The following is a 63503-nucleotide window of genomic DNA, read 5'->3' as shown; positions in this document are numbered from 1 at the left end:
TTTATTAATTCGCCGAATACAACTTGAATCATTTAATTAAAATCTTTAAAATGTAAAACTTTTTCTAAGGTATCCCGCCGCCTCTCTCTAAGGAAAAAAAAAAAAATCTAAAACCCTTCTTTTCTTTTTTCATGGGTGGCCATCGGTAAAATATAGCCGGTGGTTACTCCTTGTCTTTCTTTTTTTTTTTTCTTTTTTCGAATAATCTTTAGATTTGTGTCTTGTGATACAGATCTGAATTATTGTTTCCTATATTTTGAGATTATTGTTACTCATATTTTTTAGGATTTTGTTCTTAGATCTAGTCGTTTGGGAGTTTCTGAGTTTTTTTATCACCATTATGGTGATTTTGTTTAGGTATTTTATTATTTGGACAGTTATGTAGAAAAAAGTATAGATCTCCTTTTTGATGGAAGGAAGAATTTTGAAGATAATCATATCAGACTTGTAGAAAAACCATGAAGTCGAACAATGGTCATGAATCGCCACCAAGTGGAGCGATCGCCTACAACACATGTATTATGCTCTATCAACTTGATTAGATACTTCAAATCAAGATTGTCTTTTTTTAATTTTTTATATGAGTAGTTTATTATTAGACTTAAATTACAAAAATATAGAAATATATTGATATGTATTCTATATATGTTTACAGATTCCTCTTAATAAAATTTTTAGTTTGATTTCCTCTCAAAAAAACTTCTTCCGAGGTAGGAGATCCATAAACCGCTTATATAAACTATAATTAAGTGGTTAAAAGTAAAATCAATCATATGGTACATGTAAATAAATAATTAATTTATTGAAAGATAAATAATTAATCCTCTCTCTAAGCAAAAAAAAAAAAAAAAAAAAAAAATCTAAAACCCTTCTTTTCTTTTTTCATGGGCGGCCATCGGTGGTTACTCCTTGTCTTTCTTTTTTTTTTTTTTTTTTTTGAATAATCCTCAGATTTGTGTCTTATGATACAGATATGAGTTATTGTTCCCCATATTTTGAGATTATTGTTACCCATATTTTAGAATTTTGTTCTTAGATTTAGTTGTTTGAGAGTTTCTGAGTTTTGTTGTCACCATTATAGCGATTTTATTTATGGTATTTTATTATTTGGATAGTTATCGCGTAAAAATAATAAATAGTGATAGTGATCAATGATCCATGATGTGACCAATGTTGGCCGTTATAAATAATTAAATATATAAATAATTAATATATAATTAAAATATATAATTAAAATAATTATAATAAAATAATAGAGAATAAATAGAATTATTATAATAAAATAATAGAGAATAAATAGAATTATATAGAATATATAAATAGGAAATAGAATATTTATGTTAAATATGTAACGTAAATAAATAAAAAATATAGAAATAAATAAAAATTCAATTTCTTTCAATTTTAAATATTCCATTTTGATTTTGAATTTCTGTTTTTTTTTATTTTCTAATAAAATTTAAAATTAAAATTTCTAATAGAATTAATAGAATTTGAAAATAGAATTTCAAAATTCTAAACAACTAAACAAAAAATGAAAATTTTCTATTTTGAATTCCCCCTTTTGTAGAAAGAATCCGAAGTAATTACTTTTGAAAAACAACCTAGCCTTGATATTCCTTTTCATTTAAAACCTATTATTAGGTATTTACTTTTGCTACTACTAGCTTCTGGAAAATCAAAATAAATCTATTATTAGGTATTACGTGTTTTCCATAGAAATAATGTGAATGCAAGACTTAACGTTAAAGGAAGACTTCTTTTTTGTTAGAAAACTACACTTTTGTTGCAACAATAAGTCCATAAACCAAATGATACGATTGCTTGACCTAGACCACAAACAAACAAACAAATATAAAAGTTTTTGAAAATCAATACAGACTTATAGGAAGGGTTGGTGTGACACATCACACATCACATTTTGAAGTCTTTTTCTGCAAGACTTAATGTTAAAGGAAAACTTCTTTTTTGTTAGAAAAGTACACTTTGTTACAACAATAAGACCACAAACAAATTTTTCCCTTGGTCCCATTTTGTTTCCTTGTTTTCTTTTTTTAGATATTTCAAAATGTTTACAAGTTTTTTAAATTTATACATGTAAATAATTATTTTTTTCATGATAACCTTTATGATTCTTCACTAAATGAAAGATATTTATTAATATCTAAATGAGTTAAGGATTAAAAAGAAAAAAATAACTTTTGTTGACTAAATTCTTAATATACGTGTTTTGTCAAATCATGTAAATAAAATGGAACGGAGGGAGTATAATTTATGTTTGAAACGCATTAGAGTCGCCCAACAATTGACATCCAATGATGCAACGACTTGGATTACTGATCGCATTGAATGTAATATTTATAAAATTGTTTAATAAATTTATAATTTTAAAATCATCCATTTTAATTTTTGATTTATCAAAATGAAAAGTACAAATGATTTTGTTTGATTATTTTTTTAATTATATTTGATTAGATCAAATAAGCACATAATCCTAGCGCGACGCGCCGGTTAATTCTAAATGTAATTTAAAGTTGCGTCTTGATATAATAGAATTTGACATTTTATAATAAAAGTTTATGTATGATACTTCATATTTGTTGACTTCATACATAATAATTTAACTTATAAACAACATTATAAATACAAGATTGACATTAGCATATACATGTAATTATGTAATAAACCATAATATTGTATGTGTAGTTTGATAATGCTACTTCTAGTAGAGTTTTATCAAAATATTTGTTATCACACAAATACTTGAAATTCAATTCTTTTTTAGTTTTTAATTAACCAAAAGAAATGAAGTTTAATCTCTTTTATTATTTAAATCGATTTTTTTATTGGTATCTCACTTAAAAAAGAAGAGTGTTGAACCATTCATTCATACACTTATTGGTTATTATTTAAATCAACTTTATTTTTAAGTCTCCTCTACAAATAAACAATACACCATAACTTATAGTAAATGGTTGATGTGACACATTTTGGAAGAACTTTTCTGCAAACGATTATCTTTATAACGAATGTTAAATTATGTAATTTTATGGTTCTAATATAAAAGTTTTTGCAATATAAGGGTTGCCTTAGCTTGAATTTTGAGAGGAAATATTTTTTTCTAAAAAAAAAAAATCAAGAACGAGAGAATAGAATTTTGAATTGGAGGCCTCTCATTGATTTTTCAAATTTTAATTTTTTTTTTAATTTATAAAGTATCTAAAAAAATTAGAATGGTTAAATTTTAGGAGTCAAAAATATTCAAAAAAAAGAGTTTTATAGAATGGTTAGTTTAACTTTTTGTAATTTTTTTAAATAAAATATAAAAATGTAATTGGATGGATGGAGGAAACTTCGCTGAAGGATTCTCCAACATGCATTTACTTTGCAACACCTTTTTTCACGTCATGGACCATTTTGCTACTCCTCTCTCTATATATAACAAGCTAGAGCGAGTTGAAGATAAGTATTAAAAATGGATATAATTAAGAGGTATTGTTGGATATTAGTGATTTTATTCTTCTTAAAAGAGAGTTGTGATGGCTGTTTAGAGGAAGAAAGAGTTGCACTCTTGCAAATAAAGTCTTCCTTCAATTCTTCTTTTTTTGATTATTCTTGGAGGATAGATAATGTTGCCTGTTGTAATTGGGTAGGCATTGAGTGCGATGAAATTACTAGTCGAGTTACAACACTCGAACTCTTATCGAAGAGGGATCAGTTTTCACAGAATGTTTTTTACCTAAATGCCTCTTTGTTTCTTCCATTCCAACAATTGAAGTATCTTTATTTATCTGCAAATGGGATAACTGGCTGCGTTAAGAATGAAGGTCATTTTATCTCCGTATATTTATCATTAATTATGATTCAAAATAATTAAATTTATGTACATTTTTAAAATGCTCTTTCATATATGCAGGTTTTGGAAGGTTATCAATACTTTCCAATTTGGAACTTCTTGATTTGCAATATAATCGATTTAACAATAGCATCTTATCATCGCTGGTTGGTCTTTCATCTTTGAAATACTTACATCTATCTCACAATAGATTGGAAGGAATAATTAATATGCCAGGTGATAACTTCACCCTTTTTTTTTTTTTTTTTTTTTTTTTGTTTCTTCCATTTTGCCTCAAACTATTAACAAGAGGCAGCAGAATCGAAGACTTTAATTATTAATTTGAAGGACTAACTTTTTCTTTTTGTCTCAAACTATTAACAATATATATGAATGTCATTTGTAAACTGACGTGTGTTGAGATGTGCAGAATTAAGTAATTTGATAGAATTGGATATGAGCGACAATGAAATCAAAGGCTTCAATTCTTACCATGGTACAATATATTTTTGTTTTCTTATTTACTAATATCTAACAGTTTTGATCTCTTAATTAACAACTTTCTATTATTCCTCAAAAGTGTTTTGTTTTAATTAGTTTTAGTTTCTTATTACTTAAGTCTCTATATCTAAGTGAAATTTAAATTTGGTGTTTCATTTGAATCAATAGGGTCCTATAATTTCACTAATTTGGAAGAGCTGCACCTGGATTATTCTATTATTGTGGATGAAAACTTCCTTCAAAGCCTTGGAGCAATGATGCCTTCTCTTAAGCTTTTGTCTTTAAGGAGGTTGAAAGGATCCGTACCTACTGGAGGTAATTAAATTATCAAAAACATTTCAAATTATCAAAAAATTCCAATATATTTTCACACACTCCTTTTTGAATTTTTATAGGTTTACTTAATTTCAAAAATTTGGAGTATTTGGACATGAGTACTTCTACTATCAACAATAGCTTTGGTCTACAAGGCATTGGAATGATAAGGCATCTTAAAATTTTGTCATTAGCTGGTTGTGGACTGACTGGACCCATACCTACTGGTATGTTCAGCAATCTCTGGCTCTCCCTTGTACTATCTCTTTCAAATAAATTAGAATTGTAACTAACCAAAGGTTTTTTTTTTTTTTTTTCTTTTTCGTTGCGAAATTTCAAATATTCAGGTCTTTGCAAATTGAAGTTTCTGCAAGAGCTAGATATAAGTGGCAATTATCTCAATGGCAGTTTGCCATGGTGTCTAGCAAATTTGACATCCCTCAAAATATTCTCTCTCTCTAGTAATAACTTTATTGGAGACATTGCTTCATCTCCTCTTAGGAGATTAACATCCCTTGAATATCTAGATCTCTCTGATAATCTCTTCCAAATCCCAATCTCACTCTCTCTATTTTTCAACCATTCAAATCTCAATTTTTTGGATTGTCAAAATAACACCATATATGCCATAACAGAGGCTCATAATTTCACTCCAAAGTTTCAGTTAGAGACTCTCCACTTGTCTGGCCATGGATATGGTAGTGTAGAAATTCCCAATTTCCTCTATCATCAGTATAATCTACAATATGTTGATCTATCAAACAATAACATAAGAGGAGAGTTTCCATTCTGGTTATTAGGCAACAACACAAAACTAAGGGTAATTCATTTGGCCAACAATTCTCTTTTAGGGCCATTCCAGTTACCTATTCATTCTCCTCCGAATTTGTCATTCTTGGATATTTCTGAAAATAGTCTGTATGGATCCATCCCAAAAAAAATTGGGACACATTTGTCAAGATTAGAGATATTAAACCTGAAGGGAAATGGTTTGAATGGGAATATTCCCCCTTCATTTGGAAATATGAGCTTTTTGGAAAGTTTGGACTTATCTGACAATAGATTGTCAGGAAGTATACCTGAGCAATTGAACGTAGGTTGTATCTCATTATTTCAACTCAAACTTTCAAAGAACACTTTGCAAGGACAGATATTTTCCAAAAATGTTAATTTGGAATATCTTAATTGGTTACAATTAGATGGCAATCTGTTCAATGGAAATATACCAAATAGTTTGTTTAATGCAACTTCATTGAATATATTGGATGTCAGTGATAACCATCTCTCTGGAAGCATCCCTAAATGGATGGGAAATATGTCTTCTCTTGAAATTTTAGATCTTTCACTAAACAATATTTCTGGAAGCTTACCATCCAATTTTTGCCCTTCAGAAATAAAAGAAATTCACTTGTCAAAAAATAAACTGCAAGGATCTTTGAGTGATGTATTTAATGGTGACTCTTCATTAGTTATGTTAGATCTTAGCCACAATAACTTAATAGGAAAAATTCCAATGGGGATTGCCAACAATTCTAAATTGAGGTACATTCAGTTAAGTAGTAATCATTTGGAGGGTGGAATTCCAACTCAATTATGCAACTTGTATAACTTAAGCTTGATTGATCTCTCTCATAATAATCTTTCTGGTCATATTCTCCCTTGTTTGAGACTTAGTAGTGCTTGGTCTAAAGAAGATGAATTTCCAATTGAAAATAATACCTTTTCCCCCAAGGTTCGTGCTCCCCCTATGGTTCCTCCTCCTTACTCACCACAACCATTGGAGTTTACAAACAAGAATGAATCCTATTCTTATCAACCAAGCACACTCAAATACTTATCGGGGATTGATCTTTCTTGTAATAATTTTTCTGGAGAGATTCCATTTGAAATTGGAGATCTTAATACAATTCAAATGTTAAATCTATCACACAATAGTTTGACTGGATCAATTCCACAAACATTTTCAAATTTGAGGCAAATCGAGAGCTTAGATCTTTCTTACAACAATTTGGAGGGAAAAATTCCTTCTCAAATTACTCAATTATATTCTTTAGAAGTTTTCAGTGTAGCACACAATAACTTATCTGGTAAGACACCTACAAGAGTTGCACAATTTGGAACATTTGATGAAGGCAGCTATGAGGGAAATCCTTTCCTCTGTGGATTGCCACTGCCAAAAGCTTGTTATGCAACAATACCTTCATCACCAATGCCCATAAATTCAATTGATGACAATAGTGGGTTCATCGACATGGATATTTTCTATGTGAGCTTTGTGGTATCTTACATCATAGTTTTGTTGGGAATAATTGCAGTTTTATACATAAATCCATATTGGCGACAAGCCTGGTTTTACTATGTAGAGTTGATATCCACCAATTGTTATTACTTTCTTGTTGACAATATTCCATACTTATTTAAGTTTGGAGTTTCATAAGATTGTATATTATGTTTCTACATTGTCTATGGTTCATAATTCATAGTGTAACTCTTATGAATAATGAAATGTAAGGTAAATTATAAATTTTCTTCTAAACATATATTTTAAATATGACTAGTATTTAAAAATGTGTGGTGCATGTGGTTACTTCTTATTATAAGTACTCATTATTAATTTAATAAATTTTTATTATTTATCAAGAATGATCTTCATTATTATTTTAATTTTTTTCAAAAATAAATTTAATATAATAATTAATAAAATATAATAAAGTTATAAAAGTAAAGGTTAAATTACAATTCATAACAAACAACATTGATAACATATAATAATATAAATATTAAATAAAATTAGTATGAATATTTTTATCAATTTCAATATTTCTCTTCTATTTCCACTTTTATATACTCCATTTATTCTACTTTAATAGCAATATTTCATCTTTTTAAAACAATTAAGAAAATGATTAGAACGCATTGATTTTCTAAAAATACATAGTAGAATACCTAAATTGGCCTTCTTAAATTAAAAACTCTCCATCTTTTGGATACAAAGCATAGTAGAAAACTCTCCATTTAATTTTACTACAAAGTCAATGCTAATTTTATCTCGTATTAAAGGGAAAATAATAAACTTATCTTTATATTATGTCAAAATTAATTACTTTGTCCTCCTATTTTTTAAAATACACTATTTTTAAAATACACTATTTAGTGATTCCATCAATATTGTTATTTCGTGCTGTTTAATTTAAAAGAATTATCTTTTTGTCAATCGTTCATTTCTCTTCCCTTCACTTCCTGTTCATTCTCTCTCTCTCTCTGTTTACTTTTTTTTTTTTTTTTTTTTTTTTTATAATTTTCTAATTCAAATACCCTCTTAGCACTCATAATTCTCTCTACTTTTCTAAAGGTGGATTTTAATCAAACACTTGATGGGCAGAAAATTATAAAATCCAAAACATCTCTTTTAAATTTTGTGGTCTGTGTTGTTGTGATCTTCTGATTGAATTGGAAGAACCTTAGAGGAATCATATCACTTGCTATTACATTTTGTATGAATAAACGTCAATTTGATTTAAAATAGGAAAATGAGTAAACAAAGAAATAGAGTAAATGTAAAATGTTTTATTGGAAGAGTTGCAGAAAACCAAATTCTGTTTGGATTTATTTTTAAATATAGTTTTAAAACTTTTTTTTATAATCACAAAATTGTCTTTTAACCGGAGAAGATGTCTAGTTACATGTTCTTTTAGTTTATTTTTTAATTTATTTAAATTTCGTAGAAAATGCAAACTTAAAGGAAAAAGTTAAATTTTTTGATGGAAGGAAGTGTATTAAAAAATATAGGGATAAAGTAGTGTACTAAAAAAAACAGAGGGAAAAGTAATTAATTTTGACAAAATATATGGACAATATTATAATTTTCCGCATATTAAAGCACCACGATTAGGGATAACTTATCATTAAATTTAATTTTTATAGAAAAAAAGAATATACCAAACGTTTTGCATGTACTATATGAGGAATAGAACCTCCTGTATTCGTGAAGGACCAGACCCTGGGCCACCAATTTCAGTAAGGCGACTCTTTGAACACTTTTCAGACTTTATTTTAAATTCAGGAGTCTCCCAATGAGGCTTCCAGCTATTCCAAATATCATTAGGGATGTATTTAGGCTTTTTCTTTCACCATTTACCAAGCATGCCCCTATAGCGTTCTACAGCCTTCTTACTCCAGATTTTTTTTACAGATGCATCAATCTCCTCATCTCACACAAAATGTTTCTAAGGCCATAAAGCACAAAAAAACACACATAAAATGGACACATTTATCAAGCTAGTCATTAAAATTCTATAAGCCAAAGCAAAGTAAGAAAAATCAAAACACAGTCATGGGATGATATGTCTACTTAAAAAAAATTCAGATTATATACCTAGTTTATCATTGAGCTAAAGTCATATAATATGTTGATGAAAATATAGTCTAAGGGGAGGAAAAGAATATAGTACAACACCTTAAACTCTTGCTAGTATATGTCCTTCGTTTCTGTAGGCACAAACTTCCATTCATAACCCGCTGGATCCAATTTCTTTATGAAAGATTGAGTGATCATGGTGACAAAGTTATATGGCTCCAAACTGAGACAAGTAAGAAGCAATCAATAGTTTTATGTTCCTAACAAACCTTCAATTTGCATAACCAAAATAGATATATATAATAGAGTTCTTTAAAAGAATATTCTTACTTGTTCCCAACAAGTCGAAGGACTTTCGATTACCATTAGTTGTAGTGTAGGCAGTTGAGGATCTAGTACCTCCTAATGGTGTCCTTGTGGCTGGTGTAGGACCGAATGGGCCTGAGTTAGTTGCTATTGTTAACTGTGGTGGTGGGAGTTGTGGCAATTGCTGCTGCTGTGGCTGCTGCTGTGGCTATGACTGTAGCGGTTGTTATGGCTGTGGCTGTGACTGTGGCTGTTGTTGTGGCTGTGGTAACCACACTTTGAGTCTGAACAATGATGCATCACACCTTCCTCAGTTGCATGCTCAGCGTGCCATCTCATATGCTCTGCAGTGGCTTTAGATGCATACAATCATTGTAGACTATCAGTGATGGGGAACTAATACATCTGTTTGTAAGGAACAAGAGATTTCTGATTAGCAGAAGGATGTGTCGTTGGCTTATATCGTGGTTGATTACAGAACTTACAATAAGTCAACTCACTTTCTTCAACCGAATAAATCATACACCCGTTGTTACAACTATGAATCTTTTGAACAGGCATGTTTAGACCTTGAACTAGCTTCTTTGTTTGGTAGAAATTTTGTGTCATAACGTTATCCCTTGGCATCAACTCTTTCATTAATTGACACATGTCATCAAAACATCTTTCGGAGAGGTGATGTTCTGACTTTATGTGCAACATACGCGCAACAGCTGACAGCTTAGAATGACTTTCACAACCATGCCATACTGCTTCATTTGCAGAACTCAACAAACTATAAAATTGTTGGGCATTAGGTTTGGTGCTTCTTCCATATCATTGGGATTAAATGAGGGACCAGCAGCATCATGGACCATTCTATGATATTCAGTAGAAGGCTCGTCAAATGCACCAGTGTTTCCTGATGAATCATTCATAATTTGATCCCTCACCTTTGGCTGGTCCCCATTTGCCATAACTTCTGCTTCCCCATGCATGGTCCAAACATAATAGCCTGGTACGAAACTGTGTTTAAATATGTGTTTCTCAACTATAAACATGTCTTCGAAGTTCTGGTTTCGACATCTCCTCCTATTATATGGACACCTTATATTATCACCATCCCTACCTTCCACATGATTCCAAGCAAAATTAAGAAATTCTAGGATACCCATCTTAAATTCTTTATTTGGTAGACCATCTGTTAACCTTCTATACATCCATTCACGATTTGAATTCATTTTTCCTGATATTGTTATTTAAAGAAAAGATTTCAACTTGCATTAAATTAAATACAGTAACTATATTAAATTTATTTGTCCTGAAAATGAATTAGAAATTAAAACGTAAAATAGAAATGAAAATAAAATACATTAAATAGAAATGAAAACATAATTCTATACTAGGACTAAATTGGACAATATACTTACAGTGAAAACATGAAATGAGGATAACTTTTAGAAATTTTATTATAATATAATTTAAAGTAAAAGAAATACGAATGTCATTTCCTAGAGAATCTAAATCCTATATATACATGATATATTTGCTAAATTGAACTTGTTGACAATGGTATATTTTCTAAGATTACCCAAAGTATTGTCAGAACCCTTTTCTAAATGGATTGGACCCACCAAGATCCCATCTCAAATTCAATTCAAAACCTTGCAACACTAAGATTATAGTCTACAGATCTTTAATTAGACTATAATTAGCCCCCTACAAATTAAATATATGAGTGGGCCATTTCTTCTAAAATATCAGTTGGGTTAACCCTTGTCACGCAACAACAACAGCAGAAGATATCTCAAAAGGTATACAGTTAATTAATTGTTAGAAGGGTTATCTAACTGTCAAGCCAAAGCACCCATATTGGAGAACTGTGACTAGGACTCAAACCAAGCCCCTCGTACACGTGCGATACGAAGCATACAAATTCATAAAGGAAGTACAAGTTCATTTCTAAAAGAGAGAAAACTTTTATATAACAGGTAGTGACACAAAGCATACAAATTCATTTCCATTGGAACATATGTGTTCATATAGAGAATAAAGGAAGTACTAGTAGATGCATTTAGAGCTGGAAATAGAAAACTGAACAGAAGATAGAAACAGAGTCGATGGAGATGGAGGCCAACCATACAATCCAGCATCCTCAATTCCTTCGTAGAAACAAACACAGATTTAATAAACTCTTGCTAATATCATTCCATTCTCATAAACTCTTGCTAATATCATTGCATGTTTGCTAATTGCAAACAAACACAGATTTTCAAATTATGAGAAAAATGCAAAGAACATAGATTATAAACAAAATAAAAGAAAAGAGGCTCTGCATGTAAAGAGACCTCTACTAAAGAGAAAAAGGAATATTTTCAAACACAGATTATAAACAAATTCAAACACAGATTTTCAAGGCGTTTACTAAACAAAGAGGAAAAGGGGAAAAAAGGGAAAGTAAGCTTACCAGTAAAAAAATGGCGATTTGCTGCTTAAGATGGATGGAGAACTAGAGCTCTGTGATTGATAAGCAAGCGGGGTCTCTTACTTGAGGGAAGTCACATTCCTATTGCTTCTGAACAAAGATGGGAAGTCACCTGACATCAATCGATAAGAAGACCGAGGTAGAAGGAGAGAACGAGAGAGCGCTAGGGATTTGATAGATAGGGAATTGTACAAGGTAAGGGGAGGTTTAGTGCGTAGATAGGCTAAATGGACGTAGTTTTAAGTTCCTTTTTTATTTTTTTTTATTTTAATCAAAATAATTAAGGTTTTGATTACTTTTTTCCTTTATACAAATATCAACAAAAATAAAAATACGGTATTAATGCCAAACCAAGTTCAGATGAGGTTGTTGTTTATCGAAGAGCACTTTTATCAATTTACAATTATCTGTCTTAAAATACGGTATCTGAGTTGTTATTAAATTATATACTCTAATGAAAATCTAGCTTCAATTAGGTTTTTTTAATTGAATACAAATTATAGTATATATGGAAATTAAGGATTAATTACGTGATGATTTATTATGTTGGATTAAGTGCATTGGATTTGTGCCAAAGTCTTGAAAATTATGCTAAATATGGAATAATACGATGATTATGTGAAAATACGATTTTATTGAGTGATTAATTATATGAAATGAATTATTATGATATGAACCATAAAATATTTTTTATAAATATAATATGATTATATGCAATTATATGTGAAATTGAGCAATAATGACATTATGAGTATGGTTATATGATTAAAATGTGAATTATGAAAATGAGACTATGATGAAATATTTGGTATGAAAAATATGATTTTATGAATAAATGAAATTTATGAAAAAGAGTATTTTTCAAACTATAATAGAATATTCTGGTGTATTTACAAGGCCGAAAATTCTAAGTTATAAACACCAACATAGATGAATTATGAAATGAATTAAATAAATTTGATTTTTACCGGCCCTAGTTTACTTGTTCGAGTTCGTAATAGTATAGAGGTATGACATGTCATAGGAAAAACAATACTATCTATGTTATTATGTGACACGGTGTCAATTTTTCAGGAGCTAACGAACTCCCATTATTCAGGAGCTAACAAACTCCTATTATTCAGGGGCTAACGAATCCTTAGCTTATGATATGGTCATTTGATTTCGATTGACGGGTCTTATGATGTTATTATGACTTTCGAACCGTCTGTTATTATGTTTTCTCTATATGTTATTTGGCTCTTCTAGGTGAGCTAGTGGCCTGATCAAAAATGCAATTTTTACAAAATAAATTAAGAATTAATTATACTGCTCTTATGGAATGATGCTTTTATTTATTGATACATGATTTCTGAATTTGATATTATATGCTAAACTATGGATATTTTATTATGTGACTGAATTAAGCCTTATTATGTAGAATATTGTGATGTCAAGATTAAATATGTATTTATGCCATGCATGAATATTAAATTGAACACCATATACTAATTAATTAAAATAATGTTATTAAGTAATTGAATAAATAATTAATCATGTTGCTAGTTATGGAATTATCCGGTCTGTTTTGATAGTATGACTATATAAGGGATTATCCTTAGATTTAGAGACGCATAATTTAAGTGATTGAGTATTAAATACTGATGGTGAATATCATAACTGGTGATTTAATAGTGATATTAGCTATTATTTATTATTATTTTAGCTAGTAAATCATTTATGATATTAAATGATGATTGATAGGTGTTATTTTTATAATATTTTTAATATAATTTTTATTAAGATTTTTAGTATTTTTAATTACTTTAATTAGTATGTATTTAGTTTTATTTATGTTTTTGTTCAAAGCTTCCTTGAATCATATTTCATATGATATTGAGGAATTTTGTACGATTTTTATAGAAAAACCAGCCAAAATGCAGAAAAGACTGTGCCTAAGCAAAAAGGGCTAGCACGCCCAAGCCGTGCCAGAGAGCACGCTCGTGCCATAAGAGGCTGTCGATCCCTGAACGTGCTCACCCCAGCACTGCCCATGCTGCAACCACTTTGAAGACTCATACTCCAGCATGACCAGGCCATGCCCAATAGCACGCCCGTGCTGAAGACCAGATTTTGCATTGGGCTGAGAACGTTAGTTCTAGCTTGTACCGCTTGCATAGACCCGCATGAGATGCTTTTCTGACGTGCCAATCAAGTTTAAATCCTATTTAGATGCTGGGAGAGTCCTAATTGGGAAGAAATACAAAGCCTAAACAGTTTCCTATATCTAAAAGATTTCTTACTCAATAAAGATTCACTTTTCTAAACAAACATGAAGATATTCTAGAAAGTCTATATAAATAGAGAGACTAGCCATAGTCAGGAGAGAATCCATTCATTGTATATACCAACTCTGGTTCTATTATTTTCTACATAGTTTTCTCTCTCTAAGACTTCAAGTGCTCAAGATTTGTGTCAAGATTCAAGGAAGCTGTCCACGTTATTTGTTGACTAGTTTTTATCTCTAAACTCTTAATCTTGTTTTTACTTCTCATCATTCATATTGATTATAGAATTATTCTCAAGTTTATTTGAGTTTTATTTAATTACTATGTCGACCTAAATTCTCGTACTAGGGATTTGATGTAGCTTAATTTCTTTTCCCATTTATAATATTAGATTTGCTTTTCTTTGTTCAAAGTATAATTTATTATTGAACTTAATGTTTCCAGGCAGAATTTCTCTCATGGATTGATTTATTTCATTAATCACTATCGGGAGAAGGGTTTTTGATATAAAAAAGTAATAAATTATATGAGAATAATAACTTGATGCAGAAGCTATATGATTTCACTCATGGGGGTTTTCATAAGTTAACAACCTTAGGATATGAATTCATAAACAAACCATAAAACTTAATGATTTAATTCATGTTTTGATTGCGCTATTAGAAGATAGGTAATTAAAATGGGTTAAAATAGCTAACAATACATCGGGAGAGCTTGTAGTGATTTTAGGGTTGTTTCCCCTTCTTGAACAATTAAAATTGATTTTCAAACTAATAAAATAAATTGGATAAAGTGAAGTCAAAATCCCTAGTAGTTTTTGATCCTTGATTTCATTTTATCAAATTTGCCTTGCTTGATTTCTTCTTATTCTCTTTTATTTTTTTAAGTTAATTTCTTAAAATAATTCCCCTTATTGTCGTTTAAATAATAGTAGGTTAACACAATTTCGGTATTTGGTATATGGTCCTCGTGATACCGATACATTACTCATTCTTTATTACTTGTTGCGATTTCGTAAACTTACGAAAAAGCCTGTCAATGATTATGAAAGTGTGATTAAATTATGATATAAATGTTGACTATGTGTAATTAGCCTGTGATTAAATTATGGTATGAAGTGCTGAATGTTATGCCCTAGAATTTAATTATGCTATGAACATGTGAATTTATGTGTAATTTCCTATGAAATAGAGAAATTAGTATCGCTAAGTTTTATGTTTAGCATGTTGATTTTATCACATACAGGTGGTACACGGAGGTTGCAGAAGTGTAGTAAGATGGATGCTTTAAAGTAGTGGATAGATATGAAGTAGTTATAGTTATTTGATTTATCGTGGCATTAGTAGCATGTAACTAATTATTAGAGGTTATGTATTAAAATAATGATCTCGGAGTTATATACATAAGATAGTGTAGTGATGATTATAAATCTTATGTTGACCCTTGATGAGTTATTATGAGATCATTTATTAAAAATTCTTGAATGTTATATTTGAGGCGATTCATTTATGAGAAAATGTTACGGGTAATGAATTATTGATTTTGTAATTGATGTTGAGTATTATATTGGAGAAATTGATTTGGAAATTATAATTGGTTTGTGGTGGATTTATAGAAGTGTTAAAATGATTTTCCTGATATTAGAATGTTTATAATATAGAAAAAACTCTTGCAGTCCTTCCGTAGTATTTTCTCAAAAATTTTCTAAGTCATGTTTTGGAGACTCATTGATATGTGCATAATTTGTTACTTTTATTCCCAATATTTTTAGTATTTCTGAATTATTCTTAAGTTTAACTTAATTGGTTAGACAATTTTTATCAATTAGATATGATATTAGTTACTTTTGGAATAATATCATTAAATTAAGAAATTTTCAGCATTTTTATTGTCTTGACCTTTGTTCGGTTTTTCAGGAATATCTGAAGTTGTAGGCCTCCAAACTAGAATCTGTTTGATTCATTGGAAAGATGAAACAAAACTCTACAAATGTCTAAAAGGATCAAATCCAGTTCAGCCTCAATGTTGATCAAAAGTAGCTCTGAATCCAGGAGAAATGTTTAGAATGATCATGCACAACACATTTCAGTGTTTAATTCATATCTGGATTTTTACATGTCCAAATACACTTAGCCTAAGCCCATTTGAACCTTAACAACCAGATCTACAATTGTTATGAAGACCACTAAGTAAAATGACATCATTTTGAGTGTTAAAAATGACAGACAATTTGATCTTTCTGCTGTAACGTATGTTGAAGACCTATTTTGGTGTTTTTACCATATCTTGAGCTGTGAGTATCCGTTTTGGGCGAATGATAGCTCGTTGGAAAGCTGAGAAGGAGATATTCAAGTCTTTTAGAGAGATTCAAAAATATAAGGGCTGAAAAAAGGGAGAGAAAACAAAACGAGAAGATTTTTAATTGATTGCTTTCAAAATCCCTAATTAATTGGGGATTTTCTGTTGTCTTTGAGAGGCTATAAAAGGAGTAATTTTGGGAGCAGCAAGATATTAAGGTTTTTACTTAGTTCATCATCTATTTTGAGTATCTTTCTTTATTCTTTTGTTTTAGTGATTGTAAGCCATGGGCATGAGTGGCTAATTTCTTAGTTCAATTCAAGGGATTCAACATCCATTTGTATATTTGTGAGAGATGTTCTTGCTTTAAATTGATTCTCTTTGAATATCTGTTGTTTCTTGCATTTAAGGTATTAGTTCTATTGAATGATTTGCTAAAAAGGCCTATTAGTCAATTATTTGTTATGATTACGTGCTATTTCATCTTCATAATCCGTAATTGTTGTGTAAGATTGAATTTTAGTAGAAATTAGGTTTTACTAATTATGTTTCAAGTTTTCGGTAATAATCTAAAGAAACAATAGGGTTGAATTAAACAATTTATGCTTTTTAAATTGTTATGCAAGTTTAACTACTTCCTGTTCTTAATGCTTTTATTAGATTGAAAAGGATTGCTTAATTCCGGTTCATTTAATAAATAGAGTTAATGAGGGTGCTAGGCTCAAATTAATGATAATAGGGAGGTCGGGGAATTTATCATGCTTGTTGGTAAGTTTCAGTTAAATATTCAAAGAATAATTTATTCATAATTTGTCTGTGATCATTTATGCATTGGATTACAGATCACCTTGAATTGAATGTTTGTTAGATTGAATTCCAATTTAAGTTTATTAGTTACTTTTCTTTTGATTACCTTGATTGAATTTCCACAAACCAACCCCCTTTTTTTCTTACAAAATAACACAAAATTCAAGATTTCAGTCTGTCACGCCCCGACTCTAATCACCAGAGGAATTGTCCGCTTTGGATCAAGCCAAATCCCCCATACAAGATTGGCAAGACCTGCACGGTTTTGTCCCGTAGGTGAAATGGGAAACTTCCCAGGAGGTCACCCATCCTAGGATTTCCGTTAAGCGAGCACGCTTAACCCTGGAGTTCTTCCAACTCTCCAGCCATTCCACCAAAAGACGCCTCTAATGATTAGTTTCCCCTTTTCGCGATTCATTCCTGTGTCCCGCATTCCACTACCCTAGCTAGCCTGCCATCCTAGGATCGCTTTGCCGGGTCGGGATGTCACAGGCCCACTAGCTTCCGCATGGTTCGTCCTCAAACCATACATCTACTGGAGGGGGTCCGGCTCTGATACCAACTGTCACGCCCGACTCTAATCACCAGAGAAATTGTCCGCTTTGGCCACGGGGACAAAACCAGCCACTGGGAAGTTTTCCATTTCACCTGTGGGACAAAACCGTGAGGGCAGGTGTTGGCCGGATTAGGCCGGGGCACAACCCCGTGGCCAAAGCGGACAATTCCTCTGGTGATTAGAGTCGGGCGTGACAGTTGGTGATTAGAGTCGGGGCGTGACACAGTCTTTAGGATTCGACCTGAATTCATCACTTCTATAGTTAAAATCAGTAATTAATTTTTGGTGGAATCGACAAACATCAAAATTTTGGCGCCGTTGCTGGGGACTGAAATTTGATTATATTTTGTGTTTTTATTTTTTTGTTAGGATATTATTCTTCTCTCTGTGTATTATTGTGGTTTTCAAGTTATGGTAAAAAATGCAGTATTGTGTTATTCACTGGAAAATTTTAGTCATTTGGTTTATGATAAGAAGGTCTCAATCTGATGATATTCTCTTTGATCCTGAAGTAGAGAAAATAGCTAAGCATCTGAGGAAATTAGCTAAACAAACTAAACAAGCTAATTTGAGTCAAGCTTCATCTAAACGAACGGTTACGGATAGTTCAAGCAATTCTCCGAGGAAATCAGTTTTAGAGTCAGATTCTGAAATTGAAACCATGGCTGCCATAACTTTAAAAGAATTGGCTACACCTGATCTAAACCAACAGCCTTTTGTGAATTCAATTTCCTAGTTTAGATGTTGCTTTTGAATTAAAGTTTGGACTAATTCATTTGTTGCCTAAGTTCCATGGTCTTTCAGGTGAGGATCCACATAAGCATTTGTAGGAGTTTCATGTGGTGTGTTCCAGCATGAAACCTCAAGGAGTTTCAGAGGAGCAAATTAAGCTTCGAGCTTTCCCTTTCTTATTGGAAGATAAAACTAAGGATTGGTTGTATTGCCTTCCTTCTGGATCCATCAACTCATGGAATGAGATGAAGCCAATGTTTCTAGAGAAGTAATTTCCTGCTTCTCGGGTTGCCAACATAAGAAAAGAAATTTGTGGCATTCAGCAGTACAATGAAGAAAGTTTGTATGAGTATTGGGAGTGGTTTAAAAAGTTATGTGCAAGCTGTCCTCATTATCAAATTCGTGAGCAGCTTTTGATCCAATATTTTTATAAAGGACTTCTACCAATGGACCGTAGTATGATAGATGCTGCTAGTGGAGGCACTTTGGTTAATAGGACACTATAGATGCAAGGAGGCTGATTGCTAACTGGCAGCAAAATCCCAGCAATTTGGAATGAGAATGAATCACATACCTAGAAAAGTTAATGAGGTAAGTACATCTAATATTGAGAAGCAAATTTGTGATTTAACTTCTTTAGTGAGGTAATTGGCTGGAAACATGCAAACTGTTAAAGCATGTGGAATTTGTTCTGCCGCGGGTCATGCTACTGACATATGTCCTACACTCCAAGAGGATGAATTAGTGCAGCATACCAACGCAGTAGGTAATTTTGGACAGCAACAACACAGGTATGATCCCTATTCTAATTCTTATAATCCAAGATGGTGAGATCATCCGAATTTGAGTTATGGGAATCAAACGATACAAAATCGATACCAGTAGCAGAGGCCACAAGTAAATCAATCGCCCTCCTCTTCCCAAAATCAAGGTATGTCACTTGATGAAATTGTTAAGGGTTTGGCTAACAATACACAACAATTTCAATAAAAGACTAGGAATAGCATTCAGAACATAGAGAAGCAAATTGGTCAGTTAGCTTCATCTATGAGTAAACTTGAAGCTCATGGTTCCGGTAAGCTTCCATCGCGAATAGTGATAAATCCCAGAGAAAATGCGAGTTTTATAAGTTTGCAAAGTGGGAGAGAAGTTGATAATCAAACTCTACGTGAGTCAACAAAAAAAAAAAAACAGCAAGGTGCAAAGGATTCTGAAGTTCCTGAAGTTAAGGTAAATTCTAAACTTAAAGTGAATGATGCTAATAATTATGTTCCTCCTCCATTTCCTAGTCCAAGACAAAAGAAGAAGAACAAGAGAAGGATATTTTAGAGATTTTCAGGAAAGTAGAGGTTAATATTGATACGGATCAAGGGAGCAAGATGAAGGATCCTCTAGTTCTACCTGCCAGGCCAATCACAAGAGCTCGTGCAACCAAGTTTCGAGCAGCCTTGAATGCATTTGTTCAAGAAAAAATCACATTGGAGCTTTAAGATCATAGTTATGCAAGATGTGAGATTGAACTTGAAGAAGCACCAAAGTTTGTTATGGTGCTTGAGGCATGCAAAGAGGCTGCCAATTGATGCATTTTACATGATTCTATACTTAGGCAAATTTAGGAGGATGTTATTTTATTATGAGCTTAAGTATGGGTTGTGTAGGGCCTCTAGCCCATTTGTCCTGTTTTGTTTAAATTCTTTTAGTGGACTTAATTAAGTAGCGTAAGGCGGGTTGGGCTTATTTTCTAGAGTTGGGCCAGCCCTAGATTAGTTAATGTTTAAGTCAGGCTTGTTTTTAATTAGTTAGCTTGGGCTTGTATTTAATTAAACCCATTTGGGCCACATTAGGTTTGGGCCTGGACTAGCTTAAGTTAATAGCTAAATTAGGTTTAGCTTAGGTTATTTATATTATGTTGTAAGAGCTGCACAGCAGCCAACTTGGAATTAATAAAAAACAAACGTTTTTTTCTTTGTTCTTTCAAGAACAGACCGTGTTCTTCATCATCGTATGAATAGAACCAAATCATCCTTAGTAATTAAGATTGTGAGTTCTACAAGATTAATTGCGCCAAGAATTTCAGAGTTGTTTTCAAGAGTAGTTGAAGGTAAGTTTCTGATTCTTGTTTTAAATTCCTTGCTTTCTCTCTTCAAGAGTACTTGGGGGTTTAAGGGATTGACAGGTACTTCCGTGATTGCATGCGTTTCGCTAGATTTTCCTTGTTGATTTGCAAGAGTACTTGTTAATTAGCTAGGGTCGCATTATCAAACAAACAAACAAATTCCCAGGTATGCTAAATTCCTTAAGGAATTATGTACTACAAAATGCAAATTGAGGAATAATGAAAAAGTCAGTGTTGGGGAAAATGTGTTAACATTAATTCAATGAAAATTACCCCCTAAGTGTAAGGATCTAGGTTCATTTTCTATCCCCTGCAAAATAGGTGATTCTAAATTTGAACGAGCAATGGCAGATTTAGGAGCATCTATTAATGTTATGTCATTTTCAGTTTTCCAAACTTTGAATTTGAATACTTTGAAGGAAACTAGTGTTATTATTCAATTGGCTTATCATTTTAATGCTTACGCAGTAGGAGTGGTTGAGGATGTTTTGGTGCAGGTTGGAGAATTAATTTTCCTAACAGATTTTTATATTTTAGATATTGGAGATAGTGTTCCCACATCAAATTCAGCTTTGATTTTATTTGAAGGACCTTTCCTAAAAATTGCCAAGACAAAACTTGATGTGGATGATGGTACCTTAACCATGGATTTTGATGGAGAAATTGTTAAATTTAATATTTTTGATGCCATGAAGTATCCTACTGATGTTCATTCTATTTTTTCTATCGATGTAATTGATACATTTGTGAAAGATGTCTTTGAGTTAAGCAAGGAGGATGAGTTAGAAGTGGTGATTAGTCAAGGAATTCATGAAGATAGTACCAATCAGCCACTAAGTGTAGAGGTTCAAGATGCAATAATGGCATTGCAGTCATTACCTTTAGTTCTAAAAAGGCATGAGGTTTCCAAGATTGACTTACATGATCACACAAAATTATTGCCTTCTATTGTAGATGCACCGATTCTTGAACTCAAACCGTTGCCTGGGCATTTGAAGTATATTTACTTGGGAGACAATGAGACACTTCCAATTATCATCTCGAGTAAGTTAATAAAGATTCAAGAAGAAAGATTGGCAAGAGTTTTGAGAATTCATAAAGAAGCTATTGGATGGACATTTGCTGACATCAAGGGTATAAGTCCATCAGTGTGTATGCATAGGATTTTGTTAGAAGATGATGTTGAACCAAGTAGAGAAGCTCAAAGGAGGTTGAACCCACAAATCATAGAAGTTATGAAGAAGGAAATTTTAAAGCTATTGGATGCCGGGGTTATTTATCCAATTCCAGATAGTAAATGGGTAAGTCCAGTTCAAGTAGTGCCAAAGAAATCAGGTGTCACTGTTGTAGCAAATCAATATAATGAGCTTGTTCCGACAAGGATTCAAAGTGGATGGCGAGTGTGCATAGGCTACCGCAAGCTAAATTCTTCAACAAGGAAGGACCATTTTCCATTACCATTCACTAATCAGATGCTTGAGCGGTTAGCAAGTAAGTTTTATTTTTGCTTTCTTGATGGCTTTTCAGGATATAATCAAGTTGTGATTGCACTAGAGGACCAAGAGAAGACTACCTTCACTTGTCCTTTTGGAACTTTTGCATTTAGAAGAATGTTGTTTAGACTTTGTAATGCACCTGCCACATTTTAGAGATGTATGGTGAGCATATTTTCAGATTTTATTGATAATTGCATTGAGGTGTTCATGGATGATTTTATTGTGTATGGTGATTTATTTGATGTAGGTTTACATAATTTAACTTTCTGTTCTTGAGCAATGCATTAAAAAAAAATCTTGTTTTGAATTATGAAAAGTGTCATTTTATGGTAGAATAAGGAATTGTTTTAGGGCATGTTGTTTCTAATAGGGGTATTGAAGTAGATAAGTCAAAGGTTGATTTAATTGTGAATTTACCTTACCCCACAACTGTAAGGGAATTGCGCTCTTTTCTTGGTCATGCAGGTTTCTACCGAAGGTTTAATAAAGATTTTTCTAAGATAGCAGTACCTTTATCTAGGCTCTTGCAACAAGATGTTACATTTGAGTTTGGTGAAGAGTGTAAGGAAGCTTTTGACAAGCTGAAGTCTACATTAACATCGCCTCCTATTATTCAGGCTCCTAACTGGACTATACCATTTGAAATTATGTGCGATGCGAGTAATTATGCGGTGGGAGTAGTTTTAAGGCAGCGTGTTGGGAAGCTTTTTCATGTGATTTATTATGCATCCAGAACATTAAATTCAGCTTAGCACAATTATTCCAAGACTAAAAAGTGTTTTTAGCTAATGTTTTTGCTTTAGATAAATTTCAGTTATATTTGGTTGGTTCTAAAGTGATTGTGTTTTTGGATCATGCAGCTTTGAAGTTTCTCTTGGCAAAGAAGGAAGCAAAACCAAGGTTAATTAGATGGATCCTCCTTTTGCAAGAATTTGATCTTTAAATTAAAGACAAGAAAGGTGCTGAGAACCTGGTAGTAGATCATTTGAGCAGGTTAGTGATAGAAGAGGATCCAATTCCTCTATAAGAATTATGTCCTGATGAGCAATTATTCAAACTACAAGGTATGATCCCTTGGTATGCTGACTTGGTAAATTATTTGGTTACTAAGACTATGCCTTCTGATTTAAGCAGAGCTAAAAAAGAGAAATTGAAAAGTGAGTCTAGGTATTATGTGTGGGATGAACCATACTTGTGGATATTTTGTTCTGATCAAATTATTAGGAGGTGTGTTCCTGATAATGAGATTAAATCAATTCTTGCTTTTTGTCATGCATTTGCATGTGGAGGTCATTTTGGACTTAAGAGAACAGGTAGGAAGATAGTAGATTATGGTTTTTATTGGCCTACCATATTTCGTGATGCTTATATTTTCTGCAAAAATTGTGAACAATGTCAAAAAACAGGAAATATATCCTGTAGGAATGAAATGATTCAAACCCCAATACTTGTATGTGAGATTTTTAATGTGTGGGGTATTGATTTTATGGGTCCATTTCCTTCTTCTTTTGGTTTTATTTATATATTACTTGCTGTTGATTATGTTTCTAAATGGGTGGAAGCTAAAGCCACCAGAACAAATGATTATAAAGCTGTTGTAGATTTTATCAAGTCAAATATTTTTAGCAGATTTGGAATTCCTAGAGCTTTAATCAGTGAAAGAGGCACTCGTTTTTGTAATAGAGCTGTGGAGGCATTATTAAAGAGATATGGTGTTTTTCATAAATTATCTACAGCTTATCATCCTCAAACAAGTGGGCAGGCTGAGGTATCAAACTGAGAGGTGCGGTCTGTCCTAGAGAAGACAGTGAAGCCGATTATAAAGGATTGAAGCCTTAGACTTGATGATGCTTTGTGGGCTTATAAGACTGCCTATAAGACACCCATAGGTATGTCCCCTTATAGGTTGGTCTTTGGTAAGATGTGTCACCTTTCTGTTGAGATAGAACATAAGGCTTATTGGGCTGTTAGACATTGTAATTTGAATTTGGATACTGCTGGTGTGGAAAGGAAGTTACAGTTACAGGAATTAGAAGAAATTCGACTTGAGGCTTATGAGAATTCTATGATTTATAAAGAAAAGACAAAGGCATTTCATGATAAACTGATTTTAAGGAAGCAATTTGTGGTTGGGCAAAAAGTTTTATTGTATAGTTCTAGATTGAAGTTAATGCCTGGAAAGTTGCGTTCACGTTGGATTGGACCCTTTATTGTTACTAATGTGTTTTCTTTTGATGTTGTTGAAATTCAAAGTTTAGGAACTAACAAGGTGTTCAAAGTTAACGGTCATAGACTCAAGCCATTTTATGAGGGGTTTTAAGAGCATTCATTGGAGGAGATCAAATTGAGTGACCCAGTTTATTTGAATTGAAGAGTTTTGCTGTGACTTTGTCGAGCTAACGACGATAAAAAAAAGTGCTGCTTGGGAGGTAACCCATGGTGGCTAGCCTCCGCAATAAGATTTGTTTTCTTTTTCCTCTATTTATTTATATTTTTTATTTTATTTATTGGGGACAATAAATGAACTAAGTGTGGGGAAGGGGATTAGAGTTTGAAATCTGAAATATTAGGTGCTGAAATTCACTCTAAATGACTGATTAGGTGGCTGAATGGGTAAATTTTTGGAACAATTCTTTGAGAAATTGAAAGACTTTCTTGATTAGTTTGGTAAAGTTAACTTGATTAGCTATTATCTCTTGTGCATTTAGAATAACTTGTTGAATTTGGTGATTCTTTTTGACATAAGATTTGAGGCTTAAATTAAAAATGGTGAAATTTCTAAATTTCTTGATTATAATTCATAACCATTACCTTTATAATTCTTGTATAAACTGCTTGGGAATAGAAATGAGAATTGTGCGTGTGTTTACTTTTGAATTTAAGATTACTAAATTGTTTAAAAAAAAAACCAGAAAAAATACTAAAAAAAATAATAATAAGAAAATAAAATGAGCAGTTGGTTTACTCCGCTGTCCGGTAATTGATAAAGAGTAGTGTTAGTAGCCACTTGAGTTTATGACTCCAAGTAGCCGAGTATGGGTATCACCAATATGTGTCCACCCGCCGAAAGGATGATGACATCTCAGGCAAGACAATAATGCTCAAAATTAATTAAACAGTAATAATAATAATAATAATAAATTCCAGCATTCCTATTTAATTTTTGTGTGATTTGCAAGACTTTCTGTGACCTGGCAAATTATCAAATAATTCTTCAAGTAATGGTTTAATTGATATGAAACTTTAATTGCATGCTTTAAATCACAATGTTCGAACCTCATCTTTTGTGTTAGGAAGAATTTAAATTCAACTCTTTATTCTCTATGGATTTCATATATGCTTATTCAACTTAACTTTACTTTGTAATTAAGATAGTTTTTTTTTTTTTTTTTTTTTTTTTTTTTTTTTTTGAGGATTGTAAAGAGTTGGATGAATTTTCTTTTTGAGTAGGTTGATAAGTTAAGTCATGCTTGAGGACAAGCATGGAATAAGTGTGGGGAATTTGATATGTGCATAAGTTGTTACTTTTATTCTCAATATTTTTGGTATTTCTGAATTATTTTTAAGTTTAACTTAGTTGGTTAGACAATTTTTATCAATTAGACATGATCTTAGTTACTTTTGGAATAATATCATTAAATTAAGAAATTTCCCGCATTTTTATTGTCTTGACTTTGTTCGGTTTTTCAAGAATATCTGAAGTTGTAGGCCTCCAAACTAGAATCCGTTTGATTCATTGGAATAAAAGGATCAAAATCCAGTTCAGCCTCAATGTTGATCAAAAGTAGCTCTAAATCCAGGAGAAATGTTTAGAATGAGCATGCATAGTAGGTTTCAGTGTTTAATTCATATTTGGAGTTTTACATGTCCAAATAAACTCAGCCTAGTCCCATTTGAACCTTAACAGCCAGCTCTACAATTGTTATGAAGACCACTAAGCGAAATGATGTCGTTTTGAGTGTTAAAAATGACAGACAAGTTGATCATTCTGCTGTAACATATGTTGAAGACCTATTTCGGTGTTTTTACCATATCTTGAGCTGTGAGTATCCGTTTTAGGCGAATGATAGCTCGTTGGAAAGATGAGAAGGAGATCTTCAAGTTTGTTGAAGAATTAGAGAGAGATTCGAAAAGAGAAGGGTTGAAAAAAAGGGAGATATATCAGAACGAGAAGATTTTCAATTGATTGCTTTCAAAATCCCTAATTAATTGTGGATTTCTGTGAATACTCAAATTTTGAGGCTCAAGGAAATGTGGAAAATAACATGGGAGACTCATCGGTGCATCCTAAACGGGGTAACTTGAAGACATTCCTAGGCTTCTAATGTTGTTGGTGGCGTGTGAAACTCTTTAAATGGAGGAAAGCACGCCTGCTACAGTGCCGTGCCAATCAGTTTGACTTTGCTACAGTAAATTTGACTTTGCTTCAGTTTGACTTTGCTACAGTTGCTACATTGAAGCAGTCCGGACTGCAAATAGTTCGGCCGGACCGGAGGCCATTTTGGAAACTCACCGAAAGTATGCCAATATGGTACTTAAAACGTCCGGGATGTCGCGAGGATCGCTGAACAGGTCCCGGAATATTTTTCGGAGGTCCGAAACTCCCGAAAAATCCTCCGGAGTGAAAGGCACAAGGGGCCACCGCCGGCCACCGGCGGCAGCAGCCGCCCTCAGTGGCCGCCCACCGCGGCGGCAGTTGCCGCCGGCACCGGAGGCAGCGGCCGCCCTCAGCGGCCGCCTTCGGTGGCCGCCGGCCAGGGCGGCAGCGGCCGCCCTCAGGTGGCCGCCCGCCGCGGCGGCAGCGGCCGCCCTAGGCCCGTTTTTGGCCTATAAATAGCCCTCTACCCCCTCCATTTTGACTACCCCTGTCTGTGTTGACGGACGATCCTTCTCCCTCACAATTTTTGTGATTCTTTTACCGCTTTTTGCATTTTTAATTCAGTTTTTTATTATTTATTTTTGTGTGTTGTGATACTTGGTCGCTAAAATTAAACAAATTTTAATTAATTAATATTCCCCAAACGAGGAGCTAAACCTGGAGTTAAGAAGTGGCCGTCGATTAAATCAGGTACATAAACTAAACTCTGCCTATTTAATTTTAGCACTTCATGCATATTCTTCTTCTACTCCAATTCTGAATTAAAATTGTTGCATAAACGCATTCATGTCATCAATTCGACAAATAAACTGTCTCAATTAAAATATGATTATGCTTAAATGCCTGATTAATTAATAATCGTGGTATTAAAGTCTAAATCCGACAATATTGGCTAAAGTGCCTAGTTAATCAATAATTACGGTGTAACTGCCTTTATTTCGAACAATTTGCCTAAAAGTCCAATTAATCAATAATTGTGGCTAACGGTCTCATTCAATCACGTTTTAGCGATAAATCGCTTAAAATCAACCATTTTTGGCAAAATGCCTTAAAATCACCAATTTTGGCTCAAAGCCTTAAAATCACCAATTTTGGCTCAAAGCCTTAAAATCACCACTTTTGGCAAAATGCCTTTAAATCAATCAATTTTGGCTAAAAGCCTTAAAATCAACAATTTTGGCGACAAATCGCCCGACAAAACCATTTTCGGCAATAATAAGCCCGAACACCAATTTTGGCGACAATCGCCCAATCGCATCAATTTTGGCAACAAATTGCCTAAATCAATCAATTTTGGCTAAAAGCCTTAAAATCAACAATTTTGGCAACAAATCGCCCGACAAAACCATTTTCGGCAATAATAGGCTCGAACACCAATTTTGGCAATAATAAGCCCAAACATCAATTTTGGCGACAAATCGCCCGAGAACCATTTTTGGCACAAATGCCTTAAAACCAACACTTTTGGCGACGAACGCCTAATCGAATCAATCAATCCTTTGGCAAAATGCCTAAACAAAATGCACGAAGCATACACACACTCATGCATTAAGCATACCCATTCAAAGCCCTTTTAAAAAGGCCTATCGAACTACGTTGACTTTGATCTTCCATTCAAACGGAAGTACGTAGGCACGTTCGGGATTTAACCCCGGGTGGCAAGTCGAAATCACTTAAACATTTCATTAGTCCATCATTCACCTTGCAAAACATTCATTCATTGGTTAGTTCATCAGCATGACATAGTCTCGGGATCCACCTCGGGTTCGCAGACTGTGCCTTAAACATTGGGATAATTAATCTAGTAACTAGGTTAATTAAAATTGGAGTCACTTAGGGTTTTTTCCTAGTTTACCCTAAAATAATTAAACAAGGTGGCGACTCACACACTCACATGCATTTCTTCCTTTTGTCATATGCATCACATGCCTATGCCTCCGGGGGAAGGGGTTCACAATTTCCTGTTGTCTTTGAGAGGCTATAAAAGGAGTAATTTTGGAAGCAGCAAGATATTAAGGTTTTTACTTAGTTCATCATCTATTTTGAGTATCTTTCTTTATTCTTTTATTTTAGTGATTGTAAGCCATGGGCATGAGTGGCTAATTTCTTAGTTCAATTCAAGGGATTCAACATCCATTTGTATATTTGTGAGATATGTTCTTACTTTAAATTGATTCTCTTTGAATATCTATTGTTTCTTGCATTTAAGGTGTTAGTTCTATTCAATGATTTGCTAAAAAGGCATATTAGTCAATTATTTGGTATGATAAAGTGCTATTTCATCTTCATAATCCGTAATTGTTGTGTAAGATTAAATGTTAGTAGCAATTAGGTTTTACTAATTATATTCCAAATTTTCGGTAATAATCTAAAGAAACAATAGGGTTGAATTAAACAATTTATGCTTTTTAAATTGTTATGCAAGTTTAACTAATTCCTGTTCTTAATGCTTTTATTAGATTGAAAAGGATTGCTTAATTCCGGTTTATTTAATAATTAGAGTTAATGTGGGTGCTGGGCTCAAATTAATGATAATAGGGAAGTCACGGAATTTATCATGCTTGTTGGTAAGTTTCAGTTAAGTATTCAAAGAATAATTAATTCATAATTTGTTTGTGATCATTTATGCATTGGATTACAAATCACCTTGAATTGAATGTTTGTTAGATTGAATTCCAATTTAAGTTTATTAGTTACTTTTCTTTTGATTACCTTGATTGAATTTCCACAAACCAACTGTGACATCCTATTGAATCGAGTCATTGCATTTAGGGAGTCGAGTCGAGTCGAGCCAAACTAGAACCCGGTTGAGCTATTTAAATCCAGAGTGGGGTAGAATGGGATGTAACTTAAATAAGTAAAAGAAGTGGACTTACTTGATTGAAACAAAAAGATCAAAGTATAAGGAGTAGGACTTACTTGCACTAAAATATAAAGTTGAGGTATTAAAATGTAACATGTGGAAAATGTAGGTATTATTTGGTAATTTTAACATACAATTAAAGTGATAGTTGGGAAGTATACGAGACTTTCATTTCAGTTTGCTTTTTTCATTTTCTTCATCTTCATCTTCAACGTCTTCTTCATCTTCATCTTCCTCTTTATCTCCTTCATTTTTCTCTTCATCTCCTTCCTTTCTCCATCAATTTTCATGTGATTTAAACACTACATTCAACCTAGACCTTTATCCAAGTAAGTAGCCTTTCTTAAATTTCATACTTGTGTGATATTTAGATGATTTATAAGAGTTATTATGTATAGGAGAGGGGAGCTCAAAGTTGGAGGAAAAGGAAGCTAAGAAGAAGATTTAAAGCCTTTTTGGTTGAAGGTTTGATATCTCTTTTAGTTTTTCACATTGTCTTGCATGAACACTTGTGTAGTGTGTTGATAAGGCAAAGATATGTTGCTGAATGTTGAATTAGAGGTCTGTAAATGGTGATAAAGCATGGGATGAATTGAATGAATGAAGTAGATATTGAATTCATGCTGAACCAGGTTTGTTGAACCACTGACCAGTAACTTCACCCTGAGTTTGACTCTGTTTAACGATGGAATTAGGAAGTGGTATAGAAGAGTTATTTGTTCCTCTATGTTTTATCTATCTATGAGTTTTTGAATCACCTCAATTGGACTTATAAATTGAAAGATATGACTAAAATAGTACAGACTATGCAGGCTGGACACCAACAGTCTGGGCGGACTGGAAGTTGCTAATTTAGGTAAATATTTGACTACCTTACCAACGTAATTAAGAGATGTAGTAGAAGAAACATTTGTGCCCTAATGTGTTAGCTAACCATAGAATGTAGAATCACCTAAATTGGAGGTATAAATTGAGATCTGTGACCAAAATAGTATAACCTGTGCAGGCTGGCAACTAACAGCTGGGCAGACTGGCAGTTGCTACTTGAGCTCAATGTTTGACTACCTTACCAACGTAATTAAGAGATGTGGTAGAAGAAAAATTTGTAGCCTAATGTGTTAGCTAACCATATAATGTAGAATCACCTAAATTGGAGTTATAAATTGAGAGATATGACCAGAATAGTACAGACTATGCAGGCTGGAAACCAACAGCTGGGCAGACTGGCAGTTGCTACCTGAGCTCAATATTTGACTACCTTACCAACGTAATTAAGAGATGTGATAGAAGACAAAGTTGTAACTTAATGTGTTAGCTAACAATAGAATTTAGAATTACTGCAATTGGACTTATGAATACAGAGTTATGCTAGAATTTGTGAAACATGTACAGGCTGCCCTGTCAGATTTCAAGGTTACATTAGAAATGATGTTAGGATGTATATGTAGCTTCATGTAGCCTAAGATTAGTACTGAATTTGAACTGAGTTGAGTTAAATTAACAGCAATAAATTCCTTAATCTGACCGGTAGAAATAAGGTAGTTAATGATTGGTACAAGTTGCATCGCGGGTGCATCAATTAGATTTCCATGCAAATTAGTTTACAAATTATCAATTGTGTGCATTTACTTCTATTTATCTATGAAATCCTCTTAAAGCATGAAACAGGTTAGAAACATACAGAATGAGAAAACATACAGGTAAACAGTATGGTTTATGAATTTGATGAAGAATTTAATATTCTTTTGTTTTGTATTATTGAAATACCAATAATATGCTCCATTGAGGTCAGGCAGAAACCACGTAGATAAGACTATGTCGCGACATAGGATAGCAGATCTGCGCCCCATACAGTTTGGTACTCCAGCTACAGGCTGTTGAGTGTATATGATTTATATACGGGCCATAGCAGCCCAGCCATACAGTATTCATCCAGTTTCATACAGTATTCATACAGTTCTTCTTATCTCTTGGGTTTCACTATAACCTTATGGAGCCATACAGTTATGAGATTATATTGTGTTTTCACTTATATGATGTTGACTAAAAATTTCCTAAGTCATACAGCATAATGAACAGCAAGTAAACTACTGAAAGTCTAATGCAATGTGTGCTTATATGTTTATCATACCTTGATATCATGTGATATGTGTGCTTGCATGTTTATTTCTAAGTTGAGATATCCACTGAGCTTTATTTGCTCAGCGAGTTACTTGTTTAACTCGTAGGTTTTGGAACTGGACCATAAAGAGTCATCTTACAACTGCTGCAGTTCATCTTTGGAAGACCCAGTCTTCAGGGTAGCTACTTAATTTGATATTTTGGTTTTGTCTATACTTATCATGGCATGTACAGGGCATATAGTGGGCCCATTTCATTTTGGAAACTAGTTTTGTAACAACCCAGCCCTTGTGTGATATTGTCCGCTTTGCAACCCGCCCAAAAGGCCTCACACAAGTTCAAGACTGCCACCCTTTATGTACATTACTTCCACCTTGTGCTTAGTCGATGTGGGATTTGCCTAAGGTGTTACAAGTTTAATGTCTTGTAACTATTAAGTACATATCTATATATATAAATCATGTAAAAAGCAACAGCTTGACATCATATTCAGCATACAGAATGATATTAGCATGAAAGGACATAGGTTCAACCAGATTGTAGCGTCTCGGCTCGGTTCATTCGAGTTAGCGGGTGGACCGGGAAGGGATGTTACAAATTTTGGTATCAGAGCCCTAGGTTTAGTTTCCCCGGGCTTGAATGCATATGTCAGTATAGTGTACATGCCATGTCTACCCTGATGAACTAAGCAGTTGTTGTTCTTTTAGGAGGATGTCACAGGAAGGTGAGAGCGAGTCACACGCCTCCAGAGCAGTGGAGGGTGAGGCTCCAGTAGCACCAGGTCAGGAGGTGCTGTTAAAGCAACTTGCGGATACTTTTAGACAGATTCCAGGGGTGGTACACCAGGCACCAGTGGTATTAGACAGAGAAAGAAAGCCACCATTAGAAAAGCTTAGAAAATATGGTGCGAAAGAATTCAGAGCTAGCAAGAATGACAGTCCAGAGACAGCTGAGTATTGGTTAGATGGTACTTTGAGAGTCTTGGAGCAGTTACAGTGTACATCAGAGGACAAGTTGATTTGTGCCACGTCATTACTGATAGATGAGGCGTACACATGGTGGAATACTGTTCAGCAGAGAGTACCAGCAGAGTAGCGTACCTGGCAATTCTTTTTGGATGAATTCAAGAAAAAGTTTATTACAGAGGCTTACCTTGACGCTAGAAGGAAGGAATTCTTATACCTTAGGCAGAACAGAATGTCAGTTACAGAATATGAAAGAGAATTCACTAGACTCAGCAGGTATGGTGACCGGATAGTGGCTACAGAGGCAGAGAGGTGTAAAAAGTTCCAGGAAGGCCTGAACGATGAGATTCAAATGGGAGTGGTAGCTTCCAGAGTCAGAGAGTTCTCAGCTTTGGTAGAGGCAGCTCAGGAGATAGAACGAATTCAGGCCAATCAGCGTACCAGACGCCAGCGATCTCAGCAGAAGAGAGACCAAACTCAGAGTGCACCCAGTACATACCAGCCGGAGAGCAAGAGATTCAGAGGTGCTAGTATTTCAGCTGGTCCTAGGCGTCCCTTTAGCCAAAGCACAACTAGGGGTGCTAACGCGCCAGCGGTATCAGTCGTGGCTAGTTCTGCTGGTGGTAGTCGAGGGTTAGGCAGAGGAACTGGTAGAGGTGCAGGGTCAGATGGTTATACTTTTCCACCTTGTGAGCATTGTGGCAGACGGCATGGTGGAGATTGTTGGTTGGTGACTGGTAAATGTTGGATATGCGGAGCATCAGACCATCAGAAGAAGGATTGTCCTAAAAGGGCAAAAGTTCCTACACAGTTCAGAGCAGGTCGAGGTAGAGGTGAGAGCTCCGGAGGGCAGAGACAGCAGTCAGAGACTGTGGACAGACCCGATACCAGAGTTCCAGCAGGGTCTATGCTATGCGAGCCAAGGAAGATGAGGAAGCTCCAGATGTCATAGTTGGTGCGTTTTCTTTATTTGATCATACAGTTTATGCTTTAATTGATCCTGGATCATCACATTCATACCTTAGCGTACCTAAACAATGGGTTAAAGGGTTAGCAATTGAGCATGTGAGTCAGGGTATTTTGGTTACTAATCCCTTAGGCGATACAGTAAAAACCCATACAGTGGTCAAAGGATGTCCAATTGTTATTCATGGAAAGGAGTTTCCAGGAGATCTTATGGAGTTGCCATTTAGAGAATTGATGTTATTCTGGGTATGGATTGGCTATCCAGACATCAGGCTATAGTTGATTGTGCAAAGAAAAGGGTGACATTATATACAACAGTAGGGGAAGAGATTATAATAGTTGGGAAACGACGAGATTTTCTGGGTAATGTGATATCAGCCATGGCAGCAAAAAGATTAATTCAAAAGGGTTGTGAAGCATATTTGGTATGTGCATTGACAGCAGAGAAGGAAAAGACAAAAATACAAGACATACCAACAGTGTGTGATTATCCAGACGTATTTCCAGAAGAGTTACCAGGGTTACCACCAAGGAGGGAAGTGGAGTTTACCATAGATGTCTATCCTGGAGCAGCACCAGTATCAATTGCACCTTACAGAATGGCACCAGTGGAGCTAAAAGAGTTAAAGATTCAGCTGCAGGAGTTATTAGACAAAGGCTTTATTCGACCCAGTGTATCACCTTGGGGAGCACCGGTGTTATTCGTAAAAAAGAAAGATGGATCACTCAGACTGTGCATTGACTACAGACAGCTGAATAAACTGACAATCAAGAATAAGTATCCATTGCCTCGAATCGACGATTTGTTTGATCAGCTAAAGGGTGCAGGCATGTTTTCTAAGATCGATCTCAGGTCAGGATACCATCAGCTGCGGATAAAGGAAGAAGATATATCTAAGACTGCATTCAGGACCCGATATGGTCATTATGAATTTTTAGTAATGCCATTTGGTCTCACAAATGCACCGGCGATTTTCATGGATCTCATGAACCGCGTGTTTCATTCATATCTGGATCAGTTTGTGGTGGTGTTTATCGATGACATTTTGGTCTACTCTAGAGACACGGTTGAACATGATAAACATTTGCGGATTATACTTCAAACAATGAGGGATAAACAACTGTATGCCAAGCTCAGTAAGTGTGAGTTTTGGCTGGAAGAAGTTTCTTTCTTAGGACATGTGGTGTCATCAGAGGGTATCAGAGTGGATCCTAAGAAGATTGAAGCTATTGTTGAATGGAGACCACCCAGGAATGTCACAGAAGTCCGAAGTTTTCTGGGTTTAGCCGGCTATTACAGAAAGTTCGTAAAGGGATTCTCCATCATTGCATCACCTTTAACAAGATTATTGAAGAAAGAGGTTGTATTCCAATGGGATGATAGGTGTCAGCAGAGTTTTGAAACTTTGAAGAACAAGTTGACTGAAGCACTAGTGTTGGCCCAGCCAGTGTCAGGTAAAGACTTTGAGATTTACAGTGATGCATGCAAGATAGGAAAGTGGTAGCTTATGTCTCCAGACAGTTGAAGCCACATGAATTGAATTATCCAACCCATGATTTAGAACTGGCAGCCATTATTCTAGCGTTCAAAGTATGGAGGCATTATCTATACGGTGAAAAGTGTTACATTTACACAGATCATCAGAGTTTAAAGTATTTACCGACACAGAAAGACTTGAATTCAAGACAACGAAAGTGGATGCAAATTCTGGCTAATTACGATTATGTCATTAATTACCATCCGGGTAAAGCTAATGTGGTAGCCGATGCCCTCAGCCGAAAATCATTGTATGCTTTGAGATCAATGAGAATCAGCATGGAGTTGCAACAGCAGGGAGTTATTCTAGCACATATGCAAGTACAGCCATCTTAGGTTCAGGAAGTTGCAGAAGCACAGAAGAAAGACACGCAAATAGCACTATGGATTAAACAAGTACAGGAAGACCATGGTGGGAAATTCAGATTGGATAGCAGTGGAGTATTATTTTATGAAGATAGAGTTGTTGTCCACAGACAGGGGAGATCAGACAGAAGATTCTGTATGAAGCTCACAACAGTCCATATACAATGCATCCAGGCAGTACTAAGATGTATCAGGATTTGAAGAAAGGCTATTGGTGGCCGGGCATGAAGAAAGACATCGGAAATGTTGTAACAAGATGTTTAACATGTCAACAAGTAAAAGCAGAACATCAATTGCCAGCTGGGTTGCTTCATCCAATAACAGTGCCAACATGGAAATGGGATCAGATCACGATGGATTTTGTTACCGGGTTACCTCAGACGCAGCGGAAGCATGATGCAGTATGGGTAATTGTAGACAGATTAACTAAGTCCGCACACTTTCTACCAGTCAGGATGGACTATTCTCTAGACAAGTTAGCAGAAATTTATGTTAGAGAAATAGTTCGACTACATGGAGTTCCATCATCCATTATATCTGATCGCGATCCAAGGTTTACATCGAAGTTCTGGGGTAAACTGCAGAATGCATTAGGAACGAAACTGCATTTCAGCACTGCATTTCATCCTCAGACAGATGGCCAGTCAGAGAGAGTCATTCAAATCCTGGAAGACATGATGAGATCATGTGTTATAGAATTTGAAGGCAGCTGGGACAAATATGTACATCTCATGGAATTTGCCTACAACAACAGCTATCAATCGAGTATTAAGATGGCCCCATATGAAGCGTTGTATGGCAGAAAATGCAGGACACCTGTGTGTTGGACAGAACTTAATGAGAAGAAGATTTTGGGTCCAGATTTGGTTAGAGAAACAGAAGAGAAAGTGGAAATCATCAGAAAACGGCTGAAAGAAGCAAGTGATCGACAGAAGTCCTATGCTGATTTAAAGAGAAAGGACATTGAGTATACGGTCGGTGATAAAGTATTTTTAAAAGTGTCACCATGGAAAAAGATCCTAAGGTTTGAAAGAAAGGGTAAGCTTAGTCCTAGGTTCATTGGTCCATACGAGATTATTGAACGTGTAGGACCATTAGCCTATCGCCTCGCGTTACCTTCGACATTAGATCGAATTCATAATGTCTTCCATGTATCAATGTTAAGGAGATACAGAGCAGACCCATCACACGTGTTATCAGTAGAAGAGATTGAAATTCAGCCAGATCTCACTTATGAAGAAGAACCAGTTCAGATCCTAGCCAGAGAAATTAAAGAATTGCGAAACAAGAAAATAGCATTGGTAAAAGTTCTTTGGAGGAATCATAAAACAGAAGAAGCAACTTAGGAATCTGAAGAAATCATGCGACAACAGTATCCGCATTTGTTCACAACAGGTAAACTTCGGGACGAAGTTTTTTATTTAGGAGGGTAGAACTGTGACATCCTATTGAATCGAGTCATTGCATTTAGGGAATCGAGTCGAGTCGAGCCAAACTAGAATCCGGTTGAGCTATTTAAATCCAGAGTGGGGTAGAATGGGATGTAACTTAAATAAGTAAAAGAAGTGGACTTACTTGATTGAAACAAAAAGATCAAAGTATAAGGAGTAGGACTTACTTGCACTAAAATATAAAGTTGAGGTATTAAAATGTAACATGTGGAAAATGTAGGTATTATTTGGTAATTTTAACATACAATTAAAGTGATAGTTGGGAAGTATACGAGACTTTCATTTCAGTTTGCTTTCTTCATTTTCTTCATCTTCATCTTCAACGTCTTCTTCATCTTCATCTTCCTCTTTATCTCCTTCATTTTTCTCTTCATCTCCTTCCTTTCTCCATCAATTTTCATGTGATTTAAACACTACATTCAACCTAGACCTTTATCCAAGTAAGTAGCCTTTCTTAAATTTCATACTTGTGTGATATTTTAGATGATTTATAAGAGTTATTATGTATAGGAGAGGGGAGCTCAAAGTTGGAGGAAAAGGAAGCTAAGAAGAAGATTTAAAGCCTTTTTGGTTGAAGGTTTGATATCTCTTTTAGTTTTTCACATTGTCTTGCATGAACACTTGTGTAGTGTGTTGATAAGGCAAAGATATGTTGCTGAATGTTGAATTAGAGGTCTGTAAATGGTGATAAAGCATGGGATGAATTGAATGAATGAAGTAGATATTGAATTCATGCTGAACCAGGTTTGTTGAACCACTGACCAGTAACTTCACCCTGAGTTTGACTCTGTTTAACGATGGAATTAGGAAGTGGTATAGAAGAGTTATTTGTTCCTCTATGTTTTATCTGTCTATGAGTTTTTGAATCACCTCAATTGGACTTATAAATTGAAAGATATGACTAAAATAGTACAGACTATGCAGGCTGGACACCAACAGTCTGGGCGGACTGGAAGTTGCTAATTTAGGTAAATATTTGACTACCTTACCAACGTAATTAAGAGATGTAGTAGAAGAAACATTTGTGCCCTAATGTGTTAGCTAACCATAGAATGTAGAATCACCTAAATTGGAGGTATAAATTGAGATCTGTGACCAAAATAGTATAACCTGTGCAGGCTGGCAACTAACAGCTGGGCAGACTGGCAGTTGCTACTTGAGCTCAATGTTTGACTACCTTACCAACGTAATTAAGAGATGTGGTAGAAGAAAAATTTGTAGCCTAATGTGTTAGCTAACCATATAATGTAGAATCACCTAAATTGGAGTTATAAATTGAGAGATATGACCAGAATAGTACAGACTATGCAGGCTGGAAACCAACAGCTGGGCAGACTGGCAGTTGCTACTTGAGCTCAATATTTGACTACCTTACCAACGTAATTAAGAGATGTGATAGAAGACAAAGTTGTAACTTAATGTGTTAGCTAACAATAGAATTTAGAATTACTGCAATTGGACTTATGAATACAGAGTTATGCTAGAATTTGTGAAACATGTACAGGCTGCCCTGTCAGATTTCAAGGTTACATTAGAAATGATGTTGGGATGTATATGTAGCTTCATGTAGCCTAAGATTAGTACTGAATTTGAACTGAGTTGAGTTAAATTAACAGCAATAAATTCCTTAATCTGACCGGTAGAAATAAGGTAGTTAATGATTGGTACAAGTTGCATCGCGGGTGCATCAATTAGATTTCCATGCAAATTAGTTTACAAATTATCAATTGTGTGCATTTACTTCTATTTATCTATGAAATCCTCTTAAAGCATGAAACAGGTTAGAAACATACAGAATGAGAAAACATACAGGTAAACAGTATGGTTTATGAATTTGATGAAGAATTTAATATTCTTTTGTTTTGTATTATTGAAATACCAATAATATGCTCCATTGAGGTCAGGCAGAAACCACGTAGATAAGACTATGTCGCGACATAGGATAGCAGATCTGCGCCCCATACAGTTTGGTACTCCAGCTACAGGCTGTTGAGTGTATATGATTTATATACGGGCCATAGCAGCCCAGCCATACAGTATTCATCCAGTTTCATACAGTATTCATACAGTTCTTCTTATCTCTTGGGTTTCACTATAACCTTATGGAGCCATACAGTTATGAGATTATATTGTGTTTTCACTTATATGATGTTGACTAAAAATTTCCTAAGTCATACAGCATAATGAACAGCAAGTAAACTACTGAAAGTCTAATGCAATGTGTGCTTATATGTTTATCATACCTTGATATCATGTGATATGTGTGCTTGCATGTTTATTTCTAAGTTGAGATATCCACTGAGCTTTATTTGCTCAGCGAGTTACTTGTTTAACTCGTAGGTTTTGGAACTGGACCATAGAGAGTCATCTTACAACTGCTGCAGTTCATCTTTGGAAGACCCAGTCTTCAGGGTAGCTACTCAATTTGATATTTTGGTTTTGTCTATACTTATCATGGCATGTACAGGGCATATAGTGGGCCCATTTCATTTTGGAAACTAGTTTTGTAACAGCCCAGCCCTTGTGTGATATTGTCCGCTTTGCAACCCGCCCAAAAGGCCTCACACAAGTTCAAGACTGCCACCCTTTATGTACATTACTTCCACCTTGTGCTTAGCCGATGTGGGATTTGCCTAAGGTGTTACAAGTTTAATGTCTTGTAACTATTAAGTACATATCTATATATATAAATCATGTAAAAAGCAACAACTTGACATCATATTCAGCATACAGAATGGTATTAGCATGAAAGGACATAGGTTCAACCAGATTGTAGCGTCTCGGCTCGGTTCATTCGAGTTAGCGGGTGGACCGGGAAGGGATGTTACACCAACCCCCTTTTTCTCTTACAAAATAACACAAAATCTAAGATTTCAGTCTCTAGAGTTCGACTTGAATTCATCACTTCTGTAATTAAAATCAGTAATTAATTTTTGGTGGAATCAACAAATATCACTCGTAAATTTATGGATGTTAAGTTATAATGTGGTAGAAGGCTTTAGTCTAAGATGTATGTGGTGGCTCTGTGCCTCCGGCACAAAATTTTGACACTTATTATCCAGTCTTACAGGATTGGATAATGGGTGTTACATCCCCTCTTTGGAAGATATTGTTTGCATCAACTCTTTTCAAAATATTATAACTAATTTCTTAAAGCATGTGTCATGTCGGATTATTGATGATGGTCTAAAGATAAAATTTTAGATTGACATTTGGATTGATGATATATCTCTTAAATTTGTTTTTCCTAGATTATTTAGGTTGGCCTCAAATAAAAAAGTTTGTATGAGAAATTATGGTTTTTTCTCCAGCGGTATTCGGTTTTAGGGGCTACTGTCGCCGAGAGAACTTAGAAGTTTTGAAGATGAGCAGTGGCAACAACTCAAAATATTACTTCAAACCATATTATTTGGAAATTTGATTGGAGAGATAAACTCTCGGTAAATAATTTTTATTCTTTATTAAATTTTAATATCGTTATTCAACCTACTGTGGATTTCAATCTGAAAGCTTTATGGTCTTCTTTTTTTCCATCTAAAATAGCAATTTTTGTTTGAAAAGCATTATCTTCATAAAATTCCTTGTAGAGTTAATTTGTTCAACCAAAAATTGATATCAAATTTGAAGGCCTGCAGATGTCCTTTACGTGAGAAAACTATTCAATCGGTGCATCATTACTTCCAAAGGTGTCTTTCAGTGAAAGGTTTAGTGCTTAATTTTTAAATGGTGGAACATTTCTACAACTTTAGCAAAATCTTTTAAGGATCTTGGTTGGCAATACCAGAATTTAATAAACTTTAATGGAATTTGTGTAGCTTGGATGTTAATATTTTTTGTTGCTTTTGGACTTTGTGGGTTAGGCAAAATTAAACTCTTTTCTCTTGTAATGCCCAAATTTGTGAGGATGTAGTACATAGTATTAAATTTAGAAGTTTTTAGCTTTTGAAATCCAAATGTTCCTCTCTTTCGTATGACTTTAAGGATTGGTGTTGTTAACCTTTACTGGTTTCTTGTAGCATATGACATCTTAAGAATTTTAAATCACTGATGAAATCTAACTTCTCTTAGGTCCACCGAATAGTACTTGTTTTAAATTCAAAATACATCGTGTAGCAAAAGGTAAACCAGGCCCTACAGATTTTGGAGGTATTGTAAGAAACTCAAGTGGAGAGATAAAATGTGTTTTTATTTTTTTCAACAAAGTGAGATTATTAGCTCTAATTAGAGTGAAGTGCTTACTATTATTAGGGTTGTCGTTTCATTTTCTCAATCTCGGTTGAAAAACTTTCCCTTAATTGTTGAATATGATTCGAAAAATGTTGTTTTCTAGGTTACAAATGAGGAAAAAAAGCCCTTAAAGTGTGGCATTTATTTAATAGATTTGGTACTCTTTGTGGCTCTATTTTCTCTGTTAAATTCATCCATGTTTTAGGAAGCAAAATTGGTTTGTAGATGCCAGGCTATAAAGGGGGGTCGATGCAGATCAAGATTTTCTTACTTGGTTATAATTAGATTAGTATAATGTGGGCAAGTTGCTCAGGATAGTATACTAATTAATAAAATAAACTAAAAAATCATACTTATAATTAGATTAGTATAAGGGGAGCGTTTGTTTTCCATTTTTTTTTTTAGAATTATATTAAGACTAAAATTAATAAGAGCCTAATGACAAAAAAAAATTCTGAACTTTGGCCTTTTAACAATTTTGCCTATCCTTTTAATTGCTACAATCGATATCACGAAATAATTTTTTGTTAACAATTGTGACCTCCGTCCATCAATTGTTACTATTGTGCTTATGTGACTGTTAGTGGGATCCACGTGATGACCTGTCATTTGCTGACTTTAAAATCCTCTACCTCAAAAGTTAAAGCCTATTGAATAGAACGACTTCGTTTCTTTCTTTGCCTAACTAGATAGCCTAATGATGTTTTATCTTTCTTTGCCTAATGTCACCCTTTCTCTCTTTTTTTCTAAGTCTTTGAAATATGCAGATGGTTAGTTTATAAGGTGTGAATATTCACCCTTGATTTTGTAAGAAGGATTGAGAAAAAAACTTTATTAATAAAAAGTTTGGCATATCTTCTAATTAATCTTCTCCTTTTGAGTTTGTTCCTCGATTTGCTGAGATATATTTAAACCACTCATATTGTTGGACTTAACAGACTAGCTAGTATAATTGAATAACAAAAAATTACAGCAAAATATATGCTTTCAAGGCAAGAGAAAAACACTAATAATCATATTATTGAAAACATTCAAAAGAACCCATTTGGGCTAAATGTATACCATGCATATTTTACAACAAATTATGCACAAAAAGATACCCAATATCCCATTGTCTAGTGGCAGATAACAATAAATCAATAAAAACATGAAAAATACTCAAAGCTTACTAAAGTATTACATTCCATTTCGGGCACCTGTAGAATCGCCTCCCTGGATTTTTATCAGTCTAGGATGTGTAAATCTTGCCCTTAAATCATGCCCATAAAGCACTTGAGAATTAGAGCTCATAGATATTTTCGACGCTCTGCTCATGTCAATTGTTGTACCTGAGTCCATCTACTGCGAAACAAAAATCATTCATTGACGGAATAGAAAAGATGAAAGACTAGAGATGAAATCCTTTGTTAACAAAGCAGAAGAGATGAAAGTAGTGAGTTCAATTTGATAGAAGATAAGAGAAGTGAGACATTTTTTATGGAGAGATTTTAAGGATTAAAAAGATTTAGTGATTCAAAAAAATAAAAGAGAGAAAGGGTGTTCGTTGGACAAAGAAAGATACGACATCGTTATATTGTCTATTGGGTAATGAAAGAAAGGACATCATTCTATTTGATAGGCTTTGACTTTTGTGGTAGTAGATTAGATTTTATAGTCGGCAAATGAAGTGTCATGGTGTGGGTTTCCTTAATAGCTACATCGGTATAATAATAACGGTCGATAGACAGAGGTCACAATTATTAACAAAAATTAACTCGTGGTATCGATTGTAGCAATTAAAAAGATATGGTAAAAATATTAAAAAGGCCAAAGTTAAGTTTTCTTTCAATCATTAGGCTATGAATAAAAGACGATCACAAAATAAGAGCAAAACAACAGTATGATGAGCAGAGCTTCAATAAAAGTACCAAAGACCTTTTTCTTAATTTGAATCAATAGTTATTTAAAAAAAAAAAAAAATCAATTAATGCTATATGTAAGAGCTACTTTTTTCACTTCTATAAATATTAGAGGTTTCAACAAGCATTGGAATAGAAGATTCAAATAGATTAAATCCTTTTAATTTCTTTTGATTAGAAAATTATACAAATTCTTAAGTTTTAATTTTTTTTTCAGTTTGTAAAGTTTCATCCAAAAAAATTAGAATGGCTAAGTTTTAGGGGTCAGAAATATTCAAAAGTAGTTTTATAGAGTTTTTACGGGGAAAAAAATTAGGACCATTAAAATGCATGATGAAGTTTGAAAATTTTTAACTTTGCATTTATAATTTTTACTATCAATAAAATTAGTTAATAAAAACTTCAATCAGCCACTATATGTAAAAACTTTTTATAAACTTCACTAGTATTTGATTCATTTCTGATAGAACCGAGGTTTATTATTATTGCCCATTAAAATATTATTACTTTTAATTTGCCTTTTAATATAATTTTATTTAGAATTCAATTAATCTTCTCACTAATACAGGAAATATGAGATATCATGTTCGAGTCATCTCGATTATAAGAGTTTTACCAATTTGATGAATCAATAAGAAAACAACCTTTGTTCTAACCTACAATATTAAAATCAAAATCTTTTCCTATCTCCATACTTTTCAATAATTTTGGATTTGATATGATTAATATTCTCGTTGTTCTATTCCAAAATATTAATATCTTCCCTGTTAAAGACACCATATATACATTTTAAAAGCTGAGAATTTCACACATTACTGTAAAATGTTTTCATTCAAATTTAAAAAGCTGATGCTTACAATATTTTTTGGACATTATTTTAAAGTTAACGGATCACTCTAGCGATAATCCGATGAGTTAGATTAATGGGTTTAGACAATGATTCAATTATTAGCTTGTAGGATGTGCCTCTTATTGCCTTAACTCCTTTGTAGCCACTTGGTTTCCAATAGACAAAGTAGAAACCTTTACCAGCCCCGTAGAGTGCAAGAAGAAACAAAAAAGATACAACTAAAGAATATAAAAAAAGATCATTCATGGACAAAAATAAAGTTTTTTCTTTTAAAGTTCTTTTTTTTATTTCCTGTATCGATATTTGATTGTTACTTATTTCCAGTAAATAAAGAGAATTGGTGTATCATCAATATAAATGAATGGTCAATGAATTTTTTCTTTGCTATATTATCTGTTCTTTCCTTTGAAAATTATTAAACTCATAAACAATTTTTTAATATTAAATAAAGAATTTTCAATTAAGTTTTTTCCCTATAAATAGATGCAAATAAATGTTTTTTATTTTATTATTAATATTTAAAAAAATTAATTTTTCATTATAAAAAATAAGTCCCACACAGCACCTAGAGGTGGCCATTTCATGGTTTTTGGAACTGGAACCACCGGTTCGGAATTGGTGAGAACCGAAACCGTGAGGAACCGAAATCGGGGGTCTGCGGTTCAGTTCCGATTTCAACTTTTAAGGAATTGTGAATCGGCGATTCCAAGAACTGTCTGGAACCGGCGGTTCCGACGGTTCGAACCGACGGTTCCACCCAGTTTCAATAACTTTTTTTTTATTTTTTTAAATATTTTTATGAAATTTTCAAATTAACCCTCCTAATAATTATATAACGAATAGTTTTAAGGGTATTTGTGGAAAATTGATTTTTTGAATTTACTATAAATATCCCTTTTCATTTTAAAAAAAATTAAGTTCAAATCTTTTTCTAAAAAAAATTAAATTCAAGCCCATTTTCTTTTTTAAAAAATAAGTTCAAGCTTTTTTTAAAAACAAATAAATTAAGTTAAGCCTTTTTTTAATTTTTTCTTTAAGTTTTTTCTAAACAAAAAAATGTTCCCTAAATTTTGATTTTATAATTATGCGATTTACCGAAAAATCAATCGGAGAATCAATCGAAACCGTCGATTTTGAACCGTTAAGGAACCTGAATTGGAATTATAACCATTCTATTTTACACCATAACCGAAACCATCAATTCCAGAACTAAAACCGGTAGTTCCGAAACCGTGGCCACCCCTAACGACACCTAAAGATAGTATTTTGTTCACTTGCAGAGAATGGTTTTTTAACATGTGTAAATGAGTAGAGCAATATCTATTTGGTGTAAGTTTTATATTCATTTATTCCAGCTTTATATTTATTCAAGCCAAGTCAACTTTTCGTCATTTTTCATCACGGTCAAATGGTCAAAGAGAGTATAGTGTTAAAAAATGGACAAATACATAAATTGTCCCATGAACTTTTAAAGAAAAATCCTAGTACACCTTCAACTTTGTGAGACCACTTATGCACTTGAAGTTCACTTTTTGCATCATTCGTATACCTTTCCACGTTGACAAATGAGAACGTGTAGTCAATCGCAGGTCGGAGCGTAAACTGTATAAATTTATGCCAGCGTGGAAAAATCTTGTCCACTCTGGCGTAAACGATCTCGTTTATGGTTTATCCAGCTATAAACACTCATCTTGTCCAATCAGTGTCTCTTTTCACATTTTTTTGTCTCTATAGGGTTTTGTCTCTCTTCTGCAATTATAATTATAAATTTATTCTTTATCAGAAATATAATAACCATTAAAGCAAAAGGTGAGAAAAGGATCGTAACAGAGAGATATACTTTGATGGTTAACTCAATTTTTGACCAAACAGCGTCAAAAGCCTTCGAATGCAGAACAAAAAAGAGGTTATGGATGAAGACACCAAACTTTAACTAATTGCTGCTTCATTCAAATGCAAATAAAATCAAGGAACGAAAAAAAAATCTCCATATTTCTTAAAATTCACTAAAAAAAAAATGCCAAATTGCGATCGATTTTTGCGACCGACTAAAATCGGTCGCAATTTGGCGACCGATTTGCGACCTATGGACAAACAGTCGCAGATTTTAGCGCTGAAAATTTCCGCGAGTTTGGTTTTCAGTTTGCGACCCTTGTACTACGGATTTGCAACCGATTTGCGACTAAGTATTTTTTTCGTCGCAAAATTGCGCGCTTCAAAATTAGGAATAAGTTCTGAGACCGATTGGTGACATAATTGCGACCGATTATTTGCGAACGACAGGTTGAGTCGCAAATCGGTCGCAATTTTGTCCCAAAGTAAAACGACATCGCAGAGTTAAAATTTGCGACCGATACGTCGGTCGCAAAATTTAGGGCTTTAAACGCCAGACGCCCTCCTCCTTCTTTCTTCTTCTTTCTTTCTTCTCCTTCTCCTCTCCTCTCCTCCATCCGCAGCGCCGCTCCAGCCCCTCCTGTCACCGCTCCAGCCCGCTTGGTGCCGCCACCGCCGCTCCATTGCAGATCCGGTCACTCCTCAACGCCGTTCGCCACCGTTTGGACATTAGTTAAGGTAATTAGTTTTGCAATTTATTTTTTTTCGATTTTTTTTTCTTTTGCGATTTATGTGTTTTTTGCAATTTATTATTATTGTTACTGTTATTATTATTATTATTATTATTATTATTATTATTATTATTATTATTATTATTGTTAATGTTGTTGTTGTTATTATTATTATTATTATTATTATTATTATTGTATTAAAATTGTTACTGTTAGTATTATTATTATTATTATTATTATTATTATTATTATTGTTAATGTTATAATTATTATTATTGTTACTGTTAGTATTATTATTATTATTATTATTATTATTATTATTATTATTATTATTGTTAATGTTATAATTATTATTATTGTTACTGTTAGTATTATTATTATTATTATTATTATTGTTAATGTTATAATAATAATAATTATTATTAATACTTGTTTCTTGTTCGTCTTTTCCCCCCTCCTCTTGTTCTTGTTGTGTTCTTCTTCTTCTTACTTCTTCTTCTTCTTCTTCGTCTTTAGTATTAAATTGTTACTGTTATTATTATTATTATTATTATTATTATTATTATTATTAATATTGTTATTATTATTATTATTATTTTATGTATGTTTTCCGTGACCAAGGTTCTGAAACTGTCGGTCTCAATATAAAGATCGCACGTTTCAGTTTCAAATAAGTTAAAATTGAATTTATAAGTTGATGGAACTTTAAATTAACCTAAACCTAACCAAAGTTCTGAAACTGTCGGTCTCAATATAAAGATGACAAGTTTCAGTTTCAAATAAGTTGAAATTGAATTTATGAGTTGATAGAACTTTAAATTAACCTACACCTAATCAAGGTTCTGAAACTGTTGGTCTCAATATAAAGATTGCAAGTTTCAGTTTCAAATAAGTTTAAATTGAATTTATGAGTTGATGGAATTTTAAATTAACCTAAACCTATTTGAAAATTAACAACTTCTAAATAATTCGAAATATATATAGATATAATAATCACAAACTTGAGCTTCATGAAAACTATGAAGGATAATAACGAAGTAGAAAAATTCAATTTTTTAGAACCGAATTTCTTGAATAATTGTTCAATTTCGGCGTGATAACAACTTATTTAGACCCAATTTACGAGTCTATCTATGAACCAAATTAATGAAAAATATATTTTTTTTTTCAGAAATGAGTTCTTTCTGACTATTTACTAGGAAAAAAAAGAGTAAAGTGAGAACAATTTATTCATTTATTTTGTACCAAAAGATAATGTACAGGGTAGGTATTGGCGGTTGAGCAATTTAAACATAATCAAATACTTAATGCAATATTAGGTTATTACATGTTCTTAATTATTGGCAACTCTTTCTTGAGAAGTTTTGGCTGTGTTTTTCTTTATTTTATATTATTGTCGTTATTATTCTTAAATATGTTTTTATTAAATGAATGATGACTTTGGATTGGAGGCCTAGTAGTGGCCATTTTGCCTTTGGAGAATGTTGGTATGATATAGAAGTGTTTATTGAAGTGTCTTTGTATTTAGATTTGATTGTGTTGTGCCGAAATGCTGCCGAATTTTTTTCCAAAAAATTCAATATGTGGAATAGTACACTTACCTTTATTATAGTAGGTATATATATATATATATATATATATATATATATATATATATATATATATATATATATATATATATATATATATATAACCTTTGTATTGAATAAATGAACTTAGTGATTTTACATTTATATATAGTTACCCTTATTATAGAAATAACCTTAGTTATAAGTGTAAATTGAAACATTGTGGCATGTTTTAAGGATGGTTTAGACTAATGCAATTACATATAATTTGCCCTTTATAAACACATTGTTAATTAGGTAAAAAAAAAGCGAAATAATCGAGATTGATGTGTTTCTGCAGCCTTTGATTGCCGAACTTAATTATTTATGGGAATATGGGGTTGAAACATTCGATATTTCGACCAATCAGAATTTCGTAATGCGAGCTGCTTTGCTTTGGACCATCAGTGATTTTCCAGCATTTGGAATGTTATCTGGGTGGAGCACGGCAGGCAAATTGGCTTGTCCTCATTGCATGGAAAACACTAATGCATTTACACTAAAGAATGGAGGTAAACAATTTTGGTTTGATTGTCATCGCAAATTCTTATCAGAATCTCACCCTTGGAGGAGAAATCGACAATGCTTTAGAAAGAACACGACTATTGTTGAACCCCCTCCGCCTGTGAAGTCTGGAGCTGAAATATTACAAGAAATTGAAGATCTGGGGCTTATGAAAGTTACAGAGTTAGGTGCAGATGAGGCAAATACAAGAATTGGCAGGAATAGCGGGTGGAAAAAGCGAAGCATCTTCTGGGATTTGCCATAGTGGAGTTCAGTTCTTATCCGTCATAACCTTGATGTGATGCATATAGAAAAAAATGTGTTTGAAAATCTGTTCAACACTGTAATGAACATTGAAGGGAAAACCAAGGATAATGCAAAAGCGAGAGCAGACATGAAGGAAATTTGTCGTCGACTAGAACTCGATCAATCTGTACTTACTCGATCAATCTGTACTTACTGGTAAGTTTTCAAAGGCATGTTATTGTTTAGATAAACCCCAAAGGCAATTATTGTGCGAATGGGTACGATCATTAAGGTTTCCAGATGGGTATTCTTCAAATATGGGTAGATGTGTGGACATGAGGAAGTACAGATTGTTTGGCATGAAAAGCCATGACTGCCATGTTTTCATGCAAAGATTGATCCCTGTGGCATTCCGGGAATTATTACCAGGAAAAATTTGGGAAGCAATGACAGAATTGAGTCTCTTTTTCAAGGAATTGACGATGACTGTTATCCGATGCGATGATATGGACCAATTAGCACGAGAAATCCCAGTAGTGATGTGCAAATTGGAGCGAATTTTTTCACCCTGCTTCTTTGATTCTATGGAACATCTGCCGGTTCATTTGCCTTATGAATGTCGTGTAGCAGGACCGGTACAATATCGATGGATGTATCCATTTGAGAGGTGAATCACTAACATCTCATTTTAATGATTACATCATTTATTTGAACTCATACTTACATATTGGCATTGTACAATGACAGACACTTGCAGAAAATTAAAAAGAATGTGCGCAATAAGGCAAAGTTCGAGGGATCAATTTGCAATGCATATTTGGTGGAAGAAGCTTCCACATTCTGTTCACACTACTTTGACCAACATGTTTTCACCAAGCATCGGAGAGTGCCACGTAACGATGACGGAGGAGATCACGTACAATCTGAGTTTGAAGGAAATCTAAAAATATTCACCTATCTTGGGCGTACGATTGGTAAATAAAAAAAAAGACGATTGACTGATGCAGAGATACGAGCGGCTCAAACCTATATTTTATTGAATTGCGAAGAGATTACACCATATGTACAGTAAGTATACATAATGTAGACAGTCTAAACTCGACGTGGGCCGTTGTTAAATCATACTTATGCTAATTTGGTTCGTTGATAAATAGGAAATATATCAATCTTTTGCGGCTTCAAAATCCCAATTTGACTGATACTGCAGTTGATGCAAAGCTGGACTCTGAATTTGCAGAATGATTCAAATATTATGTAAGTTACTTTCAATGTACACAACATGGAATGTACATTTATTAAATCTCACTCATGTCATTACTATTTCCCATAGGCTCGAAGCTCGGGAATCGATATTGGTAATAGATTCATTACAAATCTAGCAAAGGGACCACTACCGGTTGCTAATGCCTACTCTGGCTACTTTGTAAATGGTTACAAGTTTCACACTGAGGGTTATGGGAGAAGCAGAAAGACAATGAACAGCGGTGTTTGCATAAAGGGATCAAACTACAGTGATGTGTCAAACGATTTTTATGGGAAATTGGTTGAGGTTTTGGAGTTAGAATATCCAAGCCTACCAATGAAGTGCACAATCTTATTCAAATGTGAATGGTTTGATCCTATGCTAAACATTGGCATGAAGGTTCATCCTAAGTATAATCTGGTAGATATTAATCAAAGAAGAAGATATACAAAGTATGAACCTTTTGTGTTGGCAATGCAAGCTGCACAGGTGTACTATGTCCCATATCCATCGTTTAAATGAGATCGTTGCGATTGGATGGCAGTGTGTAAAATCAAGGCTAGATTAGTTGTTCATGCACTTGAAACCAAACAATCTGCTTCACTCGCAGTATCGGAGCCATTTCAAGAAGTTAGGGTTGATACGCAACTGATGCAAGTTGTTGAAGATTTAACAGATAGATTGGATGATGAAAGCCGATCTTATGTTGAAATAGGAGCGTCAGATGATGAAGAGGAAGAAGATCAAATCATCATGGGTACCTCAGAAGACGAATATGAAGAAGAGGAAGCTGATGAACAGGAGGAGGAAGCAGATGATATTGAAGACACTTAAAATTTAGAGCAGTTTTACTGTTACAAATTGATAAATGTATATCTAATTAATATAATTAATGAAGAATTTCAATGGTATTAACTTTCTTTACTCATATTTACCACATGTTCTACAATTCATATAATTGTATAAATTCATTTTATCTAGGTTCTGATATCTGCAGTACAGATGGCTAGAGGCAGAGCGTTTGATTCAGACGCGTCCGGCAGTGGTTCGCGTGGAGGTCGTGGCCCAGGATGCAGTGCCCGTGGACGAGGAGGGTCTATCCCTCCTTCTTCAGGTACGTCTGGGGCTTCATCCTCTGCTCAGCGACCAGTACTGCCGCCATCACATCCTTCTTCAGGTACGTCCGGGGCTTCATCCTCTGCTCAACGACCAGTACTGCCGCCATCATATCCTTCTTCAGGTACGTCTGGGGCTTCATCCTCTGCTCAACGACCAGTACTGCCGCCATCACATCCTTTGCTCCTTCCTCTTCTACCCCCATTTCTGGACCAGTACAGACTCCACCAGCTACACAGTCACCTACTGTGCAAGGTAATCATAAATGTCATTACTGTCATTTCAATTATATATTAATTATCTGCATTTATAACATTTGTCACTTCTTTTGCAGCTTCATCAGATCCACGTATCAGCCTCAGTTTGGTAGCGGGACAGTAAGTACTTATTGACAGTGCTTTTCGCAAGTGTACGAATCGCTACAAGTAATATATGATGAGTAAGATATCGTTCCCACGAGGATTGTAATCCAAGTACCAAAATTATGTTATCTTGTTATTATTTAAACGATAAATGAGGGAATTATTTATAGAAATTAAATTCAACAAGTAAAAATAAGAAGTTAAGCAAGCAATTATTGATTAAAGAAATCAAGGAAGTAAAACTACTAGGGGTTTTGATTTCACTTAACTCTATCCAATTTATTTCATTAGTTCATTGATCAATTTAATTATTCAAGTAGGGGAAACAACCAAAAAATCACTAACAAGCTCTCCCGATGTATTGCTAGCTATTTTAACCCGGTCTAATTACCTATCTTCCAATAGCGCAATCAAACATGAATTAAATCATTAAGTTTTATGGTTTGTTTTGTGAATTCATAACTTAAGGTCATTAACTAATGAAAACCCCCATGAGTCAAACCGTATAGCTTCCGCATCAAGTTATTATTCTCATGTGTTTTATTAACCTTTTCATATCAAAGATCCTTCTTCCGATAGTGATAATTGAAATAAATCAATCTAGGGGAAAATTCTGCCTAGAAGCATTAAGTTCATTAATAAATCATAACTTCAATAAGGAAAAATAAATCTAATTGCATAAATTAGAAAAGAGATTAAGCTACATCAAACCCCTAGTATAAGAATTTAATTACACATAGTAATTAAATAAAACTCAATAATACTTGATAAATATTCCATAATCAATAAAGATAATGAAAGAAATAAATAAGATTAAGAGTTTAGAAATAAGAACTAGTGATAAATTGCTTGGATGGCTTCCTTGAAAACCTTGCACAACTCTTGAATACTTAACTTCTAAAGAAAATAAAACTATGTACAAGACTATAAAATGAGAGAAAGATGGAGAGTGGAGTGTAATGTGTGGGATAGATGGGATTGCCCTTCTTCTCTTTATATAGACTTCTTGGGAGAGAAATTCTACATTGTTAGGGAATAAATTCCACCTTGTTTATGGAATAAAGTTCTCAATCAAGCCTTCAATTTCTCTCAATCATATCTTCCATGTGCATAAATTAAGGCTTGATTTGTATGTGAAGAAAGTATCCAAAGTGATCTTATGAAAATGGTGGAAATAAGTTGGCAATCTTGACTTAGTTTAGGATTCCTCACTGTAGCACGGGCGTGCACTGTAGCACGGTCTGGGGCGTGCACTCCTCTGGAAGTCCTATGCAGTAACAGCATGGGCGTGTTGATTAGCACGGGCATTGTAGCACGGGCGTGCACTGTAGCACGGTCTGGGGCGTGCACTCCTCTGGAAGTCCTATGCAATAACAGCATGGGCGTGCTGATTAGCACGGGCACTGTAGCAAGGCGTGCTTAATATCTTTTTACCTTATTTTTATCCTTTTCTTGCAAAACCCTGCATTTTTCCTCAAAATCAAGTGAGTTGTGTTTCAAGGAAGCTTTAAATAAAAACATATCAATATTACATAAAAACTAATTTAAATAAATTAAAAGTAAAAGAAATTTTAATCAAAATTACAATAAAAATACTATAAAAATAACACTTATCAAAATTCCCCAAACTTAAACCATTGCTTGTCCTCAAGCAACAAACTAAAAACTAAGAAAGCTAGCTTAATATAGTAGGGAATAATTATTCACGAATTTAATAAATATCCAAATTATTAACATAAGAATAAATTGTATATATTTCCTATGTTAGTTATTTCTAGCCAAAATTAATATAACATATTCTTTTTATTAAACATGAGTAAGGAATATTTTTGTCTCCTTAGTTACTTGGGACAAGTTTAGCCTACATGTAATATTTCTCATCTCAAGGCATTTTTAGGTAACCTACTTCTATTAAAGAAATTGGTTGCATTTTATGCTCCATACCACTTCTCATCTTTTTCTTCTTTTGTGGTTGCATTTTATGCTCCATACCACTTATATATATATAGGAATATAAGTAATAAGTAGTTGCATTTTATGCTCCCTACTACTTTGTTTAAAATAAAACCTTCATCCTTTATTGATTTAAAACATACATGTAATATGGCTTTAGTGTCCCTTGTTTTATATTCAAGTTAGGATTCAAAATTTTCTAAACAATTGGTTAAATCAAAGAAGTATGTTAACAATATCAATTTGGTTAAAAACAATTAACTTTGGAAACATCATTAATTTATTCAAATGTTAATGATTTTAAGATAAATCATAAATTTTGCTCATAATTATTCCATCCATATTAAACTAATGAAATAAACAAACAAAATAAAAAATAAAATAAAATAAAATTTTAACTAAAATTTTTCTTTCCCCAACTTAATCTAGCACATTGTCCCCAATGTGTGCAAAAATAAGATCAATTCCCCAAATTTATCATAATTCATCAAAACAAGGTATAAGAATAAAATAGAGTTGAGAACAACTTACCACCATTGTATTGAAAAATACAATAATATTCAAGGAAGCCAAGTGCATAGTTCCAATGCCTACATTCTAATAGTGAGAAAGGATTAAATACTACACAAAAAAAAAAATAAAAAGATAAAACAACATAACACAATAATAATAATAATAATAATAATAATAATTATATAGGCATAATTGTTAAGAAGAAAAAAAAATCTAAAAATAAATAAATAAATAAATAAATAATAATAAAAATGGAAAGAAAGCATGCACTGTAGCGCAGGAACTGTAGCTGTAGCACGGCACTGTAGCACGTCTGTAGCACCACTCCAAGAGTCAGAAGCTTGCACGGTCCAGGGCGTGCACTGTAGCACGGGCTGTAGCACGGGCGTGCTTTCTCTACTTCAAGAGTCAGGAGCTAGCACGGGCCAGGGCGTGCACTGTAGCACGGGCGTGCTACTGTAGCATGGGCTGTAGCACGGGGGTGCTGTCAGGGGGTGCTAGAGCCTGACTCTTGCACTTTCAAGCTCCCTTTTTTTTTTTTTTTTCTCCTGCAATATGAGTGTAAAACACCAAAATAAAAGAAAATAATGGTTTAAGGATGGGAGAACAAAATGAAAAATATAAGTAATAGCAAAATAAAAATAATAAAAGAAAATAAAATAAAAATTTGCAAAGGAAGAGAAAGAAAATGATGGGTTGCCTCCCATTAGCGTTTTGTTTAAAGTCTTTAAACTTGACTTTTGAGAAGTTTATCAAATAACGGCATTCGCCCATAGTATGTGTCATGTAGTATCACACATGGGTCTTGGTTGAAGATGCCCTCAAGATTGGCTAGTTTGAGAAAATTCATGCTCGTCATACCAACGACATCTTGCTTTGAATGATGAACTTGGGGGAAAAACCTGTATTAAATCATGGACAACACAATTTATTACATTTGGTATTATTGGAAAGAAAGGATCTTTTGATGGTGTATATATAAAAACCATTGATGAGCTCAAATCAATAGTCTCAATTATTTCTTCATCCACCAATATTGCTTTCTGATTATTTTCATTTAAACTCTCATCCAATGTCCCTTCCAGTTGTACCTCACATTTTTCATGGTCATTAATAATCATATCTGAAAACAAGAAATTGAGATTTAATTCGTCTTCAAAGGAGTTGCATTTTTCACATGTAGGTTTTACTTCTTCTAAATATGCAATTTCCAATGAAGTTTCCTTAGAATTGTACTCCTCATCTCGATATTCATTAATTGCCATGGTTATCAATTTTGTTGCTTGTACCTCCAAATTCTCTATTGCTGTTTGTTGGATTTTAAAATTCTCACGAGTTTCATTCATAAATTCAATGTGAGATTTAGTAAGGGCAGCAATCAAATCCTCTAAATTCTTTTGTTTTTCTTCTTCATATTCAAAATTTTGAGGATATTGGTGATTCCAGCCCTGCAATGAATGATCCCAATGCCAACGGTAGTCAAAATCTGCCATATCATTTAACATGTAAAGTACATTTTCATAGCTGCTTTCCAGAAGGTGAATACCGGTTGCAGAAAATCCATTATCAACCCAACCCTTTGTCTCTTCATCTAGTCCACAATAGAATATGTAAGGGAGATATTTATTAGTAAAATTATGATAAGGACATTTTTCCAATAATTCATTAAATCTTGCCCAAGCTGCATAAAATGGCTCTAAATGTTGTTGAATAAAACTTGCGACTACTTGTTGATGAAACATCTCAAAATAATTCGCAAGAAAATAATGAAAATAAAAATCAATAAAAACAGAGAAACAAGAAACTACAAATAATATAAACAAATATTTTAATCAAGAAATAAAAACAAAATGTCTAAATTAATAACAAGATAATTCGTATTGATATTGGTATTGCCAATCCCCGGCAACGGTGCCAAAAACTTGACAGTGCTTTTCGCAAGTGTACGAATCGCTACAAGTAATATATGATGAGTAAGATATCGTTCCCACGAGGATTGTAATCCAAGTACCAAAATTATGTTATCTTGTTATTATTTAAACGATATATGAGGGAATTATTTATAGAAATTAAATTCAACAAGTAAAAATAAGAAGTTAAGCAAGCAATTATTGATTAAAGAAATCAAGGAAGTAAAACTACTAGGGGTTTTGATTTCACTTAACTCTATCCAATTTATTTCATTAGTTCATTGATCAATTTAATTATTCAAGTAGGGGAAACAACCAAAAAATCACTAACAAGCTCTCCCGATGTATTGCTAGCTATTTTAACCCGGTCTAATTACCTATCTTCCAATAACGCAATCAAACATGAATTAAATCATTAAGTTTTATGGTTTGTTTTGTGAATTCATAACTTAAGGTCATTAACTAATGAAAACCCCCCATGAGTCAAACCGTATAGCTTCCGCATCAAGTTATTATTCTCATATGTTTTATTAACCTTTTCATATCAAAGATCCTTCTTCCGATAGTGATAATTGAAATAAATCAATCTAGGGGAAAATTCTGCCTAGAAGCATTAAGTTCATTAATAAATCATAACTTCAATAAGGAAAAATAAATCTAATTGCATAAATTAGAAAAGAGATTAAGCTACATCAAACCCCTAGTATAAGAATTTAATTACACATAGTAATTAAATAAAACTCAATAATACTTGATAAATATTCCATAATCAATAAAGATAATGAAAGAAATAAACAAGATTAAGAGTTTAGAAATAAGAACTAGTGATAAATTGCTTGGATGGCTTCCTTGAAAACCTTGCACAACTCTTGAATACTTAACTTCTAAAGAAATAAAACTATGTACAAGACTATAAAATGAGAGAAAGATGGAGAGTGGAGTGTAATGTGTGGGATAGATGGGATTTCCCTTCTTCTCTTTATATAGACTTCTTGGGAGAGAAATTCTACATTGTTAGGGAATAAATTCCACCTTGTTTATGGAATAAAGTTCTCAATCAAGCCTTCAATTTCTCTCAATCATATCTTCCATGTGCATAAATTAAGGCTTGATTTGTATGTGAAGAAAGTATCCAAAGTGATCTTATGAAAATGGTGGAAATAAGTTGGCAATCTTGACTTAGTTTAGGATTCCTCACTGTAGCACGGGCGTGCACTGTAGCACGGTCTGGGGCGTGCACTCCTCTGGAAGTCCTATGCAGTAACAGCATGGGCGTGCTGATTAGCACGGGCACTGTAGCAAGGCGTGCTTAATATCTTTTTACCTTATTTTTATCCTTTTCTTGCAAAACCCTGCATTTTTCCTCAAAATCAAGTGAGTTGTGTTTCAAGGAAGCTTTAAATAAAAACATATCAATATTACATAAAAACTAATTTAAATAAATTAAAAGTAAAAGAAATTTTAATCAAAATTACAATAAAAATACTATAAAAATAACACTTATCACTTATTCACTTTTTCCAAAGGCATATTTTGTTTAGATTGTGATGCTTTCGTCTAATTATATTTCACTTCTGTTTTTTTTAAGCATATATCCATCTTCTCGAGCAGCGAGGCAAATTTTGAGGATAATCAAGCTACAGCTGCATAAAGAAGGATACACATGGGATGCCGTACCACAAGAGGCGAGAGACTTTTATTGGGAGGAGTTTCAGGTACTCCTTGGTTTAAGTTATATCATCATTCAATGTTTACAATTCATCAAGATACCTCCTTAGTATTGAAACGCTATATTTCATTTTTTACAGAAACATTTCATATGGGACGAGGCCATTACGGCTATGCTGAAAGTGGCCTGGGAGAAGTTATCGCTGATCGATATGCTGACTTCACCTATAGGATGAGAAGAAGCGGTAAGAAGCAGCAGTGCGTGTCTCAGGAGATATGGGAGAGCTGGCAAAAGGCTTGGGAGGATCCTGCATTCAAGAGAAAGCGGGAGATATTTGCACAAAACAGGTGCAGTGAGACTGGCGGTGATGGAGCAGGGCTTTCTCGACACACAGGCGGATCAATATCTGCTATAGAGACAACTCGATTATTAGTAAGTGAACTAGTCTCTTTATATGAAACTGATGTTTAATGAAAGGACACTATATATATTAATATATCATGCATAAAAATTCATTATAGGCTAAACAATTAGGTCGTGAGCCAAACCCGATTGAGGTGTTTACATACACTCACACGAAGGACCACGATCTTAATACGTTTGTCGACAGACGTGCGGTGAGCGTCAACGTAAGTAACAATGAATAATATTTACATTTACCCTCTACTCGTTGCGAAGATGTACAAAGTTCAATATAATAAAGCTTGCAATTGCATTGATTAATTCATTTTTTGTTTTCAGGAGAACTATACTACAGCTCGGGAGCGTCTTGTTTCTTCTCAGACTGATGAATCTGAAGCTGAGTCAAGAATTGACGAAGTAGCACTTTATTTCGAGGCTGTAGGGGGCGAGAAGAAGAGTAAGGTATACGGCATCGGGTTTCAGGCATCATAGTTTTACTGCTGCTCAGCAGCTCACGCTTCTACAGCTAGCGCAGGACCACAGCCCGAGCACACTGCCGAGCAGTTTACTGAATTACGGGCTCGTGTTGATGATCAGCAGAGACAGATTGCAGAGCTTAGAGCGCATGTGATGCGGCTGTCCAGTGAGCCCGGTGCTGGTACTTCTTCCTTTGATCCTGCGCCTGCTACAGATCGAAATGTTTCGACGTCTCAGCAGCAGCCAGTACCGGCTCCTGATCCCGATGCTGCAGACGATAACTTGGTCACCCCTACTGGCACTACAGCACATCTAGCAGGTTCTCCTCCCGGCGATCCGACATCGGATCGTGCAGATGAGCAGCCGCGTAGATTTGATTTTGGACCTTTTTAGTTTTTCATTTGTTTTTTGATAGTTTGTTCAGTACAATAATAATTACATTTTTATATTGTTCTTGAATTGCGTGTGTGATATATATGTATATATGTCAATTTTCACGGGTGCCAAAAAATTATGGTTTTATAATAATATTTTTTTTATTTTTTTTAAATTTTGCGACCGATTTGCTACCAAAAATTAAAATTTTAAATTTACAATTTGCGACCGACTTTTATAATTGCGACAGATTTTTTCTGCGACCAATTGGTGACAGCGTTTCCAAATGAAAACACGACCAATATTTGCGATCGATTTTCAAGTTTGCGACCGATTTTATCGGTCGTAAATTTGCGACCGACGCAAATATCGGTCGCAAAAAGCTTTGCGACGAGCACTTTGGCGACCGATATCTGTCGGTCTCAGATCGGTCTGATTTTTGATCGGTCGCAAAATGCCGTTTTTTTTGTAGTGATTATACTTCAACATGACCATTGTTTCACCACAACTATTCTGCTATTTTTTTTCTAATTCTTCTACTTTTGTTTCGAACTCATATCAAAATTTAAAAATAAATATACATAAATAAATCAAATTAAAGATTTCTTCTAATTTTATCAGGATCAAACAAGAAATGCAGAGAGAGGGAGAAGTACATCTGGAGATTACTCTTGATGACGTCTGGTGCAAAGAGAATTTTGAAAGAGAATGAGATAATTTGGATGAGAAATATGATTGAGGAAGAGCTTAGGAGCATCACTGAGCAGAAGGATAAATTTGAAAAGCAAAAAGCCTTAGAAGAAGAAAGAAAATTTTCTGAATCTCAAGGCTGAACTTAAGAAGATAAGAGCTGCCAATGAAAAACAGCTACTAAAGATTCATGAGGAGAAGGAACGGCTCAAAGTAAATGAAGAATAGAGGACTGATGTGACAATAAAATTACACATGTGGCAATAAAATGGACCCATGTTCACTTACTTATCCAGCTCAGCGTGTTTGTACTTCACGCGCGAGGACCCAGATTAAGAGGTATATAAATAATGAAAAAAAATGAAAAAGTGTATAGTGGTATCTATATATTGGCCATTAAAAAATAGAAGTTGAAATAGTTTTAAGTAACAAAATTGAAGATGGAGGACGATAGAGTGATAGTTCCCAATTTAGGGTCGCTGGGTGAAAATTAGCCAAACCCCTACCATTAATCAAAACCCTACAATCGATCAATAACAAAATCAACCGCCTATTAACTCTGCTCTTTCCTTGCATTGTCAAAAGCGAGAAAAAGAAAATGGAAGAATCGCGAGAGAGAGAAGAGTACACTCTTGTTGCAAGAAAACCATGTTTCGGGCTCCCAACTGCTTGCCCAATTTGCTTGCCTGTTTACATCTATCTCAAGTTAGCTCGTTTTCCTTTTCGCTTGGATTTCAATTCCACCTATCCAGATTCAGGTATGCTTTAACACTAGCAATCTTTCTTTCTTCCTTTCTTTCCCTTTTCTTTTCTCTCCTTTTGTGTTTTTGGTTCTTTTAATATTTCTGTTGTTACTCTAGTTTTGATCGTTTCTTGATCAGCTTTAACTTTTATGAAATTCGCTTTTAAGATATATATGCATAAATTTAGTGTATTGACATTGCAGAAACTGCAAAACCTGAAGAAACCCAGTTCTTCAACTAAGCTGTTTCTGTGAAATGAGTGCAAAATTTGCAATTTTATGTTATTTATTATTGTTATAATGCTATGTTAGGGGCAGATAATAATTGAAGTCATTTAACTTACTTTTCTGTCTCTCAAATTATCTTGCTTTCCCTAACCTAAAATTTTATAACCCTCCACAATATAATGTAATGTAGTCAAAATTATGTTTTATATCAATTAGGAAGATGATTAGGATAGTACCTCTTAAAATCCTTTGCTCTCCTCTATTAATTAATGCTTTTTTCTACTTGTCTTACACTTGATATCTAATAAAACTTGATTTTATTAGAGTGCAAAAACTATTTATTCACTCTTTTATTTGGTCTTTTACGGCTTCTTTCTACCGATATGCTGTCAGAGGTGTGGTATTATCTCTTTCCTCGCATGTATATGCTCTTGTTGGATGCATGGATTTAGAAACTTAAATTTGTATTTCATCAGCATTGTCTTGTTTCTTCCACTCTGATTTTCTCATTAACTTTTCTATGATTTTGCTCTATAGGTGACTTCTCTACTACATTTTGCGTTTTCTATGACTTTTTTCTTTGCTATATCATCTGTTCTTTCCTTTGAAAATTATAAAACTCATAAAAACTTTTTTAATATTAAAGAATTTTTAATTAAGTTTTTTCCCTATAAATAGATGCAAATAAATATTTTTATTTTATTATTAAGATTAAAAATAAATTAATTTTTCATTATAAAAAATAAGTCCCACATGACACCTAGGGGTGGCTGTTTCACTGTTTTTGGAACCGGAACCGCCGGTTCAGAATCGGTGGGAACCGACCGGAACCATGAGGAACCGGAACTGGTCCGAATTGGAATCGAAACCCCAGGTGTTTGCGGTTCTATTTTGATTTTAACTTTTGAGGAATCGTGAATCAGTGGTTCCAGGAACCGACCGAAACAGGCTGGAGCTGACGGTTTTTTCAGCCGGTTAAAACCGATGGTTCCAATTGTTCGAACAGCAGTTCCACCTAGTTTTAATAACTTTGTTTTATTTTTTTAAATATTTTTGTGAAATCTCCAAATTAACCCTCCTAATAACTATATAATGGCTACTTTTAAATTATTTGTAGAAAATTGATTTTTTGAATTTATTGCGAATATCCCTTTTCATTTTGAAAAAAAATTTAGTTCAAGTCTTTTTCTAAAAGAATAAATTAAGTTCAAGCCTTTTTTTCTAAAAAAAAAATAAGTTCAAGCTTTTTTTAAAACAAATAAATTAAGTTAAGCTTTTTTTTTAAGCAAATAAATTAAGTTAAGCCCTTTTTTTAATTTTTTCTTTAAGTTTTTTCTAAAAATTATCTCATAAATATTTAAATTTTAAATTTTCAACAAAAAATGTTCCCTAAATTTTGATTTATAACTATGCGATTCACCGGAAAATCAATCAGAGAACCGACCGAAACCGTCGATTTAGAACCGTTAAGGAACTTGAATCGGAATCGTAACCATTCTATTCTACACCATAACCGAAACCGTCAATTCCAGAATTAAAATCAGCGGTTCCGGAACCGTGGCCACCCCTAACGACACCTAAAGATAGTATTTTGTTCACTTGCAGAGAGGGGTTTGTTAACATGTGTAAATGAGTAGAGTAATATCTATCTGGTGTACGTTTTATATTTATTTATTCTAGCTTTATATTTATTCAAGCTAATGCAGGGGCTCACTGCCACAAGTTGTTTACTTTGCTCTACAATCTTCTTTGTTAGACAATTTATAATTTGATTCGATTATTTCTGATTGTAAGTTTCTTTTAGAGTCTAGGCCTAATATTGTTGTCAAGTGGGTTAGGAAACAAGCTAATGTAGGGGCTCACAGCCTTGCTAGGGCATCCTATCGTCATAGTCGTCTACAAATTTGAGATAGTATGCTGCAGTGTTTGTTGGATTATTTTTTCTTAAGGTAATGGAGTTGCATTATTCTCTTCTCAAAAAAAAAAAAAAAAAAAGAAAAAGAAAAAAAAAAAGTCATCTAGGTAACTTGGGGTTAATGTTGAGCCAAGGTTATGAGCATACCCCACTCAATACTCTTTGTAATTTGCAGTTTCATACTTAATTGCAAATCAGGGCGCTATTGCTACAAAAAGCCAAAATTGGGGTAAAATTGATTGGAAGGCAAAATAGGGTGAAATTGCAAAAACTCTGAAAGTTTAAAGTATTTTGATACATTAGGTTGACAAACCAATGAACATAAGATTTTTTTTAAAAAATTTATTCATACTTTATATTTTTTCTCAGGGTATGAATAGAAATACCATCATTTCAGTAAAAAAAAATTATTTCCATTAGTTTTATCCATAACTGAGCAAAATATAGTGATGTTTGAGTACTAAATTGATGAAAAAGGATAGTTTTATCAAAATTAAAAGGGAAAAATTATAATGTGTCCTTATACAATGCCAAAATTAACTACATTATCTTCTTATTTTACCTTCGTTATACTATAATATACTTCCTTTAACTTAGCTCATTTTGGACGTTAAATGAGAAAATAAAAGCCCTTCTATAATTGTAAAAAAACAAAAAAAATGAAGTTTTGTTTTTCGGTTTCCTTTATCATCGTCGCCAATGCCACCTTCTTGATCAATCTAATTACCGGAAGCTCTACAAATCCTTGTAAGAGCATTCAAGTTTTGTTCTTGATAGTGTTAGATGATAAACCAAGTTAGCAATCAAAAACGAAAAAGGGCACCAAAGTCAGTTAGAGAAAATTAGTTTGTTGCAACCAATTGTACAGCTAAGCAAATTAGTTAGCAGTAGCTTGTAATTTATACAATATATAGCTGTAAATAAACATCAGTGTAATTATTCTTTTTGGTTAATCAATACACATAACCAAATTCAGATTCTTCTTTTCTCTGAAACTTCACATGGTATCAGAACTCCACATGGTATCAGAGCTCTTTCTCTGATTTTCTTCCACTTCCTTTGATTTTCTTTCTCTTTCTCGCTTGTCAAACACCATTTGGTTAGCCATTTCCTAGATTTTGCTTGATTAACCTTTGATTTCTGTACAAATTAATAGATTTCCTCTGTCAATTTTATTTTATTTGACTGATTCACTCGATGACGACTCCAACTTTGCATCCAACACAAGATCCAATGCATCACTTTTATCTCCATCCAAATGAGAATCCAGCTCTTGTTCTGGTTTCACCGGTTTTGATAGGAGTAAATTATCATA

At 33.7% G+C, this 63503-nt stretch overlaps 2 protein-coding genes, 1 long non-coding RNA gene and 1 other non-coding gene across 6 annotated transcripts; 2 read left to right on the top strand and 2 right to left on the bottom strand.

Moving 5' to 3' along the window:
* Positions 1-3438: 3438 nt before the first annotated feature.
* Positions 3439-7175, top strand: LOC105629866 (cuscuta receptor 1). Its single transcript, XM_089724742.1, has 6 exons — positions 3439-3827; positions 3917-4072; positions 4266-4331; positions 4505-4651; positions 4732-4878; positions 4999-7175. The coding sequence occupies exons 1-6, from the start codon at positions 3476-3478 to the stop codon at positions 7086-7088; spliced, it is 2958 nt and encodes a 985-aa protein (XP_089580868.1). The 5' UTR covers positions 3439-3475; the 3' UTR covers positions 7089-7175.
* A 1375-nt stretch (positions 7176-8550) lies between these two features.
* Positions 8551-11996, bottom strand: LOC119370992 (uncharacterized). 3 transcript variants are annotated; one of them, XR_016322050.1, is made up of 4 exons: positions 11761-11996; positions 9339-10539; positions 9108-9231; positions 8551-8877 (listed from the first exon to the last, which is right to left on the bottom strand). It is a non-coding gene; the product is annotated as an uncharacterized LOC119370992 (long non-coding RNA). The 3 variants fall into 3 exon arrangements; XR_016322049.1 differs by lacking the exon at positions 8551-8877 and having other exon boundaries at positions 8986-9231; XR_016322051.1 differs by lacking the exon at positions 8551-8877 and having other exon boundaries at positions 8986-9231; positions 9339-10385.
* A 6735-nt stretch (positions 11997-18731) lies between these two features.
* On the bottom strand, positions 18732-18838 carry LOC119371023 (small nucleolar RNA R71). The gene has a single exon (XR_005178579.1). It is a non-coding gene; the product is annotated as a small nucleolar RNA R71 (small nucleolar RNA).
* Positions 18839-20898: 2060 nt separating this feature from the next.
* LOC110009097 (uncharacterized) lies at positions 20899-24370 on the top strand. Its single transcript, XM_089725480.1, has 6 exons — positions 20899-22045; positions 22516-22763; positions 22865-22950; positions 23185-23363; positions 23457-23818; positions 23918-24370. Exons 1-6 carry the CDS (start codon positions 20899-20901, stop codon positions 24368-24370), a joined length of 2475 nt encoding a protein of 824 aa, XP_089581606.1.
* Positions 24371-63503: the final 39133 nt, after the last annotated feature.

Source organism: Jatropha curcas, chromosome 8, assembly GCF_041381405.1.
Source record: "Jatropha curcas cultivar XTBG-Jc1 chromosome 8, XTBG_Jcur_1.0, whole genome shotgun sequence".
NCBI lineage: Eukaryota > Viridiplantae > Streptophyta > Magnoliopsida > Malpighiales > Euphorbiaceae > Jatropha > Jatropha curcas.
This window is presented reverse-complemented; position numbering and strand designations above follow the sequence as displayed.

Bases quoted from the DNA above. Each gene is read 5' to 3' on its own strand.
- LOC110009097 (XM_089725480.1), top strand. From the start codon at position 20,899: ATGGCAGATTTAGGAGCATCTATTAATGTTATGTCATTTTCAGTTTTC. The intron at 22,764-22,864 runs GTGATTTATTAT...GATAAATTTCAG, and splicing joins GTGTTGGGAAGCTTTTTCAT to TTATATTTGGTTGGTTCTAA. The intron at 22,951-23,184 runs GTTAATTAGATG...TGATTTAAGCAG, and splicing joins AAGAAGGAAGCAAAACCAAG to AGCTAAAAAAGAGAAATTGA.
- LOC105629866 (XM_089724742.1), top strand. From the start codon at position 3,476: ATGGATATAATTAAGAGGTATTGTTGGATATTAGTGATTTTATTCTTC. The intron at 3,828-3,916 runs GTCATTTTATCT...TCATATATGCAG, and splicing joins TGGCTGCGTTAAGAATGAAG to GTTTTGGAAGGTTATCAATA. The intron at 4,652-4,731 runs GTAATTAAATTA...GAATTTTTATAG, and splicing joins AGGATCCGTACCTACTGGAG to GTTTACTTAATTTCAAAAAT.